The sequence below is a fragment of the Henckelia pumila genome, chromosome 2 (genome assembly GCF_033568475.1).
Source record: "Henckelia pumila isolate YLH828 chromosome 2, ASM3356847v2, whole genome shotgun sequence".
NCBI classification, from domain to species: domain Eukaryota; kingdom Viridiplantae; phylum Streptophyta; class Magnoliopsida; order Lamiales; family Gesneriaceae; genus Henckelia; species Henckelia pumila.
The window spans coordinates 111,493,253-111,554,200 of record NC_133121.1 but is presented as its reverse complement, the minus strand read 5'-3'; the positions used below and the strand labels follow the sequence as shown (position 1 = coordinate 111,554,200).

Below are 60,948 nucleotides of genomic sequence, written 5' to 3'. Positions count from 1 at the left end.
AAAGTCTCAAAAGATACCGGGTCATCACAGACGACAACCTGAGAGTAGATATCTTGGTTCAAACCTTGTAGAAAGATATCATACTTCGATGCATCACTCTCGTTAATATGAAGACTTAAAGGTAGCAAATCAAGAAATCGTTGCTGATATTGATCAATAGTCATTGATCCTTGCCTCAGAGTAAGCAACTCCATAGATCGTGCTTGGCGAACAGCCGGAGGAAAATACAATTTCTGGAACTCCCGACAGAAATCCCCCCAAGTCACCTGTCCTCTCTCAGTACGTGCCTGAGCAGCTTTGGCATCCCACCAAAAACGTACTCGATCCTCTAGAACAAATTCTAGAACTTCCAATTTCTGATCCTCAGTACAATCGAAAGCACGAAAAGTACTCTCGAGTTTAGACATCCAACTCCTCGCCTGTTCAGGATTCTCGCCTCCCACCAAGGGTTTTGGTCCTACTTGCATGAACTTATTGATAGAGTAGCGACGTCTACCCTCATGAGGACGATGTCGATCATCCTGATGATGATGGCAACGATGATGATGACCACCTTCCTGGCCAACACTACCGTGACTCTCGTCAGCCATATCATGAAAAGAATTGCACATTAAAATCCCAATGCGCAAGAATTACTCAAGACTAAACTAAATCCCAAGTACTAATCCCAAAATCTAAGCATGCTCTGATACCAAAAATATAGTGACCTTGCATGGTATCACCTACTAACTGACAACTAATAACATGCATTAAACTTAATACAGCAAAATAACTTAACAGAGTAAAACATGCGAAAACAAAAACATAAAATACATATCAGCTTAGTAATAAACTCCAAACTTAAATTTTTAGTGATACAACCAAATCGAAAACTTAAACAGTAAACTTTATACGGCTATATCGAATTCTGCTGTATAATAAAATCCTCAAGGCTCCTGCTCCCTAGTCCTGCCTTGAACTACCAGCTCCGTCCATCCTGCGACCTGCCCCATGGAATAGGGTGTCCAAGATAACAACTAGGACGTGAGCGCTAATGCCCAGTACATAAACATGAGTACACGTAAATAAATGATGCATGGAACATGATGACTGGTAACGGGTCATCCGAAAATCATGCTCAGTACCGGCGCCACATGAGTGCTGCCACCGCACGGATCAACCTCTGGGTGCAACCACACTCATCCAGTACACCAGAGTAGACGGACATAAATGCCCCCGCCGTCGCGGTACTCTCAGTGACAGACTATCGAATATAGAGCTGAGCGGCTCTATAGTCAGGTATAACAAGGTATAGGCTCAACGTGTATATGCACATGACATATGAATATAGAAAGCGGTAAATCATATATCATGCCATATAATAATGCCAAATAAATGCAACATATAAACATATATACTCGCTGGCAATCTCAGTCAATGTGTACGTACCTCTAGGCTAGTTCAAATAAAGTAGGATCCTAGGTTCCAAGCCTATATTCAAAAGTTCACCGTATCACTACATAAATTTTATAAGCCTTAACTAAGCTAATAAGTACTCCCAAAACTTAAATAGATTCCCGGACCATACCTTCGTCCGTAGTTAGCCCTTTGGAGTCGCTAGTCCCGGATGACTATAACCACACCTTGGTTATTCCAAAACCTCTATTATAACCGATAGGGCCCTCAAGTGTATATCTCACACTATATAACTGAAGAAAAAAACTCGGGAATTCGTATTTAGAAATGAATCTGAGAAGCCCTATTTATAGGCAAAATTCCCGGCCAGGATCAGAACTTCCGATTCCAGGATCGGAGCTTACGATCCAGCTCACTGCGTGCATGTGTGACACGTCGGGATATGAACTTCCGATCAGGTGATCGGAGCTTCCGATCTGCTCTACATTCAACACTTGTCAAAACTCGCGGCTGAGTCATCGAGCATTGCTGGCAGCTGGAGATCGGAACTTCCGTTCCAGGATCGGAGCTTCCGATCTCTGTGCTTCCGATGAGGTTCCGAAGTGGCTAGGATCGGAGCTTCCGATCTGGGTTCGAAACTTTCGATCCGGCCCAAAATCAAAAGCCCAAATTAAACTTCGGAATCAGTTAATTACTAACCCTTAATCATGTTTAACATATTATTATCTTAAAATAAAATCTGGGTTACTACAGTGACACGCAACACCCAATTAAGATTTAAGGTCATTTTGCCTTAAACAAAAAAAAAAAAATTTAAGGGCATTTCGTAAATGATTTCAGGTTTTTTTGTTTATTTTTTTTCTTCATATCATTTTTTTTAAGTCATTTTTTTTCAAAAAATTAGGTTTTGGTTTCTTGAGAGCATATATTTCTTAATTCTTCTTTTTATTTTTTTCTTGTTTTAAATCTTTGTTTCATTTAATCATGGGACAACACATTTGATATCAATGTTAGAAATACTAAAATTTATTGTAAAAAATGAAATTAGCATTGTTAATTTTTGCGTCTTTGATTATTTTTGTTTGACTATTTTTACCTGTTGAATAATTGGTCGAAAATATTTGTGGATAGCAATGTATTTTTTACTATATTCATGAATCATAATGTAATTTAATTGATAAAGATATAGTAGATAGTGTTAAATAAACTAGCAGAAAATTGAATGCAATGAATCTCGTTTTATCTACTAAGTTTTATCCAAAAAACTTTGCAGAACATGAGATGCTGCAATTAAAAATCCAATTTGAGCATTTTGATCATGTTCGACAACTTTCTTATATCAGAACTCATTTGAAACTTATTTAATTGTTTAGAACTTGAGAGTGGTTTGGGCTTAGTCCTCCTCTCTTGTTTTTCTTTTTTCATTTCTAATAATATCTCTTTTTTTAAAAAAAAAAAATTCAAAAATCTATACGTCTGTGTTTACGCTTTCAGTTTCTTCTTTGTTGGCCCCCCTCTTGCGTGATCATGGCTCCGCCCCTAGATCTAGTAATGTATATCAATCATGAATTCGATATATATTTGGGAATTTTTTTTTAATATAAAAAATAATACTTTCATAAGTCGGACTCGGCGAGGAGTTGAAAATCTCTTCACAAAATTGATCGATTAAACATTGAGACCAATCACATGAGTTTTGTGACAAAGGAATTATGTAGTTGTGAAACACATAACAAAAATACAGTTTAGTAAATTATTTCTGGGCATCAATCTCTCCTTTTTTTTTTTTGAAATACGCATGGATGTAAATTTATGTAGATGTATGGTATTGGAACTGTTTTGAAGATGACAGAGAAAATAGAAACAAAATGAACATTGTTGAAGCTCGTGTTGAACACGATGTCCTTAATAAGCCTTTTGTCCCGCTTTTGGTGCTGACGAAAATTGACAAACTTCTCCCAAAACAAAACAACAAACTTGTGATAATAGCACAATAAATCATAAGTTCAATAACAAAAAATGATATGAACCTCTGTTTTCAGAAAAGTTGAAGAATATTAGTGCAGATGTTTTTTTCAAACAATATTGAATTGCATGAATTAATGACCTTTAATCCGATATTTAAAGTTGTTTTCATGTAAAGTTGTGTTGTTTCACCTTGTGGTACATATTTTAATCCAAAAAACTGATCATAACCACCCAAAGAATGAAATAACATACAACAATTCGAAAAAAAAACATTTTTAAATGAAAAAACGTTCAGGCAGAAGTACAGGCGCAGAACCACCCTAGGCGCCCCCTACTCGCCTGGGCAAATACCCAAGCGGTAGGACCAAAGCAAAGGCGTGATATTTAGCGCTCCTGCGCAACTTATATTTTTTTATAAATATTTTTCATTTTTTCATTTATTGCCTTTTTCAAATCTTTTCATTGCTTAATTTTAATTCATTATGTACAAATAAAATTTCAAAACAATACCGACTCCTCTTTAGTTGTTACTATTTATGATTTTCTAAAATTTCTATTTGTTTAGTCGTTAATCTAATTTATGGAAGATAGTATATCGTACGCCATATATGTACAAAGAAAATAAACCCAACGAATTCCCCGAAATGATAATGATAATTAAGTAGTGATTACGAAAGAAGAATTGTTGAAATTACTATAAGTTGTTTACTATAAGGAAAAAAAATTAATTTTTTTGGCAGTCAACTTCACTGAAAATTTCATGCCCATTTAAACGTTCAATGGCGGCTGATTAGTATATAATTGAGTCGCTCAAAGGGATATATAAATTATATATTCATGTTCAAATTAATGCATTCTATATATTTTCCAACTTTTAAATACAACAAGCTGATCAAATTTTGTTATATACACAACCGTGGATCGTAATTTTTAAGTGCTTGATAATTCAATTATTTGAGAAAAAACGTTAAAAAAATATAATAGAGAAAAACATGTGAGTTTTTAAAAACTAAAGAGAATTTGTAAAAATGTGTTTGAATAATTTAATTAAAACGAATAATAGACTTTGAAAAATATGATAAAGAGAAAATAAAATAATGATGTTAGGAAAAAATGAGGATACATTAGTAATTGATATATAAACTAAAAAAGATATTTTTTAAATTTAAGGATGAAATGAGAAAAATTTTGATATGATTTGACACACAAAAAATAGTATAAGGCTCCCATCTAGATATATATAGGTATAGATAATATATATATATTTACTATATTTACTTCTTTACTATTTTATTAAAGTTGAGAGCCTTATAAAATTTTTTTTGGTGTTTTGGTCTGAATTTTCTTAATCCAAAAATACTCCTCCACTCACCATATTCTTTCTATTATTTTCAATTTATATATTTTTTATTTTTTTATTTTTCCGCCTCTTTTCAATCCACTTCCTTTTTTTTCAATTATGAGGAGAGAACTGCTCTGATCATACCTATATATACATAAATAATATTTATATATTGCGTCACACACACATTGAGTGTGCCTCAATTGTTAGTTTATATAATTTATGCATAATGTTTGATTATTACTTTATTGTTTGAATATTTTTTTTTTAAAGAATCAGTGCAATGAATACCACAAGGACAGGGGCGGACCCATGCAGGGTCCAGGGGGCATGGCCCCCCCCTCAAATTTTTTAAAAAATTATTAGTGTATATTTATATTAATTTTTTAATAAAATAAAATATGGTAGATGTTAATTTTAAATAATATTGATATATTATATTTCAAAAAAAATATGTTTAATAACTTACCAAATAATTGTATAATGAATTATTATGAATTGATTATAATGCTTTAATTTTTTAGCTGTCCTTTAGTTAATATAAAATGCACATTCATGATTGTTTTATGAATTGTATCCAATTAACGGAGCCAAATTTTTATCTCTATCCAAACTAAACTTTTCTAAGCTCTCTATTTTTTTTATGTGTTGAGCTTTTATCTTTTTATTTTAAAAATTGTTCACAGGAATATTGACAAAGTTGACTAAATTTAACGTATAAAAAATAAAAAAAAAAGGTCCCCCAACCGACCATCCAGTCGGAACAACACATAGCTCCGCCTGTAATTGCGCACCCCTGACCAAATTTTTTGGGTCCGTCCCTCTCTGCACAAGGAAATCAAATGTTTACTCCATGTAGTATATATAGTGTGTGCATGCAAGAGAGGTAATTAAGATTTAAGAAGATCAAGTGAAATTTACACAAAATGTGTTGGTGTGGGGGTCTGTGGGATATTCCTTAGATTACTCTACTATATATAAAAAAAGACATCTTAATTTGACGTGTCGAACACTTCCAAATATGTGTACGAATTCGAATTTATTGTAACGTGTGACATCGACGGTTAAGTATCGCTTGATTTATAAATGAGATGATGTTAAATGAATAATATAAAGATGATATATTTATATAAGATAATTATACATGACAATAATTTTTTAAAAAAATTGAGTTAAACATTGTGCAAATTAAATAAAAATATCAACCAATCAGCGTGTTATCTTCTACCTCAGATGATACTTAACAGTATTTGTAAACTAATTTAATCCCATTAATTTGAGAGGAAATTCAAAGCAACTTTGACCAGAAACTTCCAATGAAGTTAACATGTTATTCATCCAAATAAAAAAGAAGAATAATTGACACCCTTTGGCCCTTGAAAGCTACGTACCCACTAACTGCATACGCCAATTAATTACACGGAAACTTCCTCTGATCATTGATTGTATGTCTCTTCCTAGCAAGGTTTTTGCTAGATGTTGATACTTGATCCCAACAACTAATACCTGTAGCCTTTGCAAAAATATAATTACTTGGTGATGAATATTCGTAGTAAATTCTTCATTTTTTTTTATATGTCCATAATATATATAATATCACACGTCTCTTAATTCGCCAAACTATATATACCCTCTTCCCCCCTATATTCTTCCCACCAAAAACCAAAAACACAAGTCTCTCTTTTGAAAATTAAATTAAACCCGTGGAAAAATTTCAGTAATCTATATATATATATACATGATCATGAGGGAAGCCGTATCCATGAAGATCAAAATAATGCCCCGCCTCAACTCGCTCTTAAAGAGAGGGAAACTAGCGAGCACGGCCATAGGCAAGGTGCTACAAAAGTACCGCTACTCGAATCTCATGTGTCGATCCGATGATCAGGTGCATCTGTCCTTTGTGTCCCCCGGAGACTACGAGTTCAGCTGCAGCAACAGCCCCGCATATCCCCCCTCCTTCTACCACATCTCTAAACCGAGAAACCGCGGCAACAAACACGTCCTCCACCTCAAATACAACCACGGCCGCCACATCGAACAAATTTACATTAATGGTTTCATGGGGCGAGCGTCTCCATTGCTGAGGCTACCGGGGTTCGGACATAGCCCGGAGGTCAGGCAACTTAGGGTAACCGACTCCCCGTACTCGGTAAAAGATGCGGGAGAAGATCATGATCAAGTGGACAAGGACGCCGAGGATTTCATTAAACGTTTCTATATGCAATTGGAAAGCCAAAGCTAGCTAGTTGCCTCTGATTCCCTATATGTGGCCACAAAATATAAAATAAGATCCTATACAAACTATTTAATTATATCGTGTTAATATTTATAAGTTATGGAGAATTAGTTTTTAGAATTTTATATAATACAATATAATATTGTAAATGATTATAATTTATAGATCACTAGCTAGATGTTTCTCTGTATATTTTTTTCTCCTTAATTATATATATATATATATGTAAATGATATATAAACTATTGGATTGGGGTTTGTTCTGATTTTTGAACTCATTCTCTGAGTCTCTTTAACTTAGCTATTGTTAGCTGCTTTTGACCTTTTGTGTTTGGGAAAAAAAAACCTCTCAGTTTTTTTTTTTTTTTTTGAAACAAGAATCTCTCAGCTTTGAAAATAATGAAGTTGTTTAAAACAACTAATTAATCTTGGGAATATCTATTTGTTTTTAACAAATTAAAAAAGCTCCGTGGATTCAAATGGAAAAAGTCTTTTAGACAGTTACGTTTATATATTCACGAAAACAAAAGAATGAATTCAGATTTTGTTCAATTATTAATTTTGTTTTTGAATACGTCAATCAAGACTTTGTACAATTATATTATTTAAAGATATATATCTAATATCTTTACTATTTTACTATATATAATATTATTTTATTATTATAATAAATAAATCCGATAGAAAACTATATTTCATCATTTTAATATATTTCTAAATTTATCCTATATCATTCTTTTAATAATATATATTTAATATGGAAGGTCCAAAAAAGCAAATTATACATTCAAAAACTTCACAAATTTTCTTTCCACCATATATATATATCCTAATTATCACTATCACACTATCCTAATATTTAAACAAAAATAATTAATTTCAAGTTTATAAAAATAATCTTTAATTCTGAATAATAAATATTTTTATTCACATGTATCACATGTGTTCTGTGTACGTACTTATATCGGTGTTGTCAAGATTAATTACACACTCTCATAGTCTCATTATCGAGTTTACCTAGTAAAAATTGGATATATCCTTTTCTTTCAAATTAGTATACAACCGAATAGTACTTTAAAGAATGCAAGATATATTTTCGTATTAACCTTTTTTATATAAAAAAATAGAATTTCGAAAAATTTAATATTGCGTAGGGCTATACCTTCGACTATATATATATTTATTATTTATGATATATGAAAATTCTGAAAAGGTAACCTACTTACCTCGATTGAGTTTTTATTTTTATTTTTTTTATTTTTATTTTTGAGTGAGTTATGTATAATTTTGATTGGACAAAACTATTTTTAACATAATAATTTTACAAAATGTGTGGATAATCATTTTTGATATAGACTTGTACAATATATCAATAGCTCATCACACGTATATTACCAAATGTTTTTTTTGGCTGAATGACATTTACAATTTCATATCTTGCTATCTTATTAAAGTAGAGATTTTCTAATTAACAAACTTTCAATTAATTGGTAAAACTTGATTTGAAATTACTATTATCTCCTAAATTAATTTTTAATAAAACCAAAATTATTGAGCAAAATAGTCAATGCGTGCAGCGAAATATTAGTTTAAGAGAAGATATCGAGTTCAAATATGAAGTAAAATTCCAAATATAAAAAAGAACTGATTTATTTTATCCCAAATTTTTTTATAAAAAAATACATATAGGGTTTTGTGTTGTTTAGGAGTACCCATATTCAATTAGACTATTTTTAAAATTTTAATTTAATTTAGCAAACAAAGGAAATTAATTAGATTAGAATATAAACGAAAAAGGACAGGTAAAAATAAAAAAATCCAAACTCCGTGGTATCATCCACCAATGAGGACATGCCAACAGTGCTATCCACGTGGATTATCCAATCACATTTCTTTTCTGTTGACTTCAGAAGGCTATATTAGTCTTTTCCGTCATAAAATCTGATACAATATAAATGTCTTGTAATAGAAAAGCCCAGTGATGTTCTACAAAACCTCCCTTCCATCGGCCCACACTGACTCCCCAAGTCTTCGCCGTTCGTTTGTGCGCATTTCTCTTACACTAATCGAGGATCTCGAATTCTGCCGTCATGGCGGCGCCGGAGACCCCGCCAACGTCGACCTTACGTTACGCGTTCGGGAATGTGTTGTCGATCTTTATTCTGTTGCTCATCGGCGTTCTAGCTTTCTCGATCCGTCTATTTTCTGTAAAAATCTCCCTAAACCTCTGCCTGCTATCGGTTTTGTTTATTTTTATCAATTCATTTATATGGTCCTTTGAATTTTCGAATGGGAGTTTGCTGTGGCACTTGGCGTCTCTGGAGTGACGATTTTAGATTTTTGCTTATTTGGTTATCATTTTTATCTACAGGTGATTAAGTACGAGAGTGTGATTCATGAATTTGATCCTTATTTCAACTACAGAGTCACTCAGGTTTGTCTGTTTAAGTTTTTCAAAATGCAGAAATCACTCTAGATTATGTATGCTGTATGTTTATTAGATAGCTTTTGCATCATTCAACGCAAAGAGTGAATTTTATTTATTTATTTATTTATTTATTTAAGATTGCATAATGTGAAGAACCGAGTCATCAACTGACTGCTGGAATGCATTTTGTTGAATCTGACTAGTTTGATTTGCATCTGTACATTTGATAAGATGATAAGGGTGCCATGTTTAAGAGTCTAAGACCTAAGGCAATTCCCATTTTGAAGAATATTGATCCTTGGTCTTTGGTGCATAATATTTGCAATAACGGTATCTTCACCAATCAAATTTGATAATGGAGTTGTCAAGAAGTAAGCAATTGCAGGTTCAGTTTTGAGTTCAGTAAATGCGACTGCAATCTTTAAAGAACTGAATTGGTACACATATGCAATATTTGTAAAGACTGCATCTTCACAGATCTATCTAATTTTATAAAGTTGTCAACTAGAAGGCAATTGCAAGTTCAGTAATTGAGTATTGATGTTGCAATCCCAAAATAACTGAAATACACAAATTTGATAGTGGGATTCTAAGCATTAATTCAGATAGGCAACTTGTGAAAATTAGTGAATACAACTCAGAGAAAAATGCACAGACTAAATTTATTGTTGGATTCATATCTGACCTGTTCTAGGACGATATTAACCTTGTACAGTACAAATGGATTAGTCTATGGAGGATGCAGGTAATGCTTTGAAACACTGGGATAGAACATCAGTGTTTTCTTTTGTCATTTTTAAATGTGCAAGGATTAGTCAAAATCTTGGCCACCTCTGACACTGATATGTTAGTAATGCATAAGTAGGAGCAATTTTTAATTTTTGAAAATCGACCTCTTTAAAATGTTCGGTCAGCCTTTTCTTGACCCCTGTTCCTTTTATTGTGCATAGAATGAAATGTAGCAATCCCAAGAGACGAAGCCTGTAGATTATGGTTATTTGTTACATTTAAAAATTAGTAACTTTATTTTTATTGGTTTACACTTGCTCTGTTTGCTTGCATTTGAATATCACTCCATCTGTGTGTTTTATTGTACTTGAATACTTCAAAGCTCCATCATGGAATTTGACATGAGTTCTGACTGCAGTATCTTACAAAAACTGGAGTATATGACTTTTGGAATTGGTTTGATGACCGGACATGGTAATTCCTGCTATCTCATGGAAAATAAACTACGAAAAATGATTGTGATTGCATTGTTGTTCTCTTTTTAGTTTATTAAGTGAGTTTATTATTTACTGTCTCAAAGGTATCCTCTAGGGCGGGTGATTGGAGGTACTGTCTACCCTGGCCTTACGTTGACTGCTGGTACATTATGGAAGTATGTAGCACACACCATTATTGTTTACAATAAATTAAACCAGTCTCAATAACTTAATTAGTATTTGCTGTTTACAATGTTGACCAAGGTTAGAATCAATAATCCTCCCCTTTTCTGTTTTATGTGTTGTTTCAGCCATGATTGATGTGCCTTTGGTAATTTTTGGCAGGATATTGAACTCATTGAATATCCCTTTGTCTGTGGAGACTGTCTGTGTGTTCACTGCACCTATTTTTTCAGCTTTTGCTTCTTGGGCTGCGTACCTTTTGACAAAGGTTCTGCTGATCATCCTTTGATATATTTTCATCATATTACAACTTTACAAGCCTTGCAGAATTGGCCTGTGCGTTATTTTTATAAGTTATTGCATTTGATATAGGAAGTCAAAGGTGTTGGAGCTGGATTGACTGCTGCAGCTCTTTTGGCCATGGTAATTTTTCTTGTATAACTTTGTTCTGCTGTTGGCATTTTGAAACCTGAGGCAGCATCTTGCATTTTTCTTTTCCGCAATTCGGAAGCACAATCTTGCATTTTTCTTTTCTGCCTTTTGAGTTTTGTCTTGTTGTCACTCGTTATTGCCTTAAATAACAATAATCTTATGTAATTTCTTTTTCCTTCGCATTTATAGTGAAAAGATTATTGATTCATCCATGACAGAAAACAACTAATCAGATTCCATTACTTTTTTGGTCGAAAATTTACGTGTTTATTGTTTAACTAGTTGATTCTTTATTGCACACGGATGCTCTAATCTTGTGTGAGCTTGTCCCTGTACATTGTTTTGGTTTTTATGGATTTGATTGTGCAGGTTCCATCATATATATCTCGTTCTGTGGCTGGAAGCTATGACAACGAAGCTGTAGCTATATTTGCTTTGATCTTCACTTTTTATCTCTATTTAAAGGTGACTCATCAATTTTATCACTGCTTCATCAGTTTTATTTTGTGCTATTATATTTGAATCAACTGAACAATTTGACCTTTTAAATAAACGTCCTCCAATTAACACTGAACTAGCCGAACTTTGAAACATATGCTCCCTTTGATCCATATTTTTCATGGATTTCTTCAGTCTGGAACTGAAATATAGCCATTCATTAACCTTCTAACCGATCTACTGCAGACACTGAACACAGGATCTCTTTTTTATGCTACTCTAAATGCAATGGCGTACTTTTACATGGTAAACTTACCTACTGCTGGTCTACTGTACTCTTTTCATATTAACTAATGCATTTGTTTTGTTCACATGCTCGATGCAATTGGTTACTCTTTTAACTGTATCAGGTTTGCTCTTGGGGAGGGTATACGTTTATTATTAATCTTATTCCAATGCATGTGCTTCTGTGCATTGTTACTGGTCGCTACTCTTCACGCCTCTACATTGCCTATGCCCCACTTGTGAGTATCTTCCCATAATGTTCAACTTGAACTTGTAGTTTTGCTCAGCACAACAATGTTTGTTGATTGTTAGAATTAAGCAAGAATTTAAAATGGTCATAAGCTTGTTCACTGCAGCAATTTTATTGGTTTATTATAAATCTTATTCCAATGCACGTGCTTCTGTGTGTTGTTACTGGCCGCTCTTCTTCACGCCTCTACATTGTGTATGGCCCACTTGTGAGTGTCTTCCTGTAATGTTCGACTTTAACTTGTTTGCTTCAGCTTGCTGATGTTTGTTGCTTGTTAGAATTAAAGTATCAAACAGGAATTTAAAATGATTATGAGCTTGTTCACTGCTATCAATTTTTTACAAAATGTCAAATATATAACTCTCAACATAAATATCAACCACAAAGCTGATCCGTACAGTGAGAAATTCTTCTATCTTTTCCATGGAACACTATTCCTACCCTTTGTTTATATCATCATTAAATTTGAAGAGAATCTATTTCTTCCTTGTGTGCCGTGCCTACTGCCTACTTGCTAATGTCTCACATGATCTTACTTATCTGAGGTGCCTACTGAGATAAGCTTGAAACTTGATATTTGTACCAAAAAAATAATATGCAACATTGGAAATGTCTTTTGAAGTGGGTAGAAGGTTCATGATTTTCAATGATATTCAAAATATCAATGGTCCTGTTGTCATGCAGAAATGATCTTTCTTCGGTGATATCGTTCCTATTGTGCCCTTTTTTTTTATTCTATCACTATAATTGTTGTCGAACGTATATAAAAAGTATCAAATGTTTGAGCTATGGATGATTTCCACGAAGCTATAACAAGTGAACCTTTCACTTAATGCAAGCGTTATAATTCACCAAAATAGTCCCCATACTCTCTTTGGAATTCGAAGGGAGTAAATATTAGACCATTTAGTTGTACTGCTACAGTCATTCTTGGTGGTATGGTGGTGTATATATGCCTATATGGTATTGCCTATTTCACTTAATTTTGTATTCCTAACGAAAACAATATCATCGTGGCATAGAGTCATCAACTATCAGAAAAAAAAGAGATCATTTGCTGTTTTATATCGATTACTAGGTGATCATGAACTGTAGTTTCTGACTATTTTTGTTCTTTTTTAATTACTCTCAGAAAACATTATAGGAGCTCATTAAGAGTTCCTGGGAACAAATTCTCAAAATTGGTTTTGCGATAGGTGGCATGAGTTGGTGCTAAAAAGTTTGTAGGGGTGACTACTGATTATATGTTCTTAAATTACCGACCAATATCTTCCCCTTATCTAGTTGCTAAAACTTAAGTTTATATTTTTGTATCTCCTCAGCATCTGTCTTTAACTATTACCGTGGAGAGTTACAGTGGATAAAGTTTTTTGGTTACCCATGGAATCTCTTACATTTCAGTGTGCTTTGGCTGATCAAATACTGTCGTCTGATACCTCAATTTCACAAATGCAGGTCGTCTTAGGGACATTATTGGCATCTTTGGTGCCCGTTGTAGGTTTTAATGCTGTCATGACATCAGAGCATTTTGCATCATTTTTAGTAAGTTGACTACCATTTTATTTTTCCCAATGTATTACTACAGAGATGAATGATTACAGTGCAAAATGACGAGTAGTTTAGCATGAAATTTATATATTTTACTTCCTTCGTGGTGCCTTTAGATTTTAACAATGCAGCCTGATTCGTTTTCTTTCTAGGTTACATTTTGTGGTAAATTTACCCCATTAACATAATTGAATTATATTATATTATAAACACAAAGTGCATGTGCGAAACATGCATAGGACTCGCAAGAAATTTTTGTAATCTGTAGGTAAATAGTCCACATGGTATATCTATTTTGATATAGCTGGATATTTTTTTTTAAATGCTGTTCCAAGTTTATCACCATTGAATGTACATGACGAAGTTGTGAGACAAATAAAGGGTGCATATATTTTATAAATGGAGTTCTTATTGTGAGAGTCAAAATAAGATGATATCATGGGAAAAATACTTAGATACTTATGCAAACATGTTCCATATAGTCATTGTTGCTCCATTTCTCATTCTGGTTAATTAATTTTACGTATCTTGAGCTACCGCATTTTCATGTTAGATCATTTATTTATTGAGATGAGATAACTTGTCTTTCTGAATATTATGTGCAGGTTTTCATAATAATACATGTCGTAGCTCTTGTGTACTACATCAAAGGAATCCTCACTCCCCAAATGTTCAAAGTAGCTGTTACTCTAGTCGTATCCGTGGGCCTGTAAGTTTCTCTCTTGCTAATTTTTTGTTTGAATCTTTTGATTTATTATTGCATGGTCTTCTATGAAACTATGACAATGAAGAATGCTAAGCTACACGTGGTTACACGGTTTTCTGTTGTAAGTACTTATCTTTGTAGCATGCCGTAGCAAGTCTTTTGTATCAATGTGATGTTGTTTTCCTCATCTAATTTCATTTTAGTTTGTTTGAAATAATTAAGCCATTTTGATGGGCAGAATTGAGAAGAAATTGTTCACGACAATCTTTATGTCTTATATTCAGGATCGTCTGTGTTGCTGTTTTAGCTGTACTAATAGCATTAGTAGCTTCCAGCCCTACAAAAGGTTGGAGCGGAAGAAGTTTGAGCCTTCTGGATCCGTAAGTTCCTCAAGATAATTTAATGTTCTACAGATTTGTTAGTCGAATGTATAATTGCCTTTTCATTTACGTGGAATCTTATTATTAGTACGTTGACATTAATTCTTCTCTTGTTCTATTTGTGATTGTTTGTATCATAATATTCTTACATGGATTTCTCCACCTTTGTTTCGAACTGGGTTAGAACATATGCAAGCAAGTACATACCAATTATAGCCAGTGTTAGCGAGCATCAACCTCCTACATGGCCGTCCTACTTTATGGATATCAACGTTTTGGCGTTTTTGGTCCCGGCTGGCATTATTGTGAGTGATCAATATTTTATTGGTATCTGACGAAGCTTATATTTTGGGTTTGCACTTTGCCCTATTTATTTATTGTTGCATCTACTGTATTAACTCTAGCCTTTCTATATTGTAATTCACAGGCTTGCTTTTCACCACTCTCTGACGCTAGCTCTTTCGCAATTCTTTATATAGTTACATCAGTATATTTTTCTGGTGTCATGGTACGGATACTTGAAACTCACTGACATCATATTTTTGCTTTTCTTTTTCCCGAGTGTATGACTTTCTATTACTGATATGCTAGGTGCGCTTAATGCTTGTGCTAGCTCCGGCAGCTTGTATACTTTCTGGAATTGCTCTTTCAGAGGCTTTTGATGTTCTCACTCGATCCATTAAATTTCAGTTCCATGACAAACCAGAAAACCCCCAGCTCAATGTATGCAAGCTATGCAACCTATATCAAATCTATTAACTATTTACTTAAACTACCAGGGGATTAAATTCTTATGATCTGCACAAGGCAGGGGATACTACTAATAATTCACAAACTGATGAAGTGAAGATGGAGAAAAGTGAAGATTCATCAAAGGAAAAATCTTCAAGAAAGAACAAGAAGAAAACAAAAGACACGGAGAAGGCTTCTGTCATATCCCGGATTGAACAGAGGCTTCTGGTTTTACCACTCGAAGCTTCTCTGATTGCTATTTTCTTACTTGTCTTGCTGGGTGCTTTTTATGTGGTATGTAATCTTTGATTAAAGATCATGTTACATCAACCTTTTAACATTAACTTTGAAGGACTAGCATGTCTTGTTCTTCCATTTACGATTATCATTCATGGGTTAGGGATTCTTTTTGCCAGATCTTCATTTGTTTACATAAGAATCGATACTACTTATATGATGAGTAAAGTTCTCTGTTATGCTTACAAAAAATTTGCTACTCGCTAATAGCCAAAAAAGTTGGAAGTTTCAAATGGTAAGTTTTGAAAAATGTCATCATCGGTATGATTCATTTGATGCATTGTAAAAATATTTGGAAATGATGAGTGTATCGTGATTTTACATTTAGATTGAAAATATCAGATTTCAATAAAACAATATTTTCAAATCAAGATGGTTTTTAAATATGCCTAGGCCTTACATTTTGACTTTACGGGTTTTTCTTCATTTTTGTGCAAAATGAAGGAAATTTTTAATCTAGTGTAGTGCAATCACAAACCTTGGAATAGGTAGGACTGGGTTCATAATCTCGAGATCCTGCCCGTTCTTTGGAAAAGCTATAATCTAGTGTTGATCTGAGTGATATGACATTTGGTTTTTAATTGTTACACAATGGAATGCGTTTAAGATTGCCATAACTGAAGCTTGTAATCTTTTGTTTGACACTTATCTCAGCTTTGGTTTTCAAAATAAAATCATTCACCTTAGTTCAGCACTAACATTTTCAAAAGTTTTAAAAAATTAATAACGTTATATTAATGCATCTTGGGTTAGTAAGATACTTATGTTACTCATAGATGAAAAATAAAATCTTAAGAATTCAGGGCTTAAAACTATGTACAATTCTGTTGTAGGAGCTTTTATTTTAATTTCCTCTATGTTGATATTTGTAAGAGTGCAATTACTTTTCCGATTGAATTTTACATTTGCTTTAATTCATGAATGTGGTAGGAGTAATCCTCAATCTGATTCTCCTCAGCCTTAAAATTATACTCACTCAGATCCTGGAAACTGTGCATTGGCGCTAGTACCAGCCGCACAGTTCCCTGTACTACCGCCATTGCCTTGACTAATGGAAGGGAATTCCTGTTTTAGGTCCATTCTGTCTGGGCTGCGGCTGAGGCATATTCGGCGCCCTCCATTGTTCTGACCTCTCGTTCTCATGATGGCCTTCATGTCTTTGATGACTTTAGAGAGGCGTATGGTTGGTTGCGCCATAACACTGAGGTGGATGATAAAGTAAGTTGGCATTTTTTTCTGCATCCAACACTTATTTCTAAAGTTTTCTGTTCATTTAGGCCATTACTTGTATATGCTTGTTATACTTGCATCATCCGTACTAGAGTGTCAATTGGTGCTGACCTTGCAGCTGAGCATTAATTTAAATTTTGGCTTTATGCCATGTTGTAGTTGCTCAATGTTGCGTGTATTCCTGCATACTCAAGTTACAAAAATTTATGATCGTGAATAATGAGCTTAATAGATCCCTCTCTTTTCTTATGGCCCGGTTTCGACATATTAAATTAATCCATTTGTTTCATCATGAGATCACTGGATAATCTTCAAATTGCAACTTTTGTAGAGTCCATGTTCAATTCTACTTTCTGCTATTTCCTGATGCCGTCTATTTATTCCAGGTTGCATCTTGGTGGGATTATGGTTACCAAACTACTGCTATGGCTAACCGTACTGTTATTGTTGACAATAATACATGGAACAACACGCATATTGCAACTGTTGGTACTGCCATGTCCTCTCCTGAAAAGGCGGCATGGGAAATTTTCAACTCATTGGATGTAAAATATGTTCTTGTCGTTTTTGGAGGTTAGTTTCTCGTTACTATTTTGTTTTAAACTTTTATTTGGCTGGATAGGTATTTTGATGATAGCCGCCTTTTCATTTTAGGCCTTGTTGGGTACCCAAGTGATGACATCAATAAGTTCTTGTGGATGGTTCGAATAGGAGGAGGTGTATTTCCTCACATAAAGGAACCTGATTATTTGGTAAGAAGTTAAAAGTTGAAATGCCTATGAAATGATGATTTCTGTTAACTATTACATAATTGATGGCAGAAGCATATTGTGCATTATATTTGAAGTCTGGCACAACAATCAAATTTATTACCACATTTACTGCAATATCTAGCCTTTTGATGACAGTAATATGTTTGTTTTGTATTTTTTTCTCTATCCCTTGAGTGGACGCATTTGCAAGATATTTGATTGTTATACGAGTTCAGTCTATGCAAAACTGTGTTGAAGATCCATTTAGGTCCAGGCTATTCAATCTCCTCTCCCTCCCAAACCATCAACCAACCATCATTTTGGCTGGATTAATTGTCAGCACTATTTTAGTGAAAACTGTTTTATTTCCTGAAAATCATTTGAGCTTTCATGATGAAATAAAAGAAATGGGGTAGAAGATGACATGACTGTCAAGTTTGGAACTTCGTAGGTGGTGCAATGAAATAATATAGATGGACAAGTTGGAAAAGAACGAGAGAAATGGTATATATTACTTAATTGCATAGCCAAAGTGAATATGAAGAACAGTGGGAGATGAGAGGAGCACAAAAGCCAAATTTCAAAGATAGTGGCGGGAGATGGAGGGGTGAGCATCCAATATATGACTCTGATACCATTTAAAAACATACTACTTTCTTCATTTAACATGGCAATCTTATTCACAAACGCTAAAGACTCCAACCTGTAATCAAGAATTGTCAGTAACTATTTCGATGAATCATTGAGTTTCAACAAAAATAAATGTGCAATTCATCAGCTGCTGCCTTTTTTGTTCATTAATGATATCTGAGGCTCTGAGTACCTCTCTTGATTGCGTGATATTTGAAATCTGTTTAATCCATTCTACCATGTCTCTGACAGAGAGATGGTCAGTACCGGATAGATTCTCAAGCCACTCCAACCATGCTAAACTGTCTCATGTACAAACTTTCATATTACAGGTGCAGTTTTATTTGAAATTTATGTGATTTTTTTATTCATCTTTACCACATATTTATTGTCTACCTTGTTTCATCTTGTAGGTTTGTAGAGACAGATGGTAAGGGCTATGACAGGGTGAGGCATACTGAAATTGGGAAAAAATATTTCAAACTCACCCACTTTGAAGAGGTAATTCTGAGGCTGTGAACTCTTAATTGTATGCAACTCATCATTCTGTGGCTGCATGTTCAACTATATCTGGATCTTGCCTTCGGGAAATTCCAGTCAAAGCATACATATATATTTTTAGGGTTCCAACTTCCAAGTACTTGGATGAGTAGTTAGAGATATGGAGGACTAGGTGCATAGTATCCTTTTAAGTTCCACAAAATGAAGGTGGGAAAAGTATGAAGGTTTAAAAATAGAATTAACGCTTTTGATTTTTGTCTGGTTTTTGAATAGTTTGACGAGAAAACCCTGCTATGGACATAGGTTAACATTTAAACACCTGTTTTCGATGTGGTTTTTGTTTGAGGCCCCTCCTCGAGATCACCCTACCTCTGAAAGCTATTCATCAGCCGTCCAACTTCTTAACAATACTGTCAGCCTCGAGATCCTGAAGATAGCCAGCCACAGATGTACTCTTGGAGTGCATAGATATGTAATACCTGCTGCATATTTTTGACAAATATATACAATCCCGAGATTCCCTGGACCCGTTCATGGATTTTGAGAAAGTATACACCCTGCTACCGAACTTGTTCAAGTGTAACAGCTGGCCAGTTCACAACTTATTTTATTTTACCAATTGAACCCAACAAGGCACAATGTGATTGTTCCTTGCTTTCTGAGCACATTGTGTGCCACACATCAATGCTCTGTTAATGAAATTATTTAGCGACCAAAGTTATACTACCCTATCAAGCATGACATCACCAAGGAACTTTTTATGCATAATTTATCCCATTTCATGAAAATGTGCTCCGTTTATGATATGATCTAGGCAGTTGTCTCGTTTTGCATGCTTCATCCATGTTATTATTTTGCTCTAGGTGTTCACCACTCACCATTGGATGGTCCGGATATACAAATTAAAATCTCCAAGGAATAGAATTCGTGGGAAGACCAAGAAATCTAAGGGGGTTAGTACAATCTATTAGTATTTTATCCAACTATTCATGCCAACGTTTATCTTGAATTTCATCGTTTCCTTATTTCTAATCGCAGCTGAAAGTTAGCTCAAAAAGAAGTGGTGCCAAGAAAAATCCCTGGCATTAGCTTCACTTGGCATACTATTTATGAAGATCCATCTGTACCATCGCACCTTTTTACTTGAATGATACGCGGTTGGATGAGAAAAAAGCATCGAGAAACCAAGACATCGCCATGTCTTCTGTTCTTGTTTGCTGTTGAGTTAGATACAGTTGATGGGAGAGTGGTTAAAACAATTTTTGACTTGCAAACTACACAAGTTATGAATCCGACAGCCCTCGCCTTTTCAAGTTAGATGTTTTCATATCATCTTTGATAGAGATATACAAGCAATTTTAGTAGATGATATTTTTGAAACAAAAACCTTCTTTGTCTATTGCTTCCAAAGTGCCTGAATCCCCTCTTGTCCATTTCATCCCTCTACGGATGAATATTACCTCCAATTTTTCAACATGATGTCGCCTTATGTTTGGATCACAATAGGATCAAACTCAAGTGGGTTCAGGTTTGTTTGCCGGTTTGGGTCAAAATCAACATCTAGCCAACACTTTAACGGGTTGAATGTTAATTACATCGTGGTTTTGATTTCAAACTTTCGGGCCCAACTCAATTTTTACGATTCTAACATTAATATTAATAAGCTGGTTAATTATACTTAATGTTGAAATTAAGACATCTTAACTTACACTTTCCCTTGTATTTTGAGGTTAAGGTTCATGTCCAAAAAACACTCATTAAGCAAGATGATCTACTTTAATAAACGTTTATTATGAATGACCAAATTGATCCTTCGTAATTATTAAAAACATATATTTGAGAATATTATTGAAACATGAAAGTATGGTAAACATTCCCACACGCGTCTCATGCGACATTATTTATGCAATCAAGCATGCGTTACAAAACTACATATTTATATGTGTTGGGTCATGTCCATATTGAGCTAAGCATGCCGGATTGTGTGTGCCAGTCAATTGTTGATTCTGAGGAGTGTTCGAAAAAAATATGTTTTTTAAAAGTAATTAAATTTATAAATTAATCAAAAAGTTAAAAGAAATAAGAAATTGGTAGTGTTTGTAAACAAAAGTGAAAAGTTAAAGTCAGAAGTGGATGGTAAATAAGTGATTCTAGTTATTTTAGTATTTATTATTATTTGTAATTTTTTTATTAAAATCGTTTTTGAAGAATCAAAATCACCATATGTTTAACTTTTTGAATTTCAATTAAGTTAAGTGAAAACTAATACATAATCTGAGTTAAAAAACACAAAAAATGATTTTTTTTAAAAGTCAAAATCCAAAAATAACTTTTTTATAGTGATAGCAAATACGCCCTTAAGAGTAAGTGAAGATTAATCTTTGACATAACTTTTAAATCTAAAAATAAATGTCCAAAAATATTTTTAAAAAGATTGATGAATATCCTGAATATCACAACTCTAAGGATAACTGAAAAATTAAAATATTGATTTCTTTGTTCCCTATCCCACCGACGCTTAATTAATTAAAACACATACGGCGTTCTATTCATCCTTATCATTTTGTAAATGTCTAATGTTAAATTAACTTTCTTTTGAAATTTAATTTTCCAGAAGATCAAGTAAAAAAATAATTTGAATAATTAATAAAATTATTTTATACTTGTTCCATTTACGAAACTTTAATACGTCAACAAAAAAATTGGCGATCCACACAACATCAATTTTCACTGAATTAATTCTTGCTCCAATTCGACCAATCCACGGCAAGCTATGCGTGAATTCAGAAATTATATACTAAATTCTCCAAAGAAAAATTGTCACTTATTCTTGGGACAAAAAATGTCTAGACATGAAATTTGGTTGGGTCAACCTTCAAGAAATAAGCTTTCCCTTGGAAATGAAGAATGTATTATTATTGTTACTATTATTAATACTATTATATAAAATTCTTTAATTAAAAAGATATGGGGCGGGTGACGGGTGTGAGTAAGAAAATTTTAGGCAACGCCTACACCATATTGTGCCGATTTATCAATTTTATTGATATCGAGCTCCAATTATGCTTCGAATATACATCTTTACGTATGATACAACTACTACTTTATAAATAACTCGATTAGTATTGGTAAAAAATAATAATAATAATAACTTGATTAGTCATTGAAATGACACTGAGCCGGTCGTATATTATTTTATGTTTAAAGAATAGTTTCAAAAATTAATATGTTACTTTAAAACTTATCCATAAGTCTCAGAGACGAGAAAATATTATTTTTAGTTGTTTTTTTTTTTCGGTTCTCTGTATTAAAAATCTTTATCTGTTAATTTTGCCTTCTCTATTTCTGACTTAAAAAAGTTACTTAAATAATGAAAAACTCGGCTCGATAAATCACTTTAATTTTATGCAGATCAGATGATAATCGTAGCTATAAAATTTGTTGATCCATGCATACAAAACATTTAAGTATAACAAACTGAAATTTTGTGTGTTTAAAAAAGTTGAATTTTTACATATCATTAACATGAAATATAATATTCATTTAAAAAAAATAGGAAGAGAGACAACATCCATGACACCCTCAAATCTATACAAAAAGAGTATGAATGGCTCAAATTCTGAAAACAAAAGAACAAAACATCGAAGAAAGAAACAAAAAATAAGCTGACAAATTTGCATCATATACTCTTCAATAATGGAGAATACCATATTATAAAAATAATCATGCATCCCCATGAAAATCAACCATGCAATGTCAAAAAAACAAAAAAACAAAAAACTCCAATTAATTAATACCTATGGCCCTCCTTCACAAACAAGATAAGTATTCATTGGTGCATGCCATTATATTCCAACTTGTCCCAAAATCTCAGTAGTACTCTTTTGTTTAATTCCTTTAGTTTCACCATGAAACAACAATTGAACCTGAAAACTACATCCATTCTCCTTTCCCATTTCATTTTCTTCATCAATCTTCAAGCCCAAAACACCATCACTACTTCACCAAATCAAGAAAACTCATACACCTCACAAGATTCTGTCACCAACTTTCAACCAAGCCTAGCAGTTGTAATTGGCATGCTTACAGTTGTTTTCACCTTAACTTTTGTCCTTCTTCTCTATGCCAAATTCTGTTACCGGCAGTCCCCCGGAAACTCCGAATCACAAACTCGAGATTGGCTGATTCCATCGAGGCCTCATGATCAATCTCATGCAGCTGCTTCTTCAGGGAAGGGGATAGAGAAGGCAGTGATCGAGTCTCTACCTTTCTTTAGGTTCTCTATGCTAAAGGGCTCGAGACAAGGCCTTGAATGCGCCGTTTGTCTCTCGAAATTCGACGATATCGACATACTAAGGCTGCTGCCTAAGTGCAAGCATGCGTTTCACGTCGATTGTATTGATCTTTGGCTCGAAAAACATTCGAGCTGCCCTCTTTGCAGGCAAAAAGTTGGGATGAATGACCTTTCACAAATGGCTTATTCCAACAGTTATCGATTTCTGTGGGATCAAACCGAATCAGAAGAATCTTGCAGTAGTAGTGTAGAGGTTTATGTTCAAAGAGAGGAAGAATATGATCACTGTGGATCTTCTTCAAGAAGTAGCTTTGAAAAAGGCAAGAACAAGAAGGAGGATCATGTTATTATAATATCCCAAGATAATTTGGAGGAATATCAAAGCAAGAAAATGATTATCACTACTGCTCTCCACAGATTCAACCACAAGATTAATGTTGTCTATGATCATCATGATGCAGCTGCTCATGTACTGATCAAGAATCGTTGGAGCAACATCAGCTCTTCCGACATCATGTCTCTGAATTCGGAGATGATTCATGATGTAACAAGATCAAGATTCAACGATATTCATGTTCGGATAACAAATACTCAATAAGAGCTTGATCATAGGGATCAATATTCAACCTCAGATTCGGGTTTGGATTCGAAAGCGATTTTGAACACAAACAACAAGAGATCGATGTCTGAGATAATAGTTCATCCAAGATCATGTGTTGAGTTCAATGTTAGAGATCATCAATGGGAGAGTAATGATGCAAAGGAGGAAAGAATGAGAAGGCTTTGGCTTCCAATCGCCAGAAAAACAGTGAATTGGCTTGCAAATACAGAAACAAAGGGCGCCCCACACTTGCAAGGGTCTACAAACATATGAATATTGTAAATCATTATTACTTCATTAATTATATTTGAATAAATTAGTTTAGGTTATAAAAATAATCTTATTATATATTTCCCTTTAATTAATAGCTTTTGATAATTTGACATTGGATACAAATAACTGCGGGATTAATTGGCGGCAGTTTTTAAGATTTGCTCACTGAAAACTATATATATTTAGTATGTAATAATTCACCTCCACTGACAAAAGCAGATAACAACATTTTTGAATGTATAATATAAATATAATTTTCATATTGATCATACGTAACATATATATATACATATATTATTTTGGAAGTGGGTGCTACTGCTATATATCAACTTTTCAATCAAAGATATATAATATATATATAACGTGAATAAAGAAATATATTCATGCATATGCAAATACCGAACTATGTGCCTGCATTGATCAGCCAAGATTTTTGTATATGTAGTAGAGAGAATTAAGTTTAAAGCCATGAAATTTTATAAAGATGGGTGACGTCACATTTCAGCTAATAAATATAATTGTGTACATAAAAATAAATCAAAATATTTCTTTTAAAATAATAATAATAATAATAATAATAATAATAATAATAATAATAATAATAATAATAATAATAATAATAATAATAATAATAATAAGTGAATCTAAAGAAATCTGATCAATATATGTCAAGGTGGTAATACTTTTAATCGGTATGACATTGAAGAAATTTGAGTTTGAGTTCGAGTATTTCAAATGTATGTTATGCTAGCTTGAATTTTGTAATTCAATTTGAGAAATTATTTTTTCATTTATATTTGTTTTTTTACATTTGATTTTGTTGTATGTTTTTTTTTAAGCCGTTTGTTGTAACGGGGTTAGGAAAAAAAAAGTAGTTCGATTTTGTTGTATGTTACATGCTAGCTATAACATTGTTTCTTGAAATAAAAATTATAATTCTTAATCACGAGATAGAAAAGCACTTCTTAATCGAATTCGAGCTTGGCACTACGTACTCATCCTTTCGTCGATCCAGTCAATTTCGAAAAATATTTGACTCAATACAACTCGACTCGATTGCATTAAAAAATATTTGACTCAAAACATGATGTCGTATTTGCGATTCATCTATCTTGACTTTATGAATCTCGTCACATGTTTTGTGCAATGAATTCGGGTTAAATTGTCACCGATTCTCAGATTTCTTACACCAATATGCTCCCATGCATGTATGTACTTGCGCGCGCGCGCGCGCACACACATATATATATATATATATTAATAATTAATGCAAATTTTTAAGAAAATTAAACAAGAAAATTTTTTTATTGCATACGTAGCCATGAAAAATTGAAAATTTTATCCAGAAAATGGTGTAGAAAAATAGTGACGATTTGAGGTGAAGACAAAATATTTGAATGTAAAAGATTGGAAATTGATGTGTCATTAACTTCATTCCATATATAAGGCGCAACTAGGTTTAAGATAACGTATGGACACTTAGGACCACATATTTTTATTTCTTTAATATATTTCTATTATATTTTTGGATTCATCGTTTTTTTTTTTTTTTTTTGGGAGAAGATTCAATATCGTTCTTGAAATTTTGCTTTATTATAATATTTATTTATACAAGTCAATATTCAAATCAACAAGCCGCGCGAGAAACTTTAAATATTTTATGATTATACATAAATACATAATAAATTAATTAAAGGATTAAGTTTAACTCAAAACTTATATAGAATTTGAAATTAATTTCAATACCATAATCAAAAGGAAAGTAGCTCCGAATTCAAACGCATACGCATATATATAACACACTTGCATAAATTTAACCAAACATGCCGTTACCAGTAGATCACAGAAGTCCCCATGCACGACTACATTTATTCATAGAATCACACACACACACACATATATATATATGTAAACATATATATATATATATATATATTATTCTTTTATTTCATGTTCATAGAAAACAAATTTAAAGAGCGTGAGAGGTGCACGTGACGCTCATCGATCCAATTCACTTGCCGAATATATGATGCTCGAGTTCGCTTGTAAATTCGACGCAGAAATTCAAGACGTAGAAGGGATGCCGAGTAGCATCATCGATAATTTCGTATTCCGCAGTCCATGTAACAAAATCGACCCCGTCCTTGGTCTCGACGTGAAAGGTTATGGTCAAGTTCTTGTACAACTGAATTAGATCTCCTTCGATGAACTTGAAAGTTATCTGCTTCTTCTCCTCGTCTATGTTTTGGATGATTTGCTTACAAGTTTCCTCTTTCCCCTCTACATATCGATCACAAATATACACGCAAACACAATATTAATCGATCGAGGTTATACACACGCGCGGTTACACGTACATGTAACAATATATATTAATAATAATGTTGATCCATATATATGTACGTACCAAGAGTGTAGTTCCAGAAGAGAACAGAGCCATTAACTCCCAAAGTGCCTTGTTGAAGTTCACAGCCCTGAAATTTGGTAGGCGAAGTAGTGACTAAATGGGATGGGTTGTTGCGAAGAATCTGATGAAACACATCTCCTCCAGCCTTAAATGCCACTTGAGCAATTAGCTTGCCAGGGAACCCCATTGTTATAATTAATTTAGATATATATTGATATATATATTCAACTAATTATTAAATTCAATGAATTAATATATGCATGCCATCTCTTCTTTATATATGCCATGATTCTCATTATTTTAATTTTTTTTGGATGTTTCTTGTTTGTTTCACTAAATGATTTGGATAATGATCGTTTCCACAAATACACATTTTTAGCACCTTCAGGTGGAAGATCGAGCGTGACAGCATTGGGGACAGTGGCATCCAATATTACATGATTCAAGATTTTCGACAGTGGCATCCAATATTAATTGATACTTAATTGGGCACGAAAACGAAAAGGAAATTACAATACATAAAGAAGATTTCGATATTTGAACGAATTTAATTTGCAATTACATGTAGAGTCTGTTTGGGACAAGTATTAATTAAGTATAATAAAACATTTTTATTAATTTTTTTTATTAAAATGTTTTAAATGTTGTTTTGACAAAATTTAGGCTTTCTCAATTGTGAGTCATCAAATGGAAGTATGTGTTTGTACAATTATTCTTTAAAAATATTTTTAGACTTACAAACTAATATATGTTTGGTTTTCATATATCGTCGCACGTTCAATTCTCCATTGGTATGGTTTTGGAGGTGAGAACGAAGCCTTTACCTTTTAATCTAAACAAATTAACGTCAACCATGCATATAATATTACGATTAGAGCTTTATTTTATCAAAATAAAATCGAGAAAATCTTTTATATATGATAAGATTACACTAACAAAATCTACCTGATGATTACGTGACCAATTAAAACGTGGATGCCTGTCACATTCGCACAATTTAGCTACATTAATGCATGGTACGTAGACTTTTGCACACCGGTTAACTTAATTGAAATAAGAGTGAATTGTGAATAAATCCCTAAATCCAAAATTAGCTTTTTTATAAATTCTTATAATAAAAATTCTTTCTTAAAACTCCCTAGGACCACCAAATTTGGCCAAATCCAATGTTTAATTCTTGTATCCAATTTATGCATTTATGTACTTCATTTATGCAATGTTTGTGCTCAATTATGGTACTTGAATTATCCGCAAAAATGGTATCAGAGTCTTAGTTTAATTATTCACACTTTATATTATTCGTTAATTCATACTTTTCTTTGTTGAGGAGAAGATTTTTATAAAAGATGATTTCAAACGAATGTTTGAATCAAGAGGATTTTATTCATATGAAATCCTATGAACAAGTTAATCTATTCACAATAGATTACTTACAACAGGTTGTGATTAATGCTCTCAATTTTGAAGGGATAAAGAAAGATGATTTCTAATTCTCAAATTTTAGAAATTACCCCAGATTCATCTAAACTCTCCGGAGATCTTAGAGAAATTCAAAAGACGGTACAATATTACAGCAATCAGCTGTATGAATGATAAGTATATTTTATACACTTAATTTATATATGATTTTAATTGTTAATTGCTTGTTTCGAGCAGATTTATGCTGTGTTGTGTTGTTTTTGTGCTTGCAGAGACTTATTGATTTTATTTGAAAAAGTGAAGAAAAATGAGAATTTAGAAGAGAAAATTAAAGGAAAAGAATTGAGAAAAGAAAATAAAGAAGAAATAGAGAAAGAACGTACAGACAAGAATTGAAAGAGTTAGTGAGCTTTTCTTTGTTGGGCCTTAAGATAGCGCATATCTTTAGCTAGCTATCACGCAACATTCTTTGAAGGCGAGAAACTTGAGATCGAAGCCTATGCGCGCCCGCGCCTTCACTTGGAGCGCCCGCCCCGTCGCTGTGATTTGGAAATTTTATTATATCGGGAAATAAATTCTTGGGCTTTTTGTGGGCTTTTGCTGAGCGATATAAAAAAATTTCTGCCAGACAAATTGGAAAGAGAGAGCCGCCACAATATTTTACTCGCACATCAGAGATTGATCGTGATTGTGAAGATTTCTGGGAAGAAATCTGGAGCTTATCCGAAGAACAAAGATGGAGTTTGATCGACCAGACACGACATCAACGACGGATTTGTTTCTTATCCTTTTATTTAATTCTGAATTTATGTTGAATTTTCTGAACATGATTTGTTTTATTCAGAGTTTTATTTGATAAGTGTATTTTATACACTTAATTTATATATGATTTTAATTATTAATTGTTTGTTTCGAGCAGATTTATGTGAGTGTTTTGTTGTTTTTGTGAGTGTAGGGAATTATTGATTTTATGTGAAAAAGGGAGGAAAAAGAAGAGAAGAAAATAAAATAAAATAAAGAGAAAAGAAGTAAAAGGAAAAGAAACGATCAGAGACAAGAAGGAATAGAATGGGCTTTTAAATTGGGCTTCATGATCAGCGCTTGTTGTTAGCGCTCCAAGATGTGCTAACGCGCTACTGCTTTGTTTCCGTGAGATTTAAGTCGAGATGACGGGACGCCCGCGCCGTTCCTAGCGCGCCCGCCCCGTTGCTGTTTGGAAAGTTTTATTATTTCGGCCAATTATTCTATTGGGCTTTTGAGTGGGCTTTTTCTTGAGCGATATAAAAGGGAATTTTTCATCTGACTTGAAAAGGAGGAGCCGCCATACACACTACAGATCAGAGAACGTAAGATTTTGGGAGAGAAATCTGGAGCTTATCTGAAGAACAAAGACGGAGTTTGATCAACCGGACACGGCGTCGACGACGGATTTGTTTCTTTTATCTTTATTTATTTAATTCTGAATTTATGTTTGGATTTTTGAACATGTTTTGGTTTATTCATAATTTTATTATAAACTAAATTTTTAGAGTCTAGAGGTCAGATGGAACCTGGTGTAGACGCTTTCATGAATTTTTGATTTTATTGAATTGAGTTTCTTCTAGATTAATTGTTCTTTTTAGAATTGATTGTCTTTTTAATTATCTGATCAATAATTGATTTGTTATATTTATTTAAAATCATTGCTCGGGAGAGGGGATTTTGAATAGGACATTAGAAACTACATTGTTAATTATTTATACAGCTCGGGAGAGTGTATGATTTTAACAGAGCTTTTAAAAAGAACATTGTTTTGTGATAGATCACTGCGATAAATTCTTAATAGAAATATTGGAATTGAATTGTAGTTGATAAATATTATTTGTTGCTCGGGAGAGGGAAATAATAAACTTAAATGTTTTTGGTTATTAATTGACTGAAATTCATGAAGATTAATTATTTAGGATTGACTGTTGTTGAAACCAGGTGAAATCTATACCTCTAGACCATTATTCTCTGATTGATATTATCTGAAAGTTGTGTGCGTGCTATCTAAAATCATCTTGATTATTTATTTTTTCTGCAAAATTCTCAAATATTGATTTTCTAGATAAAGTTTGGACTATTTTAATTACAAGCACTAAATATTTTTATTTTACTCCCTGAGGGATCGATATCTGATTTAATCACTATATTAAAACTTGACACTCATACGCTTGCGAGGAATTTTCACAACAAGTTTTTGGCGCCGTTGCCGGAGAGAAATTTTGATTTTGTTTAGTCTTGTTACCAATTAGTCTAGATTTTAATTTAGAGTTATTTTATTTTATTTTTAAGTTACTAATTAATTTCTTTTTAATTTTAATTGCAGTTTATGGGACGATCTCAAAGCGCCAATTTTGATTGATGCTTGGCGAGTAAAAGAGAAAGGGAAGATCTAACACCGGTGAAAGTCGGGCTGATGACTTTAAACCAAGCGCTACTTGGGAGGCAACCCAAGAATTTTTATTTTATTTTATTTTATTTTTTTTTATTTTCAGGTTATTTAATTTTTGTTATTTAATTGTTTAAGTTTTTTTTATTTTAAAGTTTTGACCTTAATTTTTCTTATTTTTCATTTTTTTTCAGGCTCCAAAAATCTTAAACCAGAGCAATAGGCGCGCCCGCGCCACTCTTGTCGAGCGCCCGCGCCCGCGCCTTCCCTTCGTTTCACCTTTGCAACAACATCGCTAAACCATGCGCTAATGCGTTTCTCATATGCGCTACTCTTTGCGCTATCGCGCACCATAACCATGCGCCAATTCTCTCCTCATTAGCGCCTACCTAAGTGCTAACGCCTCATCCATCAGCGCTCCACCACGAGCTAACGCGCTTCCCCATCCCTCATCTGCTCTCCATCTGCGCTAACACGTGTCCAAGCTTTCCCCAACTGCGCCTATCTTTGCGCTAACAAGCCTCTCCCATCTGCACTTCAACCATGCGCTAACGCGCAGACTAACAGCGCTTATTGCTTGCGCCAACAACCTCCAAGTGCGCTGCCTTCAAGAGCAAATGCGCATCCCAGCTTCCCCAGCCCGCTGCGCAAACCAGCACCTAATCTGCACAACCTCTTGCGCGATCGCGCAACTCCACCAATCTCTTGCGCCAACAATTCTCAATAGCGCAGCAAGCTTCGCAATTTCCCTTATTAGTTGCAGACCAGGCGCGAACAAGCTTTTACATCACCAGCTGCTCCTTTATGCGATAACAAGCAACCTGCAGCAACACACACAGAGTAGCTTTCCATGCTTTCCTAGTTGCTCCGTACATGCGATTGTGATGCCTCTTTACGAGCAATCACTTCCTTGTTCAAGCAAATTTCCCAGCAGAGTACAAACTAATACTACGCAGCCATGGACCGAGCAACATGCATGCACAATCGCACTAAGGAAGGGCGTCTCATTAATGCTCCAATGGCTTCACTTTCATGGGCCATTGAATCTCCTCTTGGGCTTGACATCGAGCACACTCTCTTATTTCCCATACATTAAGAGTTGTATCTTGTTTGCGTTGGTTTTATTTTTGTGACTTAATGGTGTGCATGTATTAATTTTCAGGATCTTTTGGATGTTCATGTGGTGCATCTCAACTATTTTCACCATGGTTGCGGTTGCGAATTATTTTTTCATGGAAATTTTGATAACACCGAGTACTGATGCTCGGTGTCGAAGGTATGAGTCCCTTATTCTTTTTATTGATTTTAATCATTAGGGACAATGATTATATTAAGTTTGGGGGGATGAATCATTTTGTGCAATGATTTAGTTGAGTAGTTGAATTTTATTGTGTGCTTCATAGATTAAATTTTTTGTTGAGTTTAGTTGTTGTTGATTAGTTGAGTTGAATTGAGTCGAGAAAGAAATGGATGCATGGCTGAAAAATTTTTGTTTTGTGTTATAACTGAAATTCATGATTGTCCACCTATCTGAAAAATATTTTTGAGAAAATGAAACCAATTGGATGAACAATTTCCTATATACTCTGTGATTAATACTTGAATCTGAGTTGTGAAACATACAGACATAGAGATGATTGAGACATTGTTTGAAATTTTGGGCTTAATTTTCATTGAACAAATTTATCCTTAGTTGCCGATTTGAGCTTACACGTATATTAGTACTTTGAGGTATGAGAAATCTGAAATTTGTTGGAAAATCATCGTTTACTGCTGATGATTATATTTTCTGCACTGATCGATATTTGTATGAATTAATTGTGGATTGAGACTTGTCTAGAACTAGTTCGGACACCCCTCGAGGCAAAATACGGGCAAAACTGAGATTAGGGATGATTTAGGCGATTTTTCTGAATTCGTTTGAGCCTTTCAAGCTACCTAATTATTTATTTTATCCCTAGTACCTTGTTTGAGCTTTATTTGAAAATCGAATGGCATGCGTGTAAACGTGTGATAAATCCCCATTCGTCATTATTTCAAGGTCCTACATTGACTACCTAATTAGCCTAAACACTAATTCCTATCTTTAAGGGAGTAATTTGAATGCTAAAATATTGTATGCTCCTAGTTTTTATTTGTGAATATGGAATGGTGTGGTGGATGAATTGAAAAGATGAAAAGAGGTAGTAGAAAAAAAAATGATGAAAGTTGAAAAGAGTTGTGAAAGAAGATGAAGTTGAGAAAAAAATTAATGAAGTGAATTGAAGAGAAAAAGTGTGAAGTTGTGAAAGAAAAGGAGTCGTAATTAGAGTTTGATAAATATGAATTACTCCTTATTTGAATTTGTATCCTTCGTTTGTAGCCATGAGTCAGGCCTTACATTATAAGCTGAATAAGTCCTATTGACCGAGTCTCAGTTGCCCAATATACTAGTGGAGAAGAGTTGCGAGAATTTAGCCTATGGACTGTTGATTGATACTTTTAATGAATATGAATTTTGATCGAAACACACACACTATTATTCTTTGCATTTACCTATTTGTGAGTGTTTTTGATTGTATATCCTTTATTTGATCCTATGCCTTCTTGAAAAAGTCCTCATGATCTATGAATGTTTGAATTGAATTTTAAGAATGGTGTTTTGAACTTGAGTTGCGGAATTGTGAGTTTATGCAGTTATTTTATTATGATTGAAACTTTCAAGTGTTAGTAGGTTGGATGAGATTGGATTTGAAAATTCTTTTAAATCATTGCAGAGGCCGTTGCTCCATAATATTTCTTGACTATTATTTTTGGTTGTTAGTTTTAGATAGATTGAGTTTTTGGAAGTTATTGTTTTGAATTGTTTTGTTCGGGACTAGCAAAAATCTAAGTTTGGAGGTATTTGATAAGTGTATTTTATACACTTAATTTATATATGATTTTAATTATTAATTGTTTGTTTCGAGCAAATTTATGCTGTGTTGTGTTGTTTTTGTGCTTGCAGAGACTTATTGATTTTATTTGGAAAAGTGAATAAAAATGAGAATTTAGAAGAGAAAATTAAAGGAAAAGAATTGAGAAAAGAAAATAAAGGAGAAATAGAGAAAGAACGTACAGACAAGAATTGAAAGAGTTAGTGGGCTTTTCTTTGTTGGGCCTTAAGATAGCGCATATCTTTAGCGCTAAAGAAAGGAACTGAAGAGCTATCGCGCAACATTCTTTGAAGGCGAGAAACTTGAGATCGAAGCCTATGCGCGCCCGCCTGGATTTTTAAGCGCCCGCCCCGTCGCTGTGATTTGGAAATTTTATTATATCGGAAAATAATTTTCTTGGGCTTTTTGTGGGCTTTTGCTGAGCGATATAAAAAGATTTCTGCCAGAAAAATTGAAAGAAAGAGCCGCCACAATCACAATTACAGAATATCAGGGTTTGATCGTGTGAAGATTTCTGGAGGATTTTGTGCTTTAACTTGAAGAACGAAGACGAAGTTCGATCGCCCGGATACGGCGTCGACGACGGATTTGTTTCTCTTATCTTTTATTTTATTCTGAAGATGCTTGAATTTTTGAATTATTGTTTTATTCAGAATTCAGTTATGAACTAAATTTTTAGAGTCTAGAGGTCAGATGGAACCTGGTGTAGACGCTTTCATGAATTTTTGATTTTATTGAATTGAGTTTCTTCTAGATTAATTGTTTTTTCTAGAATTGATTGTCTTTTCAATTATCTGATCAATAATTGATTTGTTATATTTATTTGAAATCATTGCTCGGGAGAGGGGATTTTGAATAGGACAGTAGAAACTACACTGTTAATTATTTATACAGCTCGGGAGAGTGTATGATTTTAACAGAGCTTTTAAAAAGAACATTGTTTTGTGATAGATCACTGCGATAAATTCTTAATAGGAATATTGAAATTGAAATGTAGTTGATAAACATTATTTGTTGCTCGGGAGAGGGAAATAATAAACTTAAGTGTTCTTGGCTATTAATCGACTGAAATTCATGAAGATTAATTATTTAGGATTAACTGTTGTTGAAACCAGGTGAAATCTATACCTCTAGACCAATTTTCTCTGATTGATTTTTCCTGAAAGTTGTGTGCGTGCTATCAAAACTTCACTGATTATTTATTTTTATTGCAAATTTCTTGATTATTGATTTTTTAGATAAAGTTTAGACTATTTCAATTACAAGCACTAAATATTTTTATTTTACTCCCTGAGGGATCGATATCTGATTTAATCACTATATTAAAACTTGACACTCGTACGCTTGCGAGAAATTTTCACAACAAGTTTTTGGCGCCGTTGCCGGGAAAAAATTTTGATTTTGTTTAGTCTTGTTACCAATTAGTCTAGATTTTAATTTAGAGTTTTTTTTATTTTATTTTTAAGTTAGTAAATAATTTCTTCTTAATTTTAATTGCAGTTTATGGGACGATCTCAAAGCGCCAATTTTGATTGATGCTTGGCGAGTAAAAGAGAAAGGGAAGATCTAACATCGGTAAAAGTCGGGCTGATGACTTTTGTAAGAGTGGGTGCCCAGTGAGCCAACTGTGTGGCTATGGGCTTTGATGACTCTTTGTATAAACAATCTTTTGTTTAATATTATTTACACTTTTATGGCAATGACTTTATATTACTTCATATTGTTATATTGTGATATACTATTGTTGTTTTGATAAAGACCTTGAATATACTATAGTGTATGTAAGATGTGGTAGAACATGGAGATGTCTATCATGAAATACATCTTATAGTCACTGTATATTCTAAAAACCGTTCCTAGTCGATTGAGCCGTCCGATAATAAGGATAAGGATCGCTCGAGTTTGAGACTAGCATTTGCGATGCGGAGTACCACGTTTCATTGGTAGGGAACATGGAGATGTTCGAAGCATGCAAATGGATATTCATAGGATGAATAATCGAACTACCCTATCCGGACTTTCCAAGTGGTTATCACTTATCGAGTGGATAAAGTCTGCGGTTTTGGTTGTACACCATTAGTCCTTACGACTTGAAACATCATGGAGACTCTATATGCTAGTGCTGTGCTTTGACTCGTTTACCGACTCTATGGGGGTCATCAGGTGTCGAGATTGGGTACAGTTACGACACATATAGGAGTCAATGCATTGTTGTCAAGGATTCACCACATACTTGCGAGTGTGGATATCCTATGCGATCTGAGGAGATATTAGTGTGACAAATCTCTGGCCAGAGTACTTGATGTGATTTAAGAAATGGTTTCTTAGTAGCACATGCGATGTCACTAATTTGATCTTCAAGATGTATTGCATAGTTATCGAATCTTGAGCGACTCTCGATATACCAATGGTTGTTGATTCGATCGGGATATATGGATGAAGGGACCGTACTGTACGCTAACCAAAATCTACTGGTTCTTGTAGGCACTATCAGTGATACCTAGGGAATCATGGGGCGATGTTGCTAGGCGCTTTACCTTGATTCGTTGGGCAAGTCGGAAAGTGTTGTTCCGAGTCACAAGGAGTTGTGAGCCCACGGCTAGCTGTATCCCTGAACCATTGAGGGTCACACAGTGTAATGGAGTTTTAATCCCCGTTGAGATAGTTAAATTTAAAGAGTTAAATTTAATGAACTAAGGAGTTGGACTTCTTAAATAAGAGTAAGGGAGTAGGATTTCCTAAAATGACATAGGGATGGACATTTTTGGAAACCACTGAATTCGGATTCAGGAAAATTTATTTTGACTTTAAAATGTGCAGAAATGGTTTCTGTGCACATTGGTGAAATTGGTTCATCGATCGGAGTCACGATGAATTTTATATTAATTTCTGAACGTGCGGGCTTTGCTTGTCGGGCCCTAGCTTATGACTAATGGGCCCTAAGGTGTTAGTGGCCTGCATTATAAATAAGTTATTTCAGTACAGAAATTACACACAACAGGTCATAATTTTTGAGACAGGATTTTCGAAACCCTAGCCTCCTCTCAAAAGAAATCGGCCGAACCCTCCCCCTCTGTCCGAGAAATTCCGGTCTGTGATTTTTAATTGCAGTCAGGAATAACGAATCAGATTCGTTTAATCTCTTCGCAGAAAAACTTCTGATAGATTTTCTAGTGCAATCTATCAGAGGGATTTAAAACCCCATTCGTGGACCTGATTGAAGGAGTTCATCAGTTCCTGGGAGATACAAGAAGCGCAGAGAAATCTGTGTGGTGTCCATTAATCTCGCTTCGAGATTGGAGGTAAAATTTAATTAATTGTTATTTGAATTTTACACACACAATAATTTAATCGTTGAATGGTTGATACCCACACCATGGAATTGTTCCATGATAAAAAAATTTTAAACTTCCGCTGCACCGGGTATCAATCGTGATTGATCAGAGAGCCGCGTTTTCCAACAGTGGTATCAGAGCCAGGTTGCTCAGATCAAACGATTAAATTAATCGATTGTACAAAATTTTTGAATCTCGGTTTTTTGAAAACAAAATAAATATTTTTAAATAAAAATTTTTTTTTCCGGGGCAAAACCCGGGCAGCGATTGGATCGCTGCCCGGTGGGGCAGCAATTGTTGCTGCCCCGGGCGGCGCACGGCGCCGCCCAAAGGGGGCGCATGGCGCCGCCCAGGACGGCGACCGTCGCCGCCCAGGGCGGCGCACGGCGCCACCCAGCGGCGGCGCCAGGCGCTGCCAGGGCAGCAATTGTTGCTGCCCTAAGGGGGCAGCCGGGCTGCCCCCGGCCCGCGCCCCGGGTGCGGGCCGGCCCGGGAGTGTCCCGGGCGGCCCGCGGGAAAAATTATATTTTTATTAAAAATTAATTTTAATATGTTAAAATTTTATTTTTGGTCCGGTCAAAAAATTGTTTTTGATTGGTTCACGAGATTTCGGATCGAATTGTTCGAGTCCGTAAATTTTAAAATTGATTTTGGATAAATTTGAATTTTTGGAAAATTTTAATGTTTTATCCGTAAATTGAATTTTGAAATCAATTATTTTGGTACAATTGATGATAAGATATGATCTTATGATATATTGAGTAAAATATGATTTTATTTGTAAAATTGGATTTTATAGATAAAATATGATTTTATTTGATATAGAGATAAAATATGATTTTATATGTGAAATGAGATTTTATATATAAAATATGATTTTATCTTGTTTAAATTTGAATTGCCACTGCATGTTATCCAATAAATTAATTTTGAATTAAATGTTATTGGATAAGGATGATCGATTGCCATGACCAATTTTGTAGGTGTATGTTAGGAATTTACATTTTGTTTTTATTGTTGTTGGTTTTATTAATGGGTCTGGTTTATGGCCCGATATGAATGTCATATGTAATAAAAGTGGGCTTGGTTTATAGCCCGTTCCCACCCCTAAAAATGTATCCCTACTTGTCATTGTTATTTATTGTAAATACATTAGATTTAGTGGGAGATCAAGATTTGAAGACGGTGGGCCCAGCAGACAATAAAGACTGAAGAAATGTAAATTGGAAGCACATGTAATAGGATTGCATTGCATACTGCATATTACCTAGAATTGGACTAAGACCCGTGATTGGCAACCACGGGTCAATTAGAAATGGAATCGATCATCCTATATAATATTTGATATTATGATTGTATGCATGTTTAGACATAAATTGCGTGAATCCGACAAGCATGCAATAAAATGAATATGATGAGACAAATATTTTTATAATTAAAAATCCCTCATTTTAAATATGATTTAAAATTTATATCAAGATAAATAAAGGAAATTTAAATTTGTTTAAATGTTCCCACCTTCCATCAACGGTCAATGTATGTGACGCTACCCGCGGATACGGTCCGGCTCATATTATTGGGGGGGCCCGTCCGTCGGAAAGCTGTACATTGGATCGACAAATGTTGTAAGTTGGGTGGAACTCCCATGGGATCGGCTCATATTATTGGGGGATCCACATGGCGACCGTCCATCACAACTTAATATTGATGGGTCATCTTGACATGTCACTTTAAACGGCGTCATATTATTGGGCCCTTATTGGACATGAGGTAAACACATGGGGGTTGCTTTGGAAGCAATTGGGCTCTACCTTTTGAGAATTATGGTTGGCTGATATTATTCGGGACCATAAGTTTGTCAATTGGACTCCATGTTCTCACTAAGGAAAAAGTTTCCCGTTTTCACTAGAGGGTGGTGAAATCGTTAAAATAGTGGGAGTGAGATTCATAAAATTAAATTCGCCTATTTTATGTCTTAGTAAATTGTTAAACAATCATTGATATATGTCTGTTTTTCTTTTCAGTATTTCATACAATGAATTCGCGAAATCCATTATTCTCGATCCTCGAACAAAACAAGTTGACTGGCGCCAACTATACGGAATGGTTCCGAAAGTTGAAGATTGTCTTAACTTCGGAGAAAATGCTCTACGTGTTAGAGAAAGCACCTCCGAAGGAAGCACCAACTGACATAAGTCCGGAGGAATTGGCCAAACTTGATACATGGTGTGACCATGACATCAAGACCAAATGCTATATGCAAGCCTCGATGTCTGATGAACTCCAGAGGCGATTTGAGGACACGGTGAATGCTGCTGACATTCACACGCAACTCAAGGAACTTTTTGGGGCTCAGTCGAGGGCTGAAAGGTTCGCTACTGTTAAGGAGTTGATGACGTGCCGCATGCGTGAAGGGACTTCGGTCCGTGATCATGGGGTACGAGTGATTTGGCTCATACAGAAGTTGGCGACCCTAGATTTGGTGTTGGAGCATGAACTCAATGTGGATTTATTGATTCTGTCTCTTCCTTCTTCATTTGATGGATTTGTAATAAATTTTAATATGAACAAGATAGAGGCCACCCTTGAAGAGATGGTCAATATGCTCGTTACATATGAATCCACACTTAAGAAGGATAAGCCAGCTTTCTTGGTGGGCTCCTCATCTTCTGCGAAGAAGGGGCCAAGTATGAAGGGCAAGAAACGTTCTACCCCACCCAAGAAAGTTGAGCCCGAGAAGAAGCAAAAGACAAAGGCTTCAAACAATGGAAAATCCAAGGATGTTTGCCATTACTGCAAGAAGCCGGGTCATTGGAAGCGCAACTGCAAGGAATATCTTGAGCAGTTGGGAACTGCAAAGGGTATGTTCTATATTGAAATAAACATGTCACTTAATACAACTTCTTGGGTATTGGATACCGGATGTGGATCTCACATTTGCAATGATTTGCAGGTGATGACAAGAAGTCGCAGGCTTAGAATGGGTGAGACCCAGCTGAGGCTCGGGAATGGTTCCAGAGTTGAAGCTACGGCCATTGGAGATGTTTGTTTGACTTTGCAGAACGGTTTTAAATTATTGTTAAGAGATGTTTTATTTGTGCCAGATTTAATTAAAAACATTATTTCTATTTCTATGCTTGATAGAGATGGTTATTCTTGCAATTTTGTGAATGGGATTTGCAATATTTACAAGAATGAATGTTTAATTGGAAATGGACAACTTGAAAACGATCTATACAACTTAAAACTAAAAGACGTTCCAGTGAATTATGTTGATAAACCGGCGACAACAAACAAAAGGAAAATCGATAGTCAAAACCCGGCAAACCTTTGGCATGCTAGGCTAGGTCATATTTCCTCAAGGAGGATGAACAAGCTAGTGGGAGAGGGCATGTTTGATATGTCTGATATTAATTCTCTACCTACTTGTGAATCCTGCCTAAAAGGAAAAATGACTAAATCTCCTTTTAAGGGGAAACCTGAGCGTAGTCAGAATCTGTTGGATTTGATCCATACAGATGTTTGTGGTCCATTTAGAGTAGGGACTCAACATGGCCACACCTACTTCATTACCTTTACTGATGATTATTCAAGGTATGGGTATTTATATTTAATGAAATATAAGTCTGAAGCATTTGAAAAGTTCAAAGAATTCAAGGCTGAAGTAGAAAACAAGCTAGGTAAAAGTATTAAAGCACTTCGATCGGATCGAGGTGGAGAATACTTGAGTACCGAGTTTTTTGGACTATCTGAAAGAGAATGGGATTCTCTCTCAGTGGACTCCTCCTATGACACCACAGCTTAATGGTGTATCGGAGCGTCGTAATAGAACTTTGTTGGACATGGTTCGATCTATGATGAGCTTCACTGAGCTTCCACCTTCGTTTTGGGGCTATGCGCTTGAAACGGCGGTATTGTTGTTGAACAACGTCCACACTAAAGCAGTGGAAAAAACACCATACGAGTTATGGAATGGCAAAGCTCCTAAGTATTCGTACTTGAGGATTTGGGGATGTCCTGCTTACGTGAAGCGGACAGTGGGAGATAAGTTGGATAGTCGATCCAGCTTATGTTATTTTGTAGGGTATCCGAAGAATTCAATCGGATATTATTTCTATTATCCTGCTGAAACAAAGGTGTTTGTTTCTAGGAATGCCACCTTCTTGGAGAAGGAATTCTTATTGGATAAGAAAGGCGAGATGATGGAACTCGAAGAAGTTCGAGAAGAACCCGAAATACAAAATAACGATCCTACACCTCAGGAACCATTGCTGGACACGCCTGCACCTAGAAGATCCGAAAGGACTTCTAGACCTCCAGTTCGATATGGTCTTCTTCTTGAAGGGGATCAAGATGAACCCGACATTGGATGTGATCCAAGAAACTTCAAGGAAGCAATTTCTGATGCGGATTCGAATTTATGGCTTGAAGCTATGCAGTCAGAATTGGATTCGATGCATACAAACCAAGTTTGGTCTTTAGTAGATCCTCCCGATGGAATTGTTCCGATAGGGTGTAAATGGATCTACAAAAGAAAGCTTGGGCCTGATGGTAAGGTATTGACCTACAAGGCGCGATTGGTGGCTAAAGGTTATACTCAAAGGCAAGGAGTTGACTATGACGAAACCTTTTCACCAGTTGCAATGTTCAAGTCCATAAGAATCCTAATTGCCATAGCTGCATGGTATGACTATGAGATATGGCAAATGGATGTGAAGACTGCTTTTCTTAATGGAGACATTAAGGAGGAAATCTATATGAAGCAGCCTGAGGGGTACACATCCATGGGAAGCGAGCATAAGGTATGCAAGCTTCAGAGATCAATTTATGGTCTAAAACAAGCATCAAGAAGTTGGAACCAGAAATTTGATGAAACAATAAAAGATTTTGGTTTCATCAAGAACCCGGAGGAACCTTGCGTGTACAAGAAAGTAGTTAAGGATGCGGTGACATTCTTAGTACTTTATGTTGATGACATCCTACTCATTGAGAATGATGTAGGGATGTTGCAGTCAACAAAGATATGGTTATCAGGTAGATTTTCGATGAAGGATTTGGGAGAGGCATCCTACATTCTTGGGATACAGATCTATAGAGATAGGTCTAAGAGAATGATAGGACTCACTCAATCAACCTACATCGATACCATATTGAAACGGTTTTCAATGGATGGGTCCAAAAGAGGACATCTACCCATGTGTCATGGAGTTTCTGTATCCAAGTCTATGTGTCCCAAGACTGATGAAGAGATAGAGAATATGACACATGTACCATATGCGTCAGCTATAGGTAGTATCATGTATGGGATGATATCTACCAGACCGGATGTAGCATTTGCTCTGAGTGTCACGAGCAGATATCAGTCTAATCCTGGTCAAATGCATTGGAAAGCCGTGAAGGACATTCTTAAGTACTTGCGAAGGACTAAGAATATGTTCATGGTTTATGGAGGACGAGAACTCAAATTGGAAGGCTATACCGACTCTAGCTTCCAAAGTGATGTGGATGACTCGAAGTCAACCTCTGGATTTGTGTTCATGCTCAATGGCGGTGCTGTCTCTTGGAAGAGTTCCAAGCAGGACACCACAGCGGATTCCACCACTGAGGCTGAATACATTGCAGCATCAGCTGCTGCTAAAGAGGCCGTTTGGATGAGGAAGTTCGTCCAAGAGTTGGGCGTCATTCCTGAATTTGTTGGTCCAGTCCCGGTGTACTGTGACAACACGGGTGCCGTTGCTCAAGCAAAGGAACCAAGGTCTCATCAAAGATCCAAACACGTACTGAGGAAATACCACATAATCCGGGAGATTGTGGAAAGAGGAGACATCATTGTCGAACGAGTGGCCTCTGCAGACAATATCGCTGATCCGCTTACTAAGCCCTTGCCAGGACCATTGTTTGACAAACATCGCGAAGCAATGGGTCTACGTAGTATGACTAGTTGGCTATAGGGCAAGTGGGAGATTGTAAGAGTGGGTGCCCAGTGAGCCAACTGTGTGGCTATGGGCTTTGATGACTCTTTGTATAAACAATCTTTTGTTTAATATTATTTACACTTTTATGGCAATGACTTTATATTACTTCATATTGTTATATTGTGATATACTATTGTTGTTTTGATAAAAACCTTGAATATACTATAGTGTATGTAAGATGTGGTAGAACATGGAGATGTCTATCATGAAATACATCTTATAGTCACTGTATATTCTAAAAACCGTTCCTAGTCGATTGAGCCGTCCGATAATAAGGATAAGGATCGCTCGAGTTTGAGACTAGCATTTGCGATGCGGAGTACCACGTTTCATTGGTAGGGAACATGGAGATGTTCGAAGCATGCAAATGGATATTCATAGGATGAATAATCGAACTACCCTATCCGGACTTTCCAAGTGGTTATCACTTATCGAGTGGATAAAGTCCGCGGTTTTGGTTGTACACCATTAGTCCTTACGACTTGAAACATCATGGAGACTCTATATGCTAGTGCTGTGCTTTGACTCATTTACCGACTCTATGGGGGTCATCAGGTGTCGAGATTGGGTACAGTTACGACACATATAGGAGTCAATGCATTGTTGTCAAGGATTCACCACATACTTGCGAGTGTGGATATCCTATGCGATCTGAGGAGATATTAGTGTGACAAATCTCTGGCCAGAGTACTTGATGTGATTTAAGAAATGGTTTCTTAGTAGCACATGCGATGTCACTAATTTGATCTTCAAGATGTATTGCATAGTTATCGAATCTTGAGCGACTCTCGATATACCAATGGTTGTTGATTCGATCGGGATATATGGATGAAGGGACCGTACTGTACGCTAACCAAAATCTACTGGTTCTTGTAGGCACTATCAGTGATACCTAGGGAATCATGGGGCGATGTTGCTAGGCGCTTTACCTTGATTCGTTGGGCAAGTCGGAAAGTGTTGTTCCGAGTCACAAGGAGTTGTGAGCCCACGGCTAGCTGTATCCCTGAACCATTGAGGGTCACACAGTGTAATGGAGTTTTAATCCCCGTTGAGATAGTTAAATTTAAAGAGTTAAATTTAATGAACTAAGGAGTTGGACTTCTTAAATAAGAGTAAGGGAGTAGGATTTCCTAAAATGACATAGGGATGGACATTTTTGGAAACCACTGAATTCGGATTCAGGAAAATTTATTTTGACTTTAAAATGTGCAGAAATGGTTTCTGTGCACATTGGTGAAATTGGTTCATCGATCGGAGTCACGATGAATTTTATATTAATTTCTGAACGTGCGGGCTTTGCTTGTCGGGCCCTAGCTTATGACTAATGGGCCCTAAGGTGTTAGTGGCCTGCATTATAAATAAGTTATTTCAGTACAGAAATTACACACAACAGGTCATAATTTTTGAGACAGGATTTTCGAAACCCTAGCCTCCTCTCAAAAGAAATCGGCCGAACCCTCCCCCTCTGTCCGAGAAATTCCGGTCTGTGATTTTTAATTGCAGTCAGGAATAACGAATCAGATTCGTTTAATCTCTTCGCAGAAAAACTTCTGATAGATTTTCTAGTGCAATCTATCAGAGGGATTTAAAACCCCATTCGTGGACCTGATTGAAGGAGTTCATCAGTTCCTGGGAGATACAAGAAGCGCAGAGAAATCTGTGTGGTGTCCATTAATCTCGCTTCGAGATTGGAGGTAAAATTTAATTAATTGTTATTTGAATTTTACACACACAATAATTTAATCGTTGAATGGTTGATACCCACACCATGGAATTGTTCCATGATAAAAATTTTTAAACTTCCGCTGCACCGGGTATCAATCGTGATTGATCAGAGAGCCGCGTTTTCCAACAAATTTAAACCAAGCGCTACTTGGGAGGCAACCCAAGCATTTTTATTTTATTTTATTTTCTTTTATTTTCAGGTTATTTAATTTTTGTTATTTAATTGTTTAAGTATTTTTTATTTTAAAGTTTTGACCTTAATTTTTCTTATTTTTCATTTTTTTTCAGGCTCCAAAAATCTTAAACCAGAGCAATAGGAGCGCCCGCGCCACTCCTGTCGAGCGCCCCCGCCTCCCCTTCGTTTCACCTTTGCAACAACATCGCTAAACAATGCGCTAACGTGTTGCTCATCTGCGCTACTCTTTGCGCTATCGCGCACCATAACCATGCACCAATTCTCTCCTCATTAGCGCCTACCTAAGCGCTAACGCCTCATCCATCAGCGCTCCACCACGAGCTAACGCGCTTCCCCATCCCTCATCTGCTCTCCATCTGCGCTAAAACGCGTCCAAGCTTTCCCCAACTGCGCCTATCTTCGCGCTAACAAGCCTCTCCCATCTGTACTTCAACCATGCGCTAACGCGCAGACTAACAGCATTTATTGCTTGCGCCAACCACCTCCAAGTACGCTGCCTTCAAGAACAAACGCGCATCCCAGCTTCCCCAGCCCTCTGCGCAAACCAGCACCTAATCTGCACAACCTCTTGCGCGATCGCGCAGCTCCACCAATCTCTTGCGCCAACAATTCTCAACAGCGCAGCAAGCTTCGCAATTTCCCTTATTAGTTGCAGACCAGGCGCAAACAAGCTTTTACATCACCAGCTGCTCCTTTATGCGATAACAAGCAACCTGCAGCAACACGCACAGAGTAGCTTTCCATGCTTTATGGGCCATCAAATCTCCTCTTGGGCTTGACATCGAGCACACTCTCTTATTTCCCATACATTAAGAGTTGTATCTTTTTTGCGTTGGTTTTATTTTTGTGACTTAATTGTGTGCATGTATTAATTTTCAGGATCTTTTGGATGTTCATATGGTGCATCTCAACTATTTTCACCATGGTTGCGATTGCGAATTATTTTTTCATGGAAATTTTGATAACACCGAGTACTGATGCTCGGTGTCGAAGGTATGTGTTCCTTGTTCTTTTATTGTTTTTAATCATTAGGGACAATGATTATATTAAGTTTGGGGGGATGAATCATTTTGTGATTTAGTTGATTAGTTGAGTTTTATAGTGTGCTTCATAGATAAAATTTTTGTTGAGTTTAGTAGTGTTGAGTTGAGTTGAAAAGAATTCGAGAAAGAATTGGATGCATGGCTGATGAAAAAAGTTTTTGTGCTATAACTAAAATCCATGATTTTCTGCCTATCTGACAAATATTTTTGAGAAAATGGAACCAAGTGAATGAACAATTTCCTATATACTCTGTGATTAATATTTGAATCTGATTTTTGAGACATACAAACATAGAGATGATTGAGGCATTGTTTGAATTTTTGGGCCTAATTTTCATTGAAATAATTTTATCCTTAGTTGCCTATTTGAGCCTACACGTATATTAGTACTTTGAGGTACAAAAATTCTGAAATTTTTGTTGAAAATCATCTTTAACTGCTGATGATTATTCTTTTCTGCACTGATTGATATTTGTATGAATTAATTGTGGATTGAGACTTGTCTAGAACTAGTTCAAACACTCTTCGAGGCGAAATACGGGCAATACTGAGATTAGGAATGATTTAGGCAATTTTTCTGAATCGTTTGAGCCTTTCAAGCTACCTACTTATATATTGTATCCCTAGTACCTTGTTTGAGCCTAATTGAAAATCGAATGGCATGCGTGTAAACGTGTGATTAAACCCCCATTCGTCATTATTTCAAGGTCCTACATTGACTACCTGAATAGCTTATATATTATTTCCTACCTTTAAGGGAGTAATTTGAATGCTAAATTGTTATATGACCCTAGTTAATATTTGTGAAAAATGGAATGGTGTGGTGGATGAATTGAAAAGATGAAAAGAGGTAGTAGAAAGAGTTGAAAAATGTGGTTGAAAAAGTTGTGAAAGAAATGAAAAAAAGTTGTGAAAGAAGTTGTGAGAAAAAGTTGAATCAGTTAAGTGAATTGAAAATAGTGTGAATTTGTGAATGAAAAAGGAGTTGAAATTAGAGTTTAAACATGAATATAAATTACTCCTTATTATTTGAATTCTTATCCTTCGTTTGTAGCCATGAGCCAGGCCTTACATTATAAGCAAATAAGTCATATTGACCGAGTCTCAGTTGCCCAATATACTAGTGGAGAAGAGTTGCGAGAATTTAGCCTATGGACTGTTGATTGATAATTTTAATGATTATGAATTTTGATCGAAACACGCACACACTATTATTCTTTGCATTTACCTGATTGTGAGTGTTTTTTATTAATATCCTAAATTTGATCCTATGCTATCTCTGAAAAGTCCTCATGATCTATGAATATTTGAATTGAATTTGGAGAAGGGTGTTTTGAACTTGAGTTGCGGAGATTGTGAGTTTATGCGGTTATTTTGTTATGATTGAAACTTTCAAGTGTTAGTTGGGTGTGATATGATTGGATTTGAAAATTCTTTGAAATTATTGTCGAAGCCAGTGCTCCATATTATTTCTTGACTATTCTTGTTGGTTTATAGAATGAGTTTTTGGAAGTTAATTGTTTTGCTCGGGACTAGCAAAAGTCTAAGTTTGGGGGTATTTGATAAGTGTATTTTATACACTTAATTTATATATGATTTTAATTGTTAATTGCTTGTTTCGAGCAGATTTATGCTGTGTTGTGTTGTTTTTGTGCTTGCAGAGACTTATTGATTTTATTTGGAAAAGTGAAGAAAAATGAGAATTTAGAAGAGAAAATTAAAGGAAAAAAATTGAGAAAAGAAAATAAAGAAGAAATAGAGAAAGAACGTACAGACAAGAATTGAAAGAGTTAGTGGGCTTTTCTTTGTTGGGACTTAAGATAGCGCATATCTTTAGCGCTAAAGAAGGGAACTGACGAGCTATCGCGCAACATTCTTTGAAGGCGAGAAACTTGAGATCGAAGCCTATGCGCACCCGCGCCTTAACTTGGATCGCCCGCCCCGTCGCTGTGATTTGGAAATTTTATTATATCGGGAAATAAATTCTTGGGCTTTTTGTGGGCTTTAGCTGAGCGATATAAAAAGATTTATGCCAAACAAATTGGAAAGAGAGAGCCGCCACAATATTTTACTCGCACATCAGAGATTGATCGTGATTGTGAAGATTTCTGGGAAGAAATCTGGAGCTTATCTGAAGAACAAAGACGGAGTTTGATCGACCAGACACGACATCGACGACGGATTTGTTTCTTATCTTTTTATTTAATTCTGAATTTATGTTGAATTTTCTGAACATGATTTGTTTTATTCAGAGTTTTATTATGAACTAAATTTTTATAGTCTAGAGGTCAGATGGAACCTGGTGTAGACACTTTCATGAATTTTTGATTTTATTGAATTGAGTTTCTTCTAGATTAATTGTTTTTTCTAGAATTGATTGTCTTTTCAATTATTTGATCAATAATTGATTTGTTATATTTATTTGAAATCATTGCTCGGGAGAGGGGATTTTGAATAGGACATTAGAAACTACACTGTTAATTATTTATACAACTCGGGAGAGCGTATGATTTTAACAGAGCTTTTAAAGAGAACATTGTTTTGTGATAGATCACTGCGATAAATTCTTAATAGGGATATTGGAATTTAATTGTAGTTGATAAAAATTATTTGTTGCTTGGGAGAGGAAAATAATAAACGTAAGTGTTCTTGGCTATTAATTGATTGAAATTCATGAAGATTAATTAATTAGGATTGACTGTTGTTGAAACCAGGTGAAATCTAAACCTCTAGACCATTATTCTTTGATTGATTATTCCTGAAAGTTGTTTGCGTGCTATCAAAACTTCACTGATTATTTTTATTTTTCTGCAAAATTCTCAAAGTTTGATTTTCTAGATAAAGTTTGGACTATTTTAATTACAAGCACTGAATATTTTCATTTTACTCCCTGTGGGATCGATATCTGATTTTATCACTATATTAAAACTTGACACTCGTACGCTTGCGAGGAATTTTCACAACAATGAAATACCTCGTCAGATTGAAGGAATCCTTAATAAACAAGAAGAAATTCTAGTAACTCTAAAGGATCTTCAAACTAAAATCACAAATCTAAAACAAACTTCTGGTTCTAGAAAAGGAAATACAGGAGGAAGGTTACCACTCTCGTTTGGTACCGAACCTTTGTTACATCAGAAAGGTAAAACCAAAATGGTTCAAAAACCTTTAACTGATGATGAAATGATGATTAATCTTATAAAAGCAGTATCAGAGAAAAACACTATCTGATGACTACTTTAAAAAGATTAAATCTCGAGGATCTACAAGACCTTGCGGATTCTTTTGCAAATCTCAAAGTAGTAGATCTAAAAATGAATTTCCATGAGGGTGAACAACCCATAGGAAATCCCCCAAGATATGTGGTTAAAACAGAAGAACCACATAGTGAGTTTTATGTTGGAGAAAATTCACATCCAGCAGGAACCAGATCAAGAAGGAGTAAGATACCACTACATCAAACTCCTTATGAAAAAACTGTTTTAGACCCGATACATCCTTATGGGGTTATGTTAAACCTTGATGTTCTGGATTTCAAAAACAGAGAAGATCTTATAGATGATTGGACATCAGCCATGAGAATAACAGCAGGAACATTAGATCTCAATAAAGAAGGATTCATTAAACTTCTAGAAATGAGTCTAATGGGATCTGTTAAGATCGCTTGGGAGATGACTATGCCAGAAACTAAAGAATCAATCTTAGCTGGAGAATCCCTCAGCGAGATTGGAGGAAGAATGACCACCCTATTTAAAGCACAATTCATAGGGGTTGACTATTTCAATAATCAAGATACAGAGAAAAAGAGAAGATATACTCAAGCTCTGTATAGCTTCGAGTTACATGATATCTGTTTAGTTGATGAACACATTATGTTATTCACTAAATACAGATGGAATTCGGGAGTCGAAGAAAATGTAGCTATTAAGCTATTTTTCGCAAAAATGCCAAGTCCCTGGAGAGAAATGCTGATTAAAGAATACGTTCCAGGTAATCTTGATACATTAGCAAGACGCGCCTCCTTTTTGAAAGAAAAACTGGCAGAATGGTGCCACATGGCAGCATTACAAAAGAACTACAAGAAAATAAGGGGTATAGATAAACGTACACCTTTATGTTGTAAAGAAAATGATCTTCCAATGATCATTGGAAACAGATCACAGGGATTTAAAAGGAAGAAATTCAGAAATAATCCCTATAATAAAAGAATGAAAAGTTCTTGGAAACCAAGAACATTTTGGTCCAAACAAAAGGCCAAATCCTATAAATCGGGTAGAAGAAGTGGACCTACAAGAACATCCCCAGCAACAGGCTTATCACAAAGCAGGGGAAGAACACCATCTAGAAGAACTTTCAGAAGAACTCATACAAGAGCAAGCGAGAGTTTCAAAGATTGCAACTGCTGGACATGTGGAGCTAGAGGACATATATCTACAAACTGTCCAGAAAACGAGAAAAAAGGAGTTAAACTCTTTGAAGCAACGCCGGATATGGATGATAAGGTCTTCTTTCAAGATCTAGTCCAAGTATATCAATTTGAGCATATCCCCTCAGATGAAATCATATACGAAGAAGAGATGTTGTTTAGCCAAGAAGAATCTGATGATGAATCAGAATCAGAATCAGAATAATGAAAAAGTGTTTCGACATGAAACAAATGAGAGTTTGGCTGGGTTCTTTAGTCAAACAACTATATCTCATAATATGGTCCAAAGGATTATGAGAGAAAATCCAACGTTACAGAAGTACCAAGGATTTTCGGCAGGACAAGTAGAAAGAGTCTTAGGCAACCTAGGGCTTAGACAAAGAAGACATCATTTGATTTACAAAGTATCCAGAAGGAAAATGACAATCCCTATGGAGTTAACAAGTAATCAAATAGAGATGCAGTTAATTCCTTTTGAAAAAATAAGAGAGGAATTGCAAAAGCTGAAAAGTGAGGTAGCAAGAACGATGTCTTGGATTCATATTGGAGCAATCCAAATAATGATTAAGGCAAATTTTAAGGAAGGAATAGATTCACCCATAGATATCGTAGTATGTGATAAAAGAATGGGGAATATTCAAGATGCTGTACTGGGTACTATTTTAAGAAATCTTTGTGCGGAAAAAATTGTAGGAGTTATTTATCCAATAATAGCCTACAATTTAGCTGACAGGGACTTTAGTCGAGCCTTGACGTTACATCAAAACTTCAAGGAAAAAGGACTAATGAAGGAAGGTAATAGACCATATTCTATTACATATGCTCTTTTTAATACTCATCATTCTGAATTATTTATTAAAAATGAGTTCATTGAAATTCCAGAGATCTTTGGGAAAGTTGCTCAAGCAATATATCCAGAAAGAATCGAGTTTCCTTTAATTCAAGAAACAGACATCCAAATTCAAGACAGACCAGTTCTATATAGAGACCTTAAAATAGAACCTCAAAGGTTATCTTTCCAAGGAAACCGAATGACAAGTAGGAGATGGGACAAATCTCCTATTCAAGAAATTCCACCAGAAAAAAAGAGTTTTCTATAATTGGAAAACTTAGATCTCCAGAAAGATGGAAAGAAGTGAAAATAGTATTCGAAATTACAAGTCATGGGAACTAGTTCCCTTGTAACTCGATTTACTATTTAGAACAATAGGAAAAAGGAACTTACCAAGGAGTGATAAATATTGGAGAATTGGAAGTTCAAATCTGGGGAATTCCAGGAAAAGAAGTGGATCAGCTCATTCTTGGTCTTGAGTTCCTGGAGGATCATAAACCATAGAAACGCCTTGAAAAGGGAATAGAGTTCATGGCAAAAAAAAAAAGACTTGGAGGATTCAATAAGAATTCTAAGAGATGGAAAACCAAGAAAATTGGATAAGGGACAATCCCTTAATCAAATTCGAGAACTCTGTTCACAGACAGAGAAAGAAGCAACTTTTGAGTTTAGTAAATAATGAGCATGATTTACTAGAATGCATTGAAGAAGTAGAAAAGAGTTACAATACTCTACCTACTGAGGCCTTAGAAGTATTAAGGCTAAATAGTCTTAATTGGATTACTGAGTTACAATGCAGTTTACTAAAAATGGCAGGACCATTTAGTAATCCCTTAAGTAAAATGACAACAAGTCTTTTCTCCATCTACATTCCAATTGGGATGTTATACGAACAATATAAGGCTGAATACTTTGCAGCTTATATTGACTCGGGAGCAGAAATTTGTACAGCAAAAAGAGGAGTCTTTTCTGAAGAATGTGAAGAGGACTTGCCAAAAATTGCTGGACAAGATTTCTCTCGAAGAATTTTAATTCTTTGCAAAGGAATAAAACAAGCAAAAATCCTTGTGGGAGGAGCAGGTCAAACACCTTGGTACAAGGTAAAGACACCACCAATCTATTTCCATGATACAGGAGCTGATATCCTGTTAGGAAATAACTTCTTACAAATATTTAAGAAGTACACACAAGACAATGAGTCAAGAAGACTTATGTTCACTACAATTTGTGATCATAAAATTATCGTTCAAAGACTCAAGGTTGCTTTTTATCGACAATTGCCGATAATATTTTGCAGCCAGCGTGGTGATAAAGGACAAATTTTTCACCCAAAAATGAAAGATCCAAGAAGGTTTGGAGAAACCATGTTGAAAATAACAACAGAAAAAGAACTCCAAACAGAGGATATGGAGTTTCTCAAGGTAACTCTAAATCACAGAGATATAGAGTTAGAAAATAAGGTATCCCTTAAAGACATCAAAAAGAGGCTCAAAGAAAGTTATAATGAGCATCCTTTGGCATGGTGGGATAGAAATAAACTCAAAGCCAGCCTTACTCTAAAGGAAGACAAAGAGTATGAATTCGTCAGATATAAGCCTATCCCGATGAACATAACATATCAAAGGGATATGAGAATGATTATCATGAAAGAGTGGATGCCCGGTGAGCCAACTTGTGGCTAAGGGCTTTTATGACTCTATGTATAAACAATATTTTGTTTAATATAATTTACACTTTTATAATGGCATTTACTTTATCTTTTATCATATTATTATGTTGTGACATACTATAAGATGTTTAGATGAAGACCTTGAATATACTATAGTGTATGTAAGATGTGGTAGCACATGTGAATGGCTATCATGAAACACATCTTATAGTCACTGTATATTCTAAACAGTTCCTAGTCGATTGAGCCATCCGTTAATAAGGATAAGGATCGCTCAAGATTGAGACTAGCATTTGCGATGCCGAGTACCACGTTTAATTGGTATGGAACATAGAGATGTTCAAAGCATGCAAATGGATATTCATACGATGAATGATCGAACTACCCTATCCGGACTTTCCAAGTAGTTATCACTTATCGAGTGGATAAAGTCCGCGGTTTTGGTTGTACACCATTAGTCCTTACTACTTGAAACATCATTGAGACTCTATATGCTAGTACTGTACTTTGACTCGTTTACCGACTCTATTGGGGTCATCAGGTGTCGGGATTGGATACAGTTACGACACATATAGGAGTCGATGCTTTGTTGTCAAGGATTCACCACATACTTGCGAGTATAGGATATCCTATTCACTATTTGATCTTCAAGATGCATTGCATAGTTATCGAATCTCGAACGACTCTCGATTTACCAATAGTTGTTGATTCGATCGGGATATATGGATGAAGGGACCGTACTGTACGCTAACCAAAATCTATTGGTTCTTGCAGGCACTATCAATGATACCTAGGGAATCATGGGGCGATGTTGCTAGGCGCTCTTACCATGATTCGATGGGCAAGTCGGAAATTGTTGTTCCGAGTCGCAAGGAGTTGTGAGCCCACGGCTAGCTGTATCCCTGAACCATTGAGGGTCACACAAGTAATGGATTTCTAATTCCCGTTGAGATAGTTAAATTTAAAGAGTTAAATTTAATGAACAAAGAAGTAGGACTTCTTATATCAGAGTAGAAGAGTAAGATTTTCTAAAATGACATAGGGATGGGCATTTTTGGAAATCACTGAATTCGAATTCAGAAAATTTATCTTGACTTTAAAAGATGCAGAAATGGTTTCTGTGCACATTGGTGAAATTGGTTTATCAATCTGAGTCACGATGAATTTTATATTAATTTCTGAACATGCAGGATTTGCTTGTCAGGCTTTAACTTATGACTAATGGGCCCTAAGCTGTTAGCAGCCCACATTATAAATAAGTTATTGTAGTGCAGAAATTAAAAACAAGTCTCATAATTTTCGAACACTAGGGTTTTGAGACCTAGAGTGGCCGCCCCCCTCTCTGTGTTTTTCTCTCTGAAATCCAGTCTGTAAATTTCTAATTTGCAGTCTGGTTTAACGGATCAAATTCGTTAATTCTCTTCGTAGAAACTTCTGATAGATTTTTTAGTGCAATCTATCAGAGGGATTCGAATTCTGTTCGTGGGCCTGATTGAAGAATTGTTCGTCCATCAGTTTCTGGGATATACAACAAGAGCAGAGTTATCTGTTGGTGTCCATAATCTCGTTTCGAGATTCAAGGTAAAAATTTAATTTTTATTTAATTTTTACACGCACAATTTAATCGTAAAGTTTCGATACCCATGATATGGAATCGTTTCATATAAAATTTTAAAACTTCCGCTGCACCGGGTATCAATTCTGATTGATCTGAACACCGTTTTCCAACATATCAAGGAACATTTGGACCTTGGTCTAATCAGAGAAGGTGTTTCACCATATAGCAGCCCAGGTTTTCTGGTCAGAAATCATGGTGAAATAAAAAGAGAGAAACCCAGGTTAGTTATTAACTACCAAGGTATTAATAAAATACTGGAGTTTTATGGGTACTTCATACCTAGTAGAGAACACCTAATTAGCTGTGTACGAAATGTTAGAGTGTTCTCAAAATTTGATTGTAAGTCTGGATTTTACCAGATCCGAATGGAAGAAGGCAGTAAGAAATTCACAGCCTTCTCTACTCCACAAGGACACTATATTTGGGAAGTTATGCCTATGAGATTGGCAAATGCACCCCAAATATTTCAAAGAAAGATGGATAATCTTTTTAAAGATTATTTCAACTTTATGTTTGTTTATATTGATGATATTATTATAGCATCAAAAAACATAGACGAACATGTTAAACACTTAGAGATTTTCTCTAAAATTTGTAAACAAGAAGGACTGGTTTTATCTGAAAAGAAAGCAGTCATAGCAACAAGGAAAATTGAATTCCTTGGTATTGAGATTGATGGAACTGAAATAATTCTACAACCCCATATTGTGGAAAAGGTAAAGAATTTTTCAGACAAACTCAAAGATGTAAAACAACTCCAGAGTTTTCTAGGAGTAGTTAATTTTGCAAGGATGTTCATAAACAACCTAGTAATGTACAGAAAGATGTTCAGTCCTTTGTTAAAAAAGGATGTCAGGTTTATATGGACCGATGACCATACTAAAGGGGTAAACCAATTAAAGGAGATATGTAAGAATCTCCCAAAAATGGCTATACCCGTGGATGAAAATGATCTGGTATTATTCACGGATGCCAGTGACGAATGATGGGCTGCAGTCCTTACCAAGATCACCCCGGATGGAGAAATATCATGCATGTAGTGACCCTTACCCGAATCATCTACTAAACAGAACTTAGGCATGCAATTAACTTAATCAAAACAGTAATCAGAATTCAACTGCGGAAACCAGAAAATATTAAACAATCCCAAGGCAAGGAATCTGTAAATACCCAAATATAATACAACCAAATCGAAAACATGTATCAATCCAATAACAACAGAATAAAACCTAGGCAAAGCTCCAGATGGCCAACCACTGCCTAGCCCCTCTTGGATCCACCCGCCTCATCCAATCGCAAACCTGCCCCATGGAATAGGGTGTCCAGAAACACAGAGTACGAGACATGAGCATAAAACGTTCAGTACGAGAGTATGAAAATACATGCATGCAAAGTGAACTCCCTATAACTCGAGGTCAAATATCAGATAACAGAAACAGACCAGGCTCTGGTATGTAGCACGCTGTGCCGTCGCTTCAGGAGGTGGCTCCCATACCATAATACCAGTGGATTTACTGGACCCAAAGCCATGGAAGTCCATCCACTAACAGGATAGGGTACAACCCTACTAATAGACATCTCGAAGGAGATAGCTTAATATGCAAATGAATGCAGCATAAATCATGGCATATAAATCATGCAGTCACATAATACATGCATACTCAGTCAGGATATCTCGAACAGTACTTTCGTACCTCAAATCAGTGCAAGCTCTACCAACTCTAGGTCCACGCCTATAGTCTGCTCTACACTGCCAAATGATACTACTATCAATATAGTGCTCTAAAACCCTTAACTAAGTTATTGCATACTCCTAAATATTTATAGGAAGCAAAAGCTAAACCATCGTCCGTCGTTAGCCCTTTGATGTCGATGCCACCAGAACTTGGGCACAACTCTGCTATGACTTCCGAACGCCTCGACGACTCCCGGGTCAAGCCTAGGAAGGCTAGAATAACTCGAATACGACTAGAGTAGAGAGGAGATCCGAAATTGGCAATTGAAAGTGAATTCTTGGCCTTCTATTTATAGACAACTATCGGAACTGTTGGAAAACTGGCGTTCAGATCAATCACGATTGATACCCGGTGCAGCGGAAGTTTAAAAATTTTATTATGGAACAATTCCATAGTGTGGGTATCAACCGTTCAACGATTAAATTATAAGTGTGTGTAAAATTTAAATAACAATTATTAAATTTTACCTTCAATATCGAATCGAGATTATTGGACTCCAACAGATTTCTCTGCTCTTGTTGTCTCTCCCTGGAACCGATGAACTCCTTCAATCAGGTCCACGAATAGAGGTTTAATCCCTCTGATAGATTGCACTAGAAAATCTATCAGAAGTTTTCTACGAAGAGAATAAACGAATTTGATTCGCTATTCCAGACTGCAATTCAAAATCACAGACCGGAATTTCTCACGCAGAGAAGGGAGGGGGCGGCCGAATTTGAGAGAGAGGAGGCTAGGGTTTTCGAAATTTTGCTCTCAAAATTATGACCAGTTGTGTGTAATTTCTGTACTGCAATAACTTATTTATAATGCAGGCCACTAACAGCTTAGGGCCCATTAGTCATAAGTTGAGGCCCGACAAGCAAAGCCCGCACGTTCAGAAATTAATATAAAATTCATCGTGACTCCGATTGATGAACCGATTTCACCAATGTGCACATAAACCATTTCTGCACATTTTAAAGTCAAGATAAATTTTCCTGAATCCGAATTCAGTGGTTTCCAAAAATGTACATCCCTATGTCATTTTAGGAAATCCTACTCCCTTACTCTTATTTAAGAAGTCCAACTTCTTTATTCATTAAATTTAACTCTTTAAATTTAACAATCTCAACGGGGATTAAAACTCCATTACACTGTGTGACCCTCAATGGTTCAGGGATACAGCTAGCCGTGGGCTCACAACTCCTTGTGACTCGGAACAACGATTTCCGACTTGCCCAACGAATCATGGTAAAGCGCCTAGCAACATCGCCCCATGATTCCCTAGGTATCACTGATAGTGCCTACAAGAACCAGTAGATTTTGGTTAGCGTACAGTACGGTCCCTTCATCCATATATCCCGATCGAATCAACAACCATTGGTATATCGAGAGTCGCTCAAGATTCGATAACTATGCAATACATCTTGAAGATCAAATTAGTGACATCGCATGTGCTACTAAGAAACCATTTCTTAAATCATATCAAGTACTCTGGCCAGAGATTCGTCACACTAATATCTTCTCAGATCGCATAGGATATCCACACTCGCAAGTATGTGGTGAATCCTTGACAACAATGCATCGACTCCTATATGTGTTGTAACTGTACCCAATCCCGACACCTGATGACCCCCATAGAGTCGGTAAACGAGTCAAAGCACAGTACTAGCATATAGAGTCTCCATGATGTTTCAAGTAGTAAGGACTAATGGTGTACAACCAAAACCGCGGACTTTATCCACTCGATAAGTGATAACCACTTGGAAAGTCCGGATAGGGTAGTTCGATTATTCATCCTATGAATATCCATTTGCATGCTTCGAACATCTCCATGTTCCCTACCAATGAAACGTGGTACTCCGCATCGCAAATGCTAGTCTCAAACTCGAGCGATCCTTATCCTTATTTTCGGACGGCTCAATCGACTAGGAACAGTTTAGAATATACAGTGACTATAAGATGTATTTCATGATAGACATCCCCATGTTCTACCACATCTTACATACACTATAGTATATTCAAGGTCTTTATCAAAACAACAATAGTATATCATAATATAACAATATGAAGAAAGATAAAGTCATTGCCATTAATAAAAGTGTAAATTACATTAAACAAAAGATCGTTTGTACAAAGAGTCATCAAAGCCCATAGCCACAAGTTGGCTCACTGGGCACCCACTCTTTCAATCTCCCACTTGCCCTATAGCCAACTAGTCATACTACGTAGACCCATTGCTTCGCGATGTTTGTCAAACAATGGTCCTGGCAAGGGCTTAGTAAGCGGATCAGCGATATTGTCTGCAGAGGCCACTCGTTCGACAGTGATGTCTCCTCTTTCCACAATCTCCCGGATGATGTGGTATTTCCTCAGTACGTGTTTGGATCTTTGATGAGACCTTGGTTCCTTTGCTTGAGCAACGGCACCCGTGTTGTCACAGTACACCGGAACTGGACCAACAAATTCTGGAATGACGCCCAACTCTTGGACGAACTTCCTCATCCAAACGGCCTCTTTAGCAGCAGCTGATGCTGCAATGTATTCAGCCTCAGTGGTGGAATCCGCTGTGGTGTCCTGCTTGGAACTCTTCCAAGAGACAGCACCGCCATTGAGCATGAACACAAATCCAGAGGTTGACTTCGAGTCATCCACGTCACTTTGGAAGCTAGAGTCGGTATAGCCTTCCAATTTCAGATCTCGTCCTCCATATACCATGAACATATTCTTAGTCCTTCGCAAGTACTTAAGAATGTCCTTCACGGCTTTCCAATGCATTTGACCAGGATTAGCCTGATATCTGCTCGTGACACTCAGAGCAAATGCTACATCCGGTCTGGTAGATATCATCCCATACATGATACTACCTATAGCTGACGCATATGGTACATGTGTCATATTCTCTATTTCTGCATCAGTCTTGGGACACATAGACTTGGATAAAGAAACTCCATGACACATGGGTAGATGTCCTCTCTTGGACCCATCCATTGAAAACCGTTTCAATATGGTGTCGATGTAGGTTGATTGAGTGAGTCCTATCATTCTCTTAGATCTATCTCTATAGATCTGTATCCCAAGAATGTAGGATGCCTCACCCAAATCCTTCATCGAGAATCTACCTGATAACCATATCTTTGTTGACTGCAACATCCCTACATCATTCCCAATGAGTAGGATGTCATCAACATAAAGTACTAAGAATGTCACAGCATCCTTAACTACTTTCTTGTACACGCACGGTTCCTCCGGGTTCTTGATGAAACCAAAATCTTTTATTGTTTCATCAAATTTCTGGTTCCAACTTCTTGATGCTTGTTTTAGACCATAAATTGATCTCTGAAGCTTGCATACCTTATGCTCGCTTCCCATGGATGTGAACCCCTCTGGCTGCTTCATATAGATTTCTTCCTTAATGTCTCCATTAAAAAAGGCAGTCTTCACATCCATTTGCCATATCTCATAGTCATACCATGCAGCTATGGCAATAAGGATTCTTATGGACTTGAACATTGCAACTGGTGAAAAGGTTTCATCATAGTCAACTCCTTGTCTTTGAGTGTAACCTTTCGCCACCAATCGCGCCTTGTAGGTCAATACCTTACCATCAGGCCCAAGCTTTCTCTTGTAGATCCATTTACACCCTATTGGAACAATTCCATCAGGAGGATCTACTAAAGACCAAACTTGGTTTGTATGCATTGAATCCAATTCAGACTGCATAGCTTCAAGCCATAAATTTGAATCCGCATCAGAAATTGCTTCCTTGAAGTTTCTTGGATCACATCCAATGTCGGGTTCATCTTGATCCCCTTCAAGAAGAAGACCATATCGAACAGGAGGTCTAGAAGTCCTCTCGGATCTTCTAGGTTCAGGCGTGTCCGGTAATGGTTCCTGAGGCGTAGGATCGTTATTTTGTATTTCGGGTTCTTCTCGAACTTCTTCGAGTTCCATCATCTCGCCTTTCTTATCCAATAAGAACTCCTTCTCCAAGAAGGTGGCATTCCTAGAAACAAACACCTTTGTTTCAGCAGGATAATAGAAATAATATCCGATTGAATTCTTCGGATACCCTACAAAATAACATAAGCTGGATCGACTATCCAACTTATCTCCCACTGTCCGCTTCACGTAAGCAGGACATCCCCAAATCCTCAAGTACGAATACTTAGGAGCTTTGCCATTCCATAACTCGTATGGTGTTTTGTCCACTGCTTTAGTGTGGACGTTGTTCAACAACAATACCGCCGTTTCAAGTGCATAGCCCCAAAACGAAGGTGGAAGCTCAGTGAAGCTCATCATGGATCGAACCATGTCCAACAAAGTTCGATTACGACGCTCCGATATACCATTCAGCTGTGGTGTCATAGGAGGAGTCCACTGAGAGAGAATCCCATTCTCTTTCAGATAGTCCAAAAACTCGATACTCAAGTATTCTCCACCTCGATCCGATCGAAGTGCTTTAATACTTTTACCTAGCTTGTTTTCTACTTCAGCCTTGAATTCTTTGAACTTTTCAAATGCTTCAGACTTATATTTCATCAAATATAAATACCCATACCTTGAATAATCATCAGTAAAGGTAATGAAGTAGGTGTGGCCATGTTGAGTCCCAACTCTAAATGGACCACAAACATCTGTATGGATCAAATCCAACAGATTTTGACTACGCTCAGGTTTCCCCTTAAAAGGAGATTTAGTCATTTTCCCTTTTAGGCAGGATTCACAAGTAGGTAGAGAGTTAATATCAGACATATCAAACATGCCCTCTCCCACTAGCTTGTTCATCCTCCTTGAGGAAATATGACCTAGTCTAGCGTGCCAAAGGTTTGCCAGATTTTGACTATCGATTTTCCTTTTGTTTGTTGTCGCCGGTTTATCAATATAATTTATTGGAACGTCTTTTAGTTTTAAGTTGTATAGATCGTTTTCAAGTTGTCCATTTCCAATCAAACATTCATTCTTGTAAATATTGCAAATCCCATTCACAAAATTGCAAGAATAACCATCTCTATCTAGCATAGAAACAGAAATAATGTTTTTAATTAAATCCGGAACAAATAAAACATCTCTTAAAAATAACTTAAAACCGTTCTGCAAAATTAAACAAACATCTCCAATGGCTGTAGCTTCAACTCTGGAACCATTCCCG

At 35.7% G+C, this 60,948-nt stretch overlaps 2 protein-coding genes and 1 pseudogene across 3 annotated transcripts; 2 read left to right on the top strand and 1 right to left on the bottom strand.

Moving 5' to 3' along the window:
* Nucleotides 1-8,917: 8,917 nt before the first annotated feature.
* LOC140877631 (dolichyl-diphosphooligosaccharide--protein glycosyltransferase subunit STT3A) lies at nucleotides 8,918-20,339 on the top strand. Of its 2 annotated transcripts, none has more exons than XM_073281167.1 (23): nucleotides 8,918-9,150; nucleotides 9,315-9,377; nucleotides 10,519-10,574; nucleotides 10,681-10,752; nucleotides 10,922-11,027; nucleotides 11,132-11,182; nucleotides 11,561-11,656; nucleotides 11,876-11,935; nucleotides 12,040-12,153; nucleotides 13,620-13,706; nucleotides 14,318-14,421; nucleotides 14,703-14,798; nucleotides 14,983-15,103; nucleotides 15,226-15,306; nucleotides 15,390-15,521; nucleotides 15,606-15,824; nucleotides 16,902-17,045; nucleotides 17,444-17,630; nucleotides 17,712-17,809; nucleotides 18,692-18,771; nucleotides 18,853-18,940; nucleotides 19,804-19,893; nucleotides 19,979-20,339. In XM_073281167.1, the coding sequence occupies exons 1-23, from the start codon at nucleotides 9,034-9,036 to the stop codon at nucleotides 20,027-20,029; spliced, it is 2,313 nt and encodes a 770-aa protein (XP_073137268.1). In that variant the 5' UTR covers nucleotides 8,918-9,033; the 3' UTR covers nucleotides 20,030-20,339. The 2 variants fall into 2 exon arrangements, with proteins under 2 accessions (XP_073137268.1, XP_073137269.1); XM_073281168.1 differs by having other exon boundaries at nucleotides 19,804-19,897; nucleotides 19,986-20,339.
* A 2,509-nt stretch (nucleotides 20,340-22,848) lies between these two features.
* On the top strand, nucleotides 22,849-24,108 carry LOC140878169 (putative RING-H2 finger protein ATL12; annotated as a pseudogene).
* Nucleotides 24,109-25,893: 1,785 nt separating this feature from the next.
* On the bottom strand, nucleotides 25,894-26,730 carry LOC140885464 (kirola-like). The gene is made up of 2 exons (XM_073292445.1): nucleotides 26,516-26,730; nucleotides 25,894-26,388 (listed from the first exon to the last, which is right to left on the bottom strand). Exons 1-2 carry the CDS (start codon nucleotides 26,700-26,702, stop codon nucleotides 26,120-26,122), a joined length of 456 nt encoding a protein of 151 aa, XP_073148546.1. The 5' UTR covers nucleotides 26,703-26,730; the 3' UTR covers nucleotides 25,894-26,119.
* Between the last annotated feature and the right edge of the window lie 34,218 nt (nucleotides 26,731-60,948).

Bases quoted from the DNA above. Each gene is read 5' to 3' on its own strand.
- LOC140877631 (XM_073281167.1), top strand. From the start codon at position 9,034: ATGGCGGCGCCGGAGACCCCGCCAACGTCGACCTTACGTTACGCGTTC. The intron at 10,753-10,921 runs GTATGTAGCACA...AATTTTTGGCAG, and splicing joins ACTGCTGGTACATTATGGAA to GATATTGAACTCATTGAATA. The intron at 11,936-12,039 runs GTAAACTTACCT...TAACTGTATCAG, and splicing joins CAATGGCGTACTTTTACATG to GTTTGCTCTTGGGGAGGGTA.
- LOC140885464 (XM_073292445.1), bottom strand. From the start codon at position 26,702: ATGGGGTTCCCTGGCAAGCTAATTGCTCAAGTGGCATTTAAGGCTGGA. The intron at 26,389-26,515 runs GTACGTACATAT...ATCGATATGTAG, and splicing joins CTTCTGGAACTACACTCTTG to AGGGGAAAGAGGAAACTTGT.